This window comes from Gossypium hirsutum, chromosome A03 (genome assembly GCF_007990345.1).
Source record: "Gossypium hirsutum isolate 1008001.06 chromosome A03, Gossypium_hirsutum_v2.1, whole genome shotgun sequence".
NCBI classification, from domain to species: domain Eukaryota; kingdom Viridiplantae; phylum Streptophyta; class Magnoliopsida; order Malvales; family Malvaceae; genus Gossypium; species Gossypium hirsutum.
Window position 1 is genome coordinate 103,739,753 of NC_053426.1, and position 72,089 is coordinate 103,811,841.

Consider the following 72,089-nt stretch of genomic DNA (forward strand, 5'->3'; position numbering starts at 1 on the left):
CCAATGTACATACACTCATATACACAAGCTCAAAAATCGTAATATAACATCACGTACATGAACAATCCATATGGCCGAATATACAAGGTCCTGTATACATATATTCAAAGACCAAATCCATAATATTCATATCATTCGATCATAAGACCGAATACACATACCATAATCATTTATATATACTTCATTTGCATCACACATGATTTGTAACAAATAATCAAGTTACTTACTTACCTTATTTTAAGTAGGTAACAAGTTAATTCATATCTGGCCATTTAGCTCGTTTAACGTATTCAAATACCACATCAGCATGAAGTCTTTTAGGCATAAACTTATAAGTAATCACCGGCATAAAGCCTGCTAGGCATAAGCCTGTATTTTACACCGGCACAAGGCCTGCTAAACTCAAGGTTTGATTTTATACACAGGCAATAAGCTTGCTAGGCATAAAACCCGGTTTAATTCACCAGCACAAGGCTTGCTAGGTTCAAAGCCCGAATATCACTATTATAAAGTTATCTTATAAACAATTTATATATCGAAAATTCCAAATATGTCATATAGTTCATACAGACTTTCAGATGTTATAACTCAGTCGAATTAGCTCAAATACATTATTTCCATGCTTAATCATATTCGGCTAACTTTACTATAAATCTATAAATTCCAAATCAGCATATTAACTCATACATAATTAGAATTAACAATAGCTATTTGCTTATAGACTTACCTTGGACGATGAAAAACCGGTACGGATAACTTTATTTTTCCCCCGATCTAAATCCGATTTTCTCTTTTCTTGATCTAAATTAATATAAATTAAACTTGTTAAATCAAATATTCAACCAAATTCATCCAAAAACACATAATGGGCAAATTACACTTTTACCCCTGATATTTCACATTTTTCACAATTTAGTTCATATTGCATAAAACACAAAATATGCACAATCTCACAACAACATAGTTAGGCCGAATATTCCTTATACTCATACTAGTCCATATATTTCATTTATTTCACATTTTAGTCCCTCAATTTATTATTTTTACAATTTAGTCCTAATTACTCAAAATCATCAAAAACTCCAATACAAAACATGTTAATCTAAAACATATCTTTAATACTTCATCATCAAACATCACAAAACACAAATATTCATCAATTGCACAACTCAAAACATTCATCAAAATCAGAAATTCTAGCATGGGTCGGATAGTATTCAAAGCAACGATCTCAAAAACGTAAAAATTATCAAAAACCGAGTTAAACTCATACCTTAGTTTGAAATTCAAGTTGCCGAACTTAAAACCACAACCTAAGCTTTCTTTTTCTTTTAGTTTCGGCACTAACCAAGAATTATGAAAGCTTATTTTAATTTTTATGTTATATAATTGCATATATTATTACATGTTTTACTAAATTAACCTTTATAATAATATATAAAACCTTTATAATTCATGGTCATTACCATCCATGCTATAACCATTTAGTCAAATTGCAACATAAATGCTTCAACTTACAAAGCCATAACAATTTGGCCCTTATGCTTTTAACTATCAAGCTTTTAATTTACGCGATTAAGTCCGTTTATTTAATCGGACACTCAAAAAACAAAATTAAATCATGAAAATTTCACGAATATAAATTCACACGAAATAAACATAGAAAATAATTTTTAAATATTTTTCGACTCGAATTAGTGGTTCCGAAACCACTGTTCCGATTAGGGTTAAAATCGGGCTATTACAGGACTTGATATTATAAATGGGTAAATGTGAATGATATGTGAAATGAGTTGAATTGACTGAAATTTTCTCTTTGAAAAAGGACTTGGATGTTAAAATTTTGAAATATGGTAAAATATGGGAAATAGGATTCTCGTTGCGATGACAAAGGAACCACGTCGCAACAACATAAGTTAGTTTGTGACGTTGTGACGATGAACCCTGATGTCGCGACTTCACTTCTAAAATTTGAAAACTTTTCACTTTAGTCTCTGTTCCTCTTTATACTATTTAAAGGCTATAATAAACTCGTATAAGACTCAGAAATGATACTAAGGCATATCAAAATCTTAAATTGGTCAAATTGTTTAAATAAGTATTCATAACCAAATGAATTTGACTGTCGTTGCTTTGGCAACAAATGTGTAATCCCAATATCTTGACCTGACGATCGGGTCAAGTATAAGGGTGTTACAATATCCTCCAAAATCTGAATTACCTGCTTGGATTGTCCATCAGTCTGAGGATGGAAAGCAGTACTAAATTCGATTGGGTACCCAACGCTTCATGTAATTTCTCCCAAAATCTTAAAGTAAATTGTGGATCCTTATCAGAGATGATAGATGACGACACTCTATGAAGTCTCACTATTTCATTAATATACAATTTGACATATTTATCCATCGAATAAACTGTCTAGGCTAGTAGAAAATGAGCTGATTTTGTCAATTGATCAACAATCTAATTCAAGTGGAGAATTATCATAAATAAATTGAAAAATTATGCACTTATCAAATTCTCCCACACTTGAACCATGCTTGTCCTCATGCATGAAACTAACGTAAATGCAAATGCAAACTAAATGTAACCTAAATAAATGCTTAACTTAAACCAACAATTGAAATATCGTATATACCAATGGAACAAGTAAACATGTTTTCATAGATACAATCAAAATTCTATATGCTAAACAAAACATAGTAATAACAACAATTTATACAATTAGGAAGAATTAGAAATAATAGATCTTTGTGCTCATGTGTGGTTGACTTCCCTAATAATATGCAATGTATAAAAGATGTTAAAAAAAATCAAGAGGATGTTTTCAAACTTCATCATGCTTCCGAAAGTCACTAGGTCTCCAAAATCCAAAATTTCAATTGAGCATGAAGTATTGAACTTCTTTTCTTTCAATTTCACCATAAAATTTTATTAAAAAACATGAGATTGAAAGATGATTTGAGAAATAATACAATTAAGCTTGCTTTTCTCTTATATTAATAAGCATGAGATCGAAATACAATTCAAGTAATAATACAATTAATTCGAAGTATATATATATAGATAGTTATTCACTTTTCAAATTTAGGACGATTACCTTTCAACGCAAGTGTAGATGACAACCCAAGCACCTACCCCGAATTACTCAGTTAATCAAACCTAAACAGTCTTTGACTTTACTTACATGTACATCAATGGACTATACTAGGAACACCAAACCTTTTAACACGAAGGTAATGACAACTAAGCACCTTTCCTCTGTTACTTAGTTGGGTTACTAGTTCTTTTCAATGCTCTGGAAGTAGATAGCGAGGTAATCGATTCTCATGTTTATTATCAAAACTATTCAATTAAGCACATCCATAAATATATAGTTAAATAATCAAGCTCGAAAGAATTCAAAATTTCACCTTAATCATTCTTTATAGGCATGCTTCAAGCAAAATTATTCTCTTAAAAGTTCTAAAACTGATTATAAAGAGCATATCAATATAGAAGAGTGGTGAATTAAGATCACATGGAGCATCTATAGTTCTAGCAAACCTCCTAACAACATAAATTAATGTTACAAATTCTATATAAAGTCAACATACAAGTTTCAAAAACATTCATCACAACATATTAACAATTCTCAAAAACATATAAAAATATTTCAACATCTCATTGAGTTAAGATTTCATACAAACTACATGCATCGTACAAATATTGTAAAATAAACAAACAAATAAATAAAACAAAGCATGAAAAAAATTAAAAATTCATGCAAACGAAACTGACTCGACTCCCTCACACTTAAATCTAATAGCGTCCTTAATGTTCCAAAATTAAATGAAAAATTAGGAAACTTCCCTATTTAAGTGCACAAAAAAAATGTATATTGAAGTTGACCCATTCTTTGCTCTTTTTGAAGCATCAACAATTCGTTCTATTAAAGTGTGGTACTTAGGACACAAAAAAGAAGTAAAATAAAAGCACAAAAAAAAAAAGAAAAGAAAATTTATCTAATTATAGTCCAAGAATTAATTTTGCATTCACATCTATCCCTCTTGTCCTTATGTTTTTACTATTGAAGTTGACCCATTCTTTGCTTTTTTTGAAGCATCAACAATTCGTTCTATTAAAGTGTGGTACTTATGACACAAAAAAGAAGTAAAAAAAAAAGCAAAAAAAAAAGAAGAGAAAATTTATCTAATTATAGTCCAAGAATTAATTTTGCATTCACATCTATCCCTCTTGTCCTTATGTTTCTACTATTGAAGTTGACCCATTCTTTGCTTTTTTTGAAGCATCAACAATTCGTTCTATTAAAGTGTGGTACTTATGACACAAAAAAGAAGTAAAAAAAAAGCAAAAAAAAAAGAGAAAATTTATCTAATTATAGTCCAAGAATTAATTTTGCATTCACATCTATCCTTCTTGTCCTTATGTTTTTACAAATAAGTCCAAGAACAACAAGAATTCAATGAGAAAAAAAAATCAAATAACAAATTAAAATGATCTCACCAAATTTCCTTGAGAGCCTATGAAAATTGTTGACAATGTGGTCATGATTTTTCCTAGTTTTTGTAAGGGATAATATAATTTTGGCCATTGAATTTGACAACCAAGTCTACTTTGATAGGTATACCCTTTTCTTGTTCGTTCACATTGGTAACTTGGCAACTAGATCCATTTTGGTTCCTGAACTTAGATTCTGTCAAGATTTGATGATGCGACCAGTGTTCTTGGAATATGACTGAATTGGTTGGTAGAACTGATAAAATCAACAACCAATCGATGTACTAATCCAAACAAAAGGGTTGAACAAACTAACTCGAAAATTGCTCAAAATCGATAAAAACAAAAAATTGGGACAAAAAACAATAATTAAACATGTTGAACCAATTTAATAGATTTTTTAAATTTTTAATTAATTATTTAGTTATTATCAATCTAGTAGTTGAACAATCAAAACTATTGTATCGAAAACCAATGGGCTTATCAATTTAACTGCTGGTCTGGTTATAACCAATGGGCTGATCGATTTAACTGTTGGTCAGGTTATTTGAATATTGTATGTGACACTATAAGATTATACTATGTCATCACTTGAAATTTTATATATATTTTTTAATTTTCAAGTGATAATGTAATACAATATCAGAGTGCCACATCATTAAATTTTTATATTGTATAAGTTTAGAGATCAAAATGAATTTAGTTGCTAAATTTAGACGCAAAGGGATAAAAAAATGCAGCTATTAAAATATATTTAGTTGTCAAGTTTAGGGTAAAAAATATTATCTTTTTTGTATAGTTGGATTTAATTTACCTCAAAAGGGAAATTCTGCTTTAAGGTGTTCATGAGTTAAGTAGTTTGCTAAAGTCATTCGACTTGATTTAATTAGGCCAAATTTAGATTTAGATTTAAATTTTTAATTTTAATTTGATTTGACCTATTTTACTAATTAAAATAATAAATAATATTTATATTTATAAATAAATTTAAATAAAAATATTTTTTATTATTTTTTAAATAACTTTTTTTAAAACCAAAACTTGATCCTACTTGTAAACATATCTATGAATGGATTGTGAGAAAAAACCTTTTATGAGACTTTGAGGATTGGGTGTGATGCCCTCCGACAAAGTTACCAACTCTTCTCTAACTTGCTCGCTTTTTATGAATGCTAGTAGAATGTTGGAAAAACTTTCATATAAATTTTTACTTTGTTTTTCATTGAGGAAATATTTTTCTCAAAGATGTAAATTTTATCATTATAATTCCTTAGCCATCCCTGATTTCATATCAATTACGATTTTCTGTACATTGTTTAAATTGCTGCCGAAAAGATTAAGGAGGCTCATAGGTAGCTAAGACAATTAGAAGAGCTTACGCAAAAAGATACGAGATTGTAAGTAAGTGGTATTTCTGAATTGCTGCAACGTGAAGAAGCAAAACTCGATTTACATCTTGTTACTCCATTAAAGAAAATATTTTCTTTTCATTTTTAAGATGAAGACATGGAATGAAAGCCTGCATTATATTGAATGATAGCTTACAGGACAGAACCAATTCCTAGGAAAGTAAGCTGTCAATCATATATATATATCTATCTCTTCCCTCCACATTTTTTGATATCCTGTGATTTCTCATCATTCCTCCTTTTCTTTCTCCTCAATTTGTCACACAAGAATGCTTTCTCTAGCTGCTCCACCCTTTGAGTCAACGCACTCAACGTTCGAGTTTGCATTTCGTTCCTCTTAGACAATGTCTCCATCATCCTCATCATCTTCTCATTCTCCTCCGTTATCCTCTCTAACATCTCCTTTCTCCTTTCCTCCGCACCTTCCTTCCCATTATCAGGCTGCCACGTTCCATTTTCGCCTTCTACCACATGATTGGCAAACGAATCACTTTGACTCTCATTGCTACTCTCCTCGTCATTCCCTTGGACCGCAACAGCAACAGTTCCTTCCGCTTCACTCAAATTAAGCACACATTCTACATCTTCTGTTGCTTCCTCATGATTTTCCGACTCTAAAGTTTGATTGCAGTTATCAGAAAAAAGGATAATACCTTGATTTTGGTCGATTACTTCCGCGTTATTGCTGGAATCCAAGGACTGGTCACCAGAAATAATGGCGTCAACCATCTCTTGTAACGCAATCGCCTTTTTAATAACGGATTTCCTGAAATCCCTAACACACGAATCCACTCCTTCAACAGAATCCAATTTGAAAAGCAAGCTCATTAGATTCTCGTTCACTTTCAATCTCTGCTTTGGATCATTCCGAATCAAATCCGCAGTCTCTGTCTTGGAAACACTACGCTCGATGTCATTCACTTGCTCCCTTATTGCCATGATCTTCTTCACGTTTTTTCTTACCAGAAATCCCCGAAACACCTTCTGGATCTTGATTGCCGAGTCGGACCTGCCCCGCTCCGAACCAACGGAGTGGACGGGGATGGATACCATCTTGGGCTTATGAGACTGAGGCTGCGCCGCCTCGGGCACGACCTTAACCGGGATCCCTCTAAAGCTTCTCCCATAGTGAGGGCGAAACGACGAATCCCATGGATTTTGGGCAAAAGGGAAGTCCATTAGTCGGCTTTTGATGGAATTGACAGAATTTTTCTTGTTGCTTGTTTAACACCTGGTGATTAAAAGTAAAATTGGGAGAAATTTTTTGCACTTGATCTTGATGGGTTGATAAGACAATGAGGCGGCAAAGAAATATATAGGGGAACATGGGAGATTTAATTCCAGGGATCCAGAAGGAAAAAGGTGGGATCTGGAAGTTGCTGGAACATTCTGGTCAGAGTTTTTCATTGTTCCGCTTACAATAAGCGGGTGAGATTTTTTCTTTTTGGTGGATGAGCAGCTGAGGTTTTGGGTCCTTCTCGGTAACTATCGATTCTTCTATTTGACCGCTCCCACAGCGGCAGTTGCGCCTGTTTGTTCGAATGAGTTAAATTTTATTACTTTAGGTTATTTATTTAAAAATTAAAAAGAATATAAAAAGATCTTATCACGTGTAAAAATTATATATTTAAAAATACTAAAGTGTATAAAAATAATATACCGTAAATAATAAAAAATATGATTTTAAATTAATTAATAATACATCAAATATGTATATTATTAAAATTAAATTAAATTAAATTTTGAGTAAAACGAAATTTAAACATAAAACACATCAAATTAAAAATATTAAATTAATATAATTATTTATCATTGTTTTATTTTCAATCTTTAATTAGTATCGAATTGATTTGTAATATTAATTTAATCAATAATATTATTAATATACACACATATAAAAAAATGTATATAACAAACATACATATTAATACATATTAAAGTTTCATTTAACAAAAAAGTTTTGTTCAAATGGTAAATAAAAAAAAATATGCATGGTGTCTTTAGTTTAAATCTCATTATAAATAATTTTTTATTGATTTATAAAAATAGAAAAAACAAAAACACTCATATAATCATATAACTTACTTTGTAAATAAAAAATACATTTTTTTGTAATTCCCTTAAGACCAAATTGATGACGAACACGAACTCAATAAAAGACTTAATAACTAGTATGAATATGATCAAATATTATTTTCATGAAATGTAAATTATATAAAACTTGAGAAAATTAGGGAAAAAAGCCGAACTCTTTTTTTTTTTGCAAAGTAGGCTTTTATTTTTCATATTTAGAGAAATAAGTCGATTTTAAAGACAACTGAAGTGTCAGAAAACACTTCCTATAAAATGAATTTTTTAATACATTAATTTTTTTTGGTTAAATGGTGAAATGTTAATAATTTTAACCTTAAGTCTCGGGTTTGATTCTTCTCCTACTCATATTTGTATTTTTTATTTCATGTTGTTTTAATCTTTTTTAAAATTTTTAATTAATAAATATATAAAAAAGCTGAACTCTTTTTTTTTTTGCAAAGTAGGCTTTTATTTTTCATATTTAGAGAAATAAGTCGATTTTAAAGACAACTGAAGTGTCAGAAAACACTTCCTATAAAATGGATTTTTTAATACATTAATTTTTTTTTGGTTAAATGGTGAAATGTTAATAATTTTAACCTTAAGTCTCGGGTTTGATTCTTCTCCTACTCATATTTCTATTTTTTATTTCATGTTATTTTAATCTTTTTTTAAAATTTTAATTAATAAATATATTGCTTTCAAGTTTTTTAATTCATCTTTTTAATTAATAACGCTTTTATTTATATAAATAAAATAATAAATATGTAATTATATAATAAAAATATAACTATATATATTATTATGTTAAAATATTTTTAATTAATAACTCATTTATTTATATAAATAACTTAATAAAAAATATAAATATGAGTAGGAGAAAAATCAAACCCGAAACTAAATGATGAAAACACTAACATTTAATCATTTGACTAAAGGAACTGATATGGCAAAAGAAAAAACACGTTTTGTAAAAGCGCTTAACGACACACCAGCTGAAAACATTTCTTGCAGGATGCATATTTTATTTCTCTCTCCAAAATCAATCTATTTCCTTAAATATGAGAAGAATATTATCTACTTTGCAAAAAAAAAAAGCCTTTTTCCCTAAGTTTCCCATTAAACCTCTTTATTTAAATGAATAAATGTTAATATATATTTAGTTTGATTAAAATAGGTTGATAAAAATTGATGAATTGACTTATTTGATAAAAATATTAAAAGTAGGAATATATATTAAAGAAAAATTTCAATATACCTGAAATATTTTTATAAAAAAATTAAAAAAAAATAGTTTTTATGGTCGTGCTCTATCCTATTATCATCTTAATTTCTTAGATATTATCGTTTTGTTGGTATGGTAGCGGTTTAATGTGAGAATTTCCATTCCAAAAACCATGTAAATTAATATTAATGATCCTATGGGATTACTTTTTTTCATTTAAAATTTTCCAAGATTAAAATTTATCCGTTGACCCTAAAGAATTTTACTAGAATAATTTTTTATTCTCATATAACTTTAATCTTTATTTTAAATCGATTAAAATTTTTTCATTATTTTCTAACTCACGGATCACATGATGTGTTAGCATTATTCCAGACACAAATATAAATACTCAATTAGAACTCCATAAAAAACCATTTCAAATAAACTATTTTTTTAGTCGAATAAACGAATTGACAACTAAAGGTTTCTAGTTTTCATCAACTCATGAATTTCGATCAGTATTCTCTCTTCACCTAACACAAGATATTTATAAAGAGTTTATGGGAGTTTTAATTATTTGAAATTACCAATAAAATAGGCTAGAAATACCATATGAGCGGCAACAAAGTCCTAGAAAAGGAGTCCTATAGTCTTACCTTGCTTGCTTGAGCGACAAGGCTTCTTTCCTTACTTGTGAGCTTTCTTTAACCTCTTTTTAGGCACTTTAAGGGTCACAAATGTATTTTAGACTCTTAATTAATTTTAGTCCTATTTTATTTTATTGATTTTATTTCATTCCAAATAATTAGATAAGATGATCATTTTCGCTTTAGATTCATCATTTAATCCAATTAAATAGATATCCAAAGTGACTAACTTAACCCAAACCAATCATTAAATCAAGAAAACACCTATTGCTCCAATGCGTAAATTCAACGAAACTTTTCTACTTGTTCAATCGTTTACTATTTCTTTCAAGAGTTCATGTCATATGCAATCTATTAAAAATATGTGTTAAGCTAGTGGAGAGATCAATTTAATATATAATTAAAGTTTAAATAATTCGACATTAAAAAAGTGATTGAGCAAATCAAGTCGCCTACTACGTTAGTTGCTTGGAAGCTCTCCGCAATTGTGGCTGATATTTGAGAGGCTATCTCAACATTCCCTTCTCCCAAGATCTAGTTGGTAGTTAGTGAGGGCGAATATAAGAGGGTAGGCAGGGCCTTGAGCCCTCAAAAATGGAAATATAATATCCCTAACACCTCCTGAGATGAGAATAATGTTATTTCGAGATTTGCACGTGTTAGAATTTTCAAAGTATATGATTAGAAATCATTAATGTTAATACAAAAGGTAGTTGGATATCATAGAGAATAAAAAAGACTTGTAAATTGAGAGAAATTAATTTGAGGTATTGACTAAATTGTAATAGTGTGAAAAGTGTTGGGAAAAAGTGTGAAAAATAAAAATATATAAATAATTGAATTAGATTGATGGAAAAAGAGGAAGGGCTAAAAGTGAAATTTAACCAAGAGAGTGTTATGAAGTGTGGATGAGAATTGAAATTTATTGTGGGCCACTAGATGAATATGATAATGTTTAGATTTTTAAGTTAAATATTTTAATTATTAAATTTAATAGATTTTTATAATAGAAAACTGTAGAATTTTCCATCTATTTCCATCCGCCAATCACCATTGTTCATGAGAACCAACTTTCATTTCATTCCATCTTAGTCATTTTCACCCTTTCCCATCATCCCAAGCTTGATTCCTTCAATTTCTTCCGTAGATTCTTAGTGAAATCAATAGAGTAATCTTATAGCAAGCTTAGTTTCTTGTTAAAACAGCTATTGCATACATTGGAAGAGAGAGAAAAGCGAAGTTAGGGATTGGGATAAAAGTTTAAGGTAAGTATGATAAGTTTTCATTTTTAATTTTATGAATTAATATAATGATTATGTTTATTTCAAGTAAAAGTGCATGGAAATATTATTTGATTATTATTTTTATGTTGAATCTTGTATATTTTTCTTATGAATTTGAAGAAAAAGAGAAGAAGGTGAATCTCAAGTTGGTGATAAGGGAAAAGAAGTAGCTAAAGAGTGAACGAAGAAGAAGGAAACTCATCTAAACACTTGATTATAAGTACTTCAAGAATTTTACTTTACCTAATAAAACAAAACTTGTTACATTGGCTATAGTAATACTTATGTGATTAATCTATATAAGAAAATATTGATAGCTATTATGAAATTTATTTAAAAATAAAGGTGATAGAAGGTGAATTTCAATAAAAAATGGATAACTTATATGTAGAGTATTTCATGTAAAGAGGAGTAAACTGCAAAGTGTATAAAAATTTGATAAGTGAAATAAAACGGTTAGATATAGAACTTAAATGAAGTGTTAAATGATAGTAAATTAAATGTCAAGTAATATTTTGATAATTGTTGAATTTTATGTAAATAATGACTCAAATGTAAAAAATGTAAAATTTGAATTGTTTTTAATTGTTGAGTGAATGTAATGAATTTAAGTATGAAATGTCCATGTAGACAATATGTGAACTAGTAGGATATAGATGACATGCCATTAAGAAATTTCTATGCGCACTAATGATAGTGGCATTTCAGTACAATCCAGTGATATTGCACTTTGGGCCTAGTCACAATGGCACTTTGGTGCATTTCGTTAACTTTACACTTCAGTGTAAGATAGCGTATACACGTTGTGCTAATGATACAATGCTCATTCCGCATATCCTACATGTTCTATTGAGTCTATAATTGAGCTAAATATTTAAACGGCAAGTGGACTTTTTAGTGGAATTGATAAGTAACTTATAAGATGTTAGTTTGAAATTTATGTAACACGCCTAACTCGTATTCGTCACCGGAATAGGGTTATGAGCCATCACCGGATAATACACATCATTAATATACATTTATGCATTCATAATTAAAATCCATTCATCTCAATCATATTGCCTTTCTAAGGTCCTACGAGACCTTAAAACATGCTTAGAAGAGGTTTGGAACTAAATCGATAACATTTGTAAACTTTGGAAAACTTAAAAAATTTTCTTTGATTTTAGGGTTACACGCCCGTGTAAACAGGCCGTGTGCCTTACACGGCTACCAGACACGCCCGTGTCATAGGTTGTGTGAAAACAGGGCATACATACTAACTTACACCACATGGCCGAGGACACGCCCATGTGTCAGGTTGTGTGAAATCTAAGGGGGGTTACTGACTTGGCCACACAGTCGACCACACGCCCGTATGTCAAACCCGTGTGCCATAAACGGCCAATAGACATGCTCGTGTGCCTAGGCCGTATCAAAACTATAGTGTATACTGACTTAATTTGAAAGGGTACCCCAGGGGGACACACGGCTGTGTAACATGACCGTGTGTTGCACACGGCTGAGACACACGCTTGTGTCTCTGCCCGTATGGACAAAAATAGGCTATTTGTAAAGCCAATTTGTCACCCTCATCTCATACACACTTAGCCATCAAATGGTATCAATTCAACACATATATAGGCAGCCAAAACATGCCATTTCACACACATATCATACCATCTATCATCAATCAATTCAACTACTAAATTCCATATTTAAAACATACCAAATCAATATACCACAATCATCAATCTCACATAACTCTTAAATGAATTTTCTCACCTTTTTATCAACCAAATCATTCTTCTCAAACGTATCAATTCATCACTATACCAAATTTCCAAGCAATAATACCACAACATATAACTATCCAAAAGAGCATCCATACAACCATTCCAAACAAACCAACACTTAGGACATTATATACATCACATATATCACTTATCAAACACATAATTCAAGCCAACTTAAATAGCCATATTCCAACATTTACAAGCCAAATCTCATGGCTATAATCACAACTCAAAACATACCAAGATGACACTAGCCTTTACATGTCATATACCATATATACAAAGCTTGAAAAGTACCAAAGAGATGATCGATAGTGTGATGACATTTCCCGATGATCCCCGAGTCCAAGCTAGCTTCGATAATCTATAAAACATGGAAAGAACACACAAAGTAAGCTTTAAAAGCTTAGTAAGCCATATACAAATGAAGTTATCACATGAACATTTACATATCAATTCAAATATGCTTAACATGGCTAATCTCATTCAAATTCACAAACCTTTCTCAATAAACATATGTTCAATGTCTTAATCGAGTTCATCAAATATTTCCCCTTTTTAATACTCGTATGAATTTTGTACGTACCTGAGTCACTTAGCTCATTCACATATTCTTTCTCGACTTGACTTTTCCCGCTAAACCATTCAGAATCATTAAAGATACTTGGAAATCACGTAAGCTTGTACAATGCCATATCCCAGATATGGTCTTACATGTTATCACATATCGATGCCACTGTCCCAGATAGGGTCTTACACGAAATCGATTAACGATGCCAATGTCTCAGACATGGTCTTACACGTAATCTCAATAAAATGTCAATGTCCCAGATATGGTCTTACATGTAATCACATCTTGATAACCTAATGTCATGACATTCGTATCCTATACTATTCTTAAGGTTCGTACGGGACTTTTGGATGTCGTAACTTCGTCGATTCATGCTCGTATTTGCTCATTCGACATCGTAGCAATTCAATGATAATAAAACATATATAATTCAATTCAAAGACATTTATTTGCATATGAACTTACCTCGTGTTCGGAATAAACAAGCGGAATCGACTATTCGTCAACTTTCGATTTTCCTCGATCTAAATCCGTTTTCTTTCTTTCTTGATCTATATACATTCAAAATTAACTCTTTTATTCATCAACACATTCTATTTAGTCCACAAACACATATTTAGGCATTTTTTCACTTTAACCCCGAACTTTCACATTTCTTACAATTTAGTCCTTATTTCATAAATACACAAAATTACACAATTTTTTTCAAATACATGCTAGCCGAATTTCTATAGGCTCCATAACAGACCATATTTTCATTTATTTCACACTTTTAACCACAACATTTCACATTTTCTCAATTTAATCCCTTTTATACAATTTCACTAAAAATCACTTTACAAAACATGATAATCTATCAACAAATACTCATTTTCCATCATCAAACATTCAAGATCTCAAGAACTTATCAATGGAAACTTTAAAAATCATCAACACTTTAAAAAATTGAGACATAGGCTAGCTAGTACTCAAAGCAACAATCGCAAAAATATAGAAATCATCAAAAACCAAGCTCAAAACATACCTTAATTTACTCATGCAATTTCCAAAACTTATTCTCCTCTTTTAATGATATATTAGGCCATGGATGTTGAAGAATAAGAAATATGATAACTTATTAAAATTTTAATTCTTTTACATTTTCTATTATTTATCAATTTACTATAATAACCTTAATGAATAAACATTAAAAACTTATAATGGATGTCCATAAATGTCCATTATCACAATCAATGGTATAATATCAACATAAGGACCTTTCATGTAATGCCTCATAGCAAATAGGCACTTTTAACTTATAAAATGCAACTTTTGCATTTTACGCGATTTAGTCTTTTAGTCAAATTAACCACTTAAACGATAAAATTATCATACAAAACTTTCACACATATATAATCACATACTGTAAACACCAAAAATAATATTAAAATAATTTTACAACCTCAGATTTGTGGTTCCAAAATCACTGTTCCGATTTAGTTAAAACTGGGTTGTTACAATTTATCAATGGTTATTCTATTTAATTTCATTTAATATTACTATAAATCATGTATTTATATGTTAACATTGGTTAATTTCAATGGTAAGTTTAATTCTTGATGCACTTACTAAGCTTTCACTAGCTTAACGCGTTACTTTTTCAATGCGTAGATAAAGGCTAAACTTGAAGTTCTTGCCACACCCGAAAATATTAAAGGTTTGGTACAATTGAAAATTTGAATACTTAATTAGAAAATTTTATGTTTAAGTAAGTTCTAATGTAAATATGTGAACCTTACAGGCTGGTTGGGTAAATAGTTAGATTCTAAATTTAGTTCCATCAAATTAAAACTGAGAGCTTTGTTAGTGGGAAACATTATGATTAAGGTATTAATATTACTGTCTAACTTTGGATTAAGGGAAGCAGTAGTGCAAAGACTATATATAGGAAGGACTCTTCATATTGATATTCATTTTTTTCTCTTGTTCTTCTATCTTCTTCTTCTCTGGTTCATTCTGTAAGATAGGAAAACTAAGAACAGGTTGCTTGAAAGGAAGAATCTAAGGTGTTAGCATAAACATTTGAGAACATAACAATCTGGTAATCTTTCTAACTCTTACGTACCTTTCGATTTAAGAAAAAGGAAGGAAAGTTAGGGGAATTTAGCATAATTCATTTTGAATTGTGATGTTAAAGTCATAAATATCAATTATATTTCTTATGCATGCATATGGATTAAAGTTTCTTAGAAACGTATATCTACATTTTGATCTTTATATAATTGTTATATTTAGCCAACTAAGAAATAGTAGGTCTAAATAATAAAGGCAATGTTAAAATTGAAATCACAATATCTTTCAATTTTGAGCTTTTGTTTAAAAATCGATCTCAATCACATCTCTTAAGGACCCTTTACTATCTATTATTATAGAAATTTCACATCAATTTCGCAATTTATTCACTTTAGTCTTTATGTTCAAAAACTAACAATTAAACATTACAATTTAGTCCTTTTTCACATCTAAGCTTAAAATCTAACAATTTAACATCATTCAAGACATCATCTATGGAAACTTTTAAAAACTTTAACAGTTTTGCAATTTGGTTATCTAAATCAAGCTCCCATGACCTCAAAAACACAAAAATTACAAGAAAAAGACTTAATTGAACTCACCAATTATCAAACAAAATTTTGAAGCTTCAAACCCTATTTCCTTTTGTTTTTCTTATGAAGAATTGAGGGAGAAGAAGAAATAAAGATGACAACATCCACTTTCTTAACCTTTTATACTTAGGTTAAAAAACTTAATTAATCAAATTTTAAATTAATTAAAGCTTAATCACATTTAACCAAAGTTAGTGGAAGAAAACATCATTCTCCACTATTTGATGAAACAAAATGGTTTAATTACCATTTTGAACCTTTTTCTATTTTAAATTTTATAGCGATAAAATTTTTACAATTTAGTTATTGTACCTTAATTAAACAATTAATAGACAAAATTGAAGGACCAAACTTTAATATTCTATTATACCAACTCCGTAAATATTTTAATTTAATATTTATGGACAAATTTACGAAAATAGGGTTCTAAAACTGCCTTTTTTGACACCACTGAAAATCAAGTTGTTACATGTGACACTGGAGTCATTGGAGTATTTTGCCCTCAGTGTTGTGACATTGGCCCTATTTACCTTTTTTTTACTTGAAAAGGTACAGAATGGTCCCCATTTGTAACCAAACTTTAAAGTTAGCCTAGGAATGACTTGAATAACTTCAAATAAGCTCAAAAATGTTAAAATGAAGTTTTGAAATTGATGTTCAAGTTAAGTAGTTTTAGTGTCCAAATGTGACATTCTTTGCTTGTGATATATCAGTTTAATTCAGGTGAGGAGTGTTACAAGAAAATTTTAGTTATAATCCCTTATAAATGATTAAATTAGAAATTAATATAAAATAAAATTATGCTTTTGGTCCCAAAAAAATGAAAAAAAAATATTTAGTCCCTTTAAAAATAATAAAAACATAAATTTATACATGATAAAATCTATACTTTTACCCCTTAAAAAATTTTTGCCTAGGAATCCCATATTCTTGCTAACAAAATTGCAAAATGTACTTATCAAAGGAATTGGCCTATGATTGGTTAATCTATTTCCCTCTTGACAAGGAAAGTCTTCTGTATTTATCTTGTCTTGAACTTCAACTTTATGTTTTTAATGAATAAAAGAAATATTTTTACAATTTGCTAAAAATTATAAGAGTAAATTACACCAACAATCACTCAATTTTGGGGTAACTGACAAAACAGTCACTCAGGTTTCAATTCAATCACTCAACTTTCGAAAAATAAAAAAACAGTCACCACTAACCATTTTCCGTTACAGACTTCCATTTTCCATCCCCTCTCCCTTTTCTCCACCGTCCCTTTGCTAACCCTCTTCCCCTAATATGATTCTTTCCCTCTCTCCCACCATCCCTCCCTCTACTCTAATTCTCTCTTTCTCTTCCTCTAAAAAATCATTAACTTTGTTGCTTTGGCCATCGGTAAGTGATCGAATTTATTAATTCAAATTCTCTTCTTAATTCCAGGGCCGAGGTTTCATAGCTCCTTTGCTAAAAACCCTAGTATAATTCCACTTTCTAGGAAATTTGGAGTAATTTCTCAATGAGGAATCATTATCTCTATGCTTTAAAAAATCCCAGATTTCGTGGAATTTTCAATGAATTATTTGCTTTGATTTTGATTTTCCTATTCTACATCTGGGTTAATTTCTTAAGAAACCCTCAATTCACTAGTCGTCTCTGCTTATTAACTATGCGACTTAGGGACCTGGTTTCACTAATGGTGTTAGGATCGTCCCGAATAAGCAACGAACAAGTAAAAATAGTAGAAGAAATTGAGAAGATGAACACACAAATTTAACGTGGAAAAACCCCTCAAAAGAGGATAAAAAACCACGGGCAAAGATAATTTTACTATAATGGCAAAAGAATGAAGAGTACAAAAGATGGAGATAAAAACTAAACCCCGAAAACCCGAAAAACAAAGAACCCTCAAACGTAAACACAAAATTCTCTGAATGTGTTATGAGTTCTAATCTAATGGGTGTCTCTTAATTCTAAGATTGTAAAGGAGCCTATTTATAGGCTAAATTAGTAAGTCAAATAAACTATACTAATAAATGCTAAATATATTATACTAATAAATACTAAATCTTCTAGAAAGAAAATATATTTTTGTTTAACTTGACTTGCAAGCAATCTCTTAGAATTTGGGTCACACAATTCTAACAATCTCCACCTTGACACGAATTCTTTCAATGCCATCTTTGCCAAAACCCGCCACGGGCTTATCTTGAACTATGCAGGGAATTAACTGAGTCGAATCTATGCTTAGAAGCTGGAAGACTTCTAGCCTTCGACTTGTGCACTGCCAAATCAAAACTAACCCGGGTCTGATTTTCACGAATACAGTGCCCTAACTTTTCAAAACCTGTATCCAAAAGAGAACCTCTCTTCAACGAAACGGTCATACCTTTTTCCCTCCTATGACCAAGTTGCCTCCGCTTCAAATGAGTTGACTTTGACTCCGTAACGGACGAGGGACGTCCGATTTCACCGGTCACTGTAGAACCTTCCAGAATATAAAGATTACCGGTTCATTTACCTTTTAACAAAATGAGAGCTCCACGAGATACTTTAATGTCGCTCGACTCGATGTTGATTCTGCATCCTTTCAAGTCTAAAATACTCAAGGAGATGAGATTCTTTCGTAAATCAGGTACATACCTGACATATGAGAGTGTCCTAATCGTCTCATCGTGTATCCTAATTTTAACAGTACCAATACCGATTATTTTACTAGATGAATCGTTTCCCATGTGCACAACTCCACCTTCAACTGAACTGTATGTGGAGAACCATTCTCTATTGGGACACATGTGGAAAGAACATCCTGAATCTAGGATCCACTCAGACGTAAGCTTGGAGTTATCGCTCGTTGACACTAACAAGAAATCATCACCACCTTCATCGACCAAATTAGCACCAGCTACATCTTCCTCGTTACTCTTAGCAGCTTTTTTATTTCGCAGTTTATAACAATCTGCTTTGACGTGACCTAACTTTTTACAATAGCGACACCTTTTGTCTCGTTTCTTTGATGCTACCAAAACGGAAGCTTGCCTATCTGCTTTGCTATTCAAACCAAACTCATTGTCGAGTTTGTCTCTACTCAACAAATGACCCTTCACATCTTCGAACAAGAGTTTGTCTCTGCCATAAATCAGGGTTTCCCTGAAAGACTTGTATGAAGAGGGTAAAGAGCATAATAACAGCATAGCTTGATCTTCATCGTCAATATGAACCTCAACGTTCTTTAAATCATTTAAAAGAGTGATGAATTGACTGATGTGATCTTTAAGAAGCTCACCTTCGTTCATGCGAAACGTAAATAGACGTTGTTTCAACACTAAACGGTTAGCCAGAGACTTAGTCGCATAAAGAGTTTCTAACCTTTTCCACAAGGCGAATGAGGTCTTCTCCATCAATACCTCCTGCAATACTGTATTCGCGAGGCACAACTGGATTGCAGACAAGGCCTTTTCATCAAGCTCTTCCCATTCTGTTTGATTTAGATTCTCAGGCTTTTTCCCTGTAACAACCTTTTTTAAGCCATTTTGAACTAGAATTGCCATCATCCGAACTTGCCACAGATTGAAATTTGTCTCACCATCGAACTTCTCAATTTCTTCTACTATTTTTACTTGTTCGTTGCTTAATCGGGACGAATAGCAAATGACCCTTCACATCTTCGAACAAGAGTTTGTCTCTGCCATAAATCAGGGTTTCTCTGAAAGACTTGTATGAAGAGGGTAAAGAGCATAATAACAACATAGCTTGATCTTCATCGTCAATATGAACCTCAACGTTCTTTAAATCATTTAAAAGAGTGATGAATTGACTGATGTGATCTTTAAGAAGCTCACCTTCGTTCATGCGAAACGTAAATAGACGTTGTTTCAACACTAAACGGTTAGCCAGAGACTTAGTCGCATAAAGAGTTTCTAACCTTTTCCACAAGGCGAATGAGGTCTTCTTCATCAATACCTCCTGCAATACTGTATTTGCGAGGCACAACTGGATTACAGACAAGGCCTTTTCATCAAGCTCTTCCCATTCTGTTTGATTTAGATTCTCAGGCTTTTTCCCTGTAACAACCTTTTTCAAGCCATTTTGAACTAGAATTGCCATCATCCGAACTTGCCACAGATTGAAATTTGTCTCACCATCAAACTTCTCAATTTCAAACCTTGTTGCTGCCATCTCTGAACGGGCTGATCTATGAAAGTTAAACTAGCTCTGATACCACTTGTTAGGATCGTCCCGAATAAGCAACAAACAAGTAAAAATAGTAGAAGAAATTGAGAAGATGAACACACAAATTTAACGTGGAAAAACCCCTCAAAAGAGGATAAAAAACCACGGGCAAAGATAATTTTACTATAATGGCAAAAGAATGAAGAGTACAAAAGATGGAGATAAAAACTAAACCCCGAAAACCCGAAAAACAAAGAACCCTCAAACGTAAACACAAAATTCTTTGAATGTGTTATGAGTTCTAATCTAATAGGTGTCTCTTAATTCTAAGATTGTAAAGGAGCCTATTTATAGGCTAAATTAGTAAGTCAAATAAACTATACTAATAAATGCTAAATATATTATACTAATAAATACTAAATCTTCTAGAAAGAAAATATATTTTTGTTTAACTTGACTTGCAAGCAATCTCTTAGAATTTGGGTCACACAATTCTAACAAATGGGTATGATCATTTTAGTGTTATTTGTAGAAAAATTAGTGAACTTGATGCAAACTCATCAAATTTAACTGATAAGAATGCTTAAGAGAATGATTTGAGTGTAAGCTCGAGCAACCCTGCTTTGTGTTATGGATTGTTTGATCATAAGGATTTTGCTAATCCATGTGAGTTCTTAAAAGCTCATACCCAATATTCTTCAGATGGATTCTTTGATTACATTAAGTTTTTCTATTGTGGTTGCGAAGGATTTAGAATAGTAGGGTATGTGGTATTGGGTGTTTGGCTTGCTGCTTTGTTTTATCTGTTAGGCAGCACGGTAGCGAATTACTTTTGTTGTTCATTGGAGAAGCTTTCACATCTGCTTAGGTTGCCTCCAACTATTGTTAAGGTTTCACTCCTTCCACTAGGAAATGGGGCACCAGATGTGTTTTACAATATAACTGCATTTTTAGGGACAAATACAGGTGAAGTGGGTCTTAATAGTGTGTTGGGCAATGCAATTTTTGTTAATTGTATTGTTGTAAGGACTATCTCCATCTGTGTAGTAGAGAAGAGGATCCAGATTGATAAACGATACTTTTTTAAAGAATCAAAATAAAGGGGAGGTATGATAGGGGAAAGGAAAAGAACCATAATAAAGGAAGAAGGTTAGCAAAAGGACGATGTGAGGGAGGGAAGGGAAACTATAAGAATAAAAGAAGGGATGGTAAGGAAAAGGGAGAGGGATGGAAGAGGGGGATAGAAAATGGAAGTCTATTTTGTTATTTTTCGAAAGTTGAATGACAAAATTGAAACTTGAGTGACTGTTTTGTTAGTTCAAATTATAATAAAGGTTGAAAAAAAATATTGGAGCTAATGTAAATTTATTTATCATACTTATTACAGATTCCAAATGATAATTAAGGAATTAAAATAAAACAACTAGGTTCACAATTTAAGTTTAGTATATGAACTAATAACATAATTTAAAATTTATACTTTAGCATAAACATTTTAAGTTTAACCCCTTTATTTTATAATTTTTTCATGTTTGCCCTGTATATTTTTGAGTCTCTCTATTTCTAGCACTTGGTGTCACTTGTGTGTGATAGAAAAATAATTAATTTTCAGATTTAGATTGATTTTAGGCTTATATCTTTATAGTTCGATCATTTACGAGTTTTTGATTTTATAACTTTTTATTTTCCAAAAGTTAAATATTATTTCTGAAAATATATTACTTATAAAAGTAACAAGGGAATTGTAAACTCTAGATGGATCCCAATAAGCCCGGTTTACTTGAGTTAGAAGATATGATTTTGGATTCAAGACATGGGATATGTGATGCCAAAAAATGATGTTGGATATAAGACATGATATTCTAGTGTGTGTATTCAATGTTTCGTTCTTGATTTTTTGGAACAAAGAGAGCAATCTTTCGGGACAGAACATGCATAAATTTTAATTCCAAGAAAAGGAAGCCCCTATCTCTTCCCTCCGTACTTTCTGATATCCTGTGATTTCTCATCACTTCTCCGTTTCTTTCTCCTCAATTTGTCACACAAGAATGCTTTCTCCAGCTGCTCCACCCTTTGAGTCAAGGACTCAGCATCCGAGTTTGCATTTCGTTTCTCTCGGACAATGTCTCCATCATCCTCGTCATCTTCTCATTCTCCTCCATTATCCTCTCTAATATCTCATTCCTATTATTATCAGACTGCCCTATTCTATTTTCACCTTCTTCATCTCCTAACCAATTGCTTTGACTCTCATTCCCACTGCTTTCCAATATCTTCTCCGCATTACCTCCGACTGCAACAGTAAAACTTCCTTCCGATTCACTCAAATTAGCCACACATTCAGCATCCTCTGTTGCTTCCCACTCTAAAATTTGATTGCTTTTATCTGAAGAATCGATAATACCTTGATTTTGGTCAATTACTTCCGCATTTTTGCTGGAATCCACGAACTGGTTACCAGAAATAATGCCGTCAACCATCTCTTGTAACGCAATCGCCTTTTTAATAACGGATTTCCTGAAATCCCTAACACAAGAATCCACTCCTTTAACAGAATCCAATTTGAAAAGCAAGCTCATCAGATTCTCGTTCACTTTCAATCTCTGCTTTGGGTCATTCCGAATCAATTCCACAGTCTCTGTCTTGGAGACACTACGCTCGATGTCATTCATTTGCTCCCTTATTGCCATGATCTTCTTCACGTTTTTTCTTACCAGAAATCCTCGAAACACCTTCTGGATCTTGATTGCCGAGTCGGATCTGCCTCGCTCCGAACCGACGAATTGGACGGGGATGGATACAATCTTGGGTTTAAGAGACTGAGGCTGCGACGCCTCGGGCATTACCTGAACCGGGATCCCTCTAAAGCTTCTCCCATAGCGGGGGCGAAACGACGCATCGAATGGATTTTGGGCAAAAGGGAAGTCCATTATTCGGATTTTGATGGAATAGACAGGAAATTTCTTGATAGATTCTTGTTTAACTCTTTGTGATGGAAATAATGCTGGGGGATTTTGCAGTTGACGGGTTGATTACGCATTGAGGCAAAAGAGAAATATATACGGGTAATTGGGAAATTTTAGGATCCAATTCTAGGGTTCCAGAAAGAAAAAAGTGGGATCCGGAAGTTGCGGGAACATTCTGGTCGGAGATTTTCATTTTTCTTTTTAAGATCAAGATATTTTCTGGTGATGAGGACATGAGGTTTTCGATCCTTGTAGATAATTATCGATTCTTCTATTTGACCGCTCCACCAACTGAATTTGCGCCTGTTTGTTTGAATTGGTTATTTATAACGGATCAATCAAAGTTTCATAATGTAAGTTTTACTCCCATCTAGCTTGAATGATTAGATACTTAATTAAAATTAAATTATTTAAATTTAATTTTTTAAGAAAATTAATAAAAATATTTTTTTATTTTTTTTCATAATTAAGGTATCTAATAATTCCCTCATAAGGGGGCTTTTAACTATTATTTACGAAATTTGTTTTTTGCTCTCATGAGAGGAGTTAAAATATTATTTAGTCCAAGAACTTGTAGAATTTTCATCTTTGAATATTTTTTAGTTCACATTAATCTTGAAACTTTACAACTCTTTTTAATTTGATCTCCGTATGAATTTCAAAAATGTGATATCATGATTAAAAAGAGTTGTTAAGTTTCAAGATTAATGTGAACTAAAAAATATTTAATGAGCAATATAAAATTACATCATCACTTGATTTTTTAAAATTATATAAAATTTAAAAAAGTACGGACAATATTTAAAAACTAAAAAGATTATAATTTTTTATATATTTTTTAAATGTTTTGGTGATAACGTGATATAATTTTATATTATAACATCATTACATATTAAAGAATCTGAATTTAATGAGCAAATTAAAAGAAAATACCAAATTCCAAGACAAATATAAAAAAAAATTAAAGACTCATATTAAAAAAATATCAAATTCAAAATCAAATTGTTTCTTAAGTAAATAATAAATTCAAACTTTGGAATTGAGTGGAGCAGGTAAAATAAAGGGAATGGATAATGAAAAATTCGAATCACAACATGATATCCATCCGATCTACTCACACCCGGAAGAGGTATAATAAACCCTAAAAATCAACACAAAAATACAACAGATCCAAATTAGATATAATCAAAAATTGCAAATTAGAGAAATAAAATAAATAAAAATGAAATAACTCAAATTCAAAATAATTTATAGTAAAAACTCTGAGTTTAATCAAACTAATCATAAAATGATGAATTTGTAACTAATTATCAACTTTATTTAAAAATAAAAAAAATGAATATACATTATCAAATATTATTTTTTTATCAAAATGTAAATCATATAAAAAGTAAAAAAAAAATTGTGACACCCATTATTTATTTATTTATTATTTTTACATATATTATTAAAATTGATAAGAGGTGCGAAATTTCACGAGAAATGTAAACAAAAATAAAAATCAAAAGAGAAAATTTACTAAATTTAGTCTATCGCATCTTTTCTTCACAGACGACCTAATTATTTTTTGTGAAGCAGATTTGGGAAAAGTTCGTTTATTGAAAGAAGTTTTACAAGGTTTTTGTGAATTTTCTGGCTATTGAATCAGTGATTGTAAGAGTAATATCTTCTTTTCTAAGGGGTTGATAAGGACTTATGCTTCCGAATTAGTGAAGTGCTTGGTTTTCAAGAAGTCGAGAATCTCAGATCTTATTTGGGGTGCCTCTTCTTCATGACAAGGCCACTACTGGTACCTTAAATTTTGTAGTGGAAAAGGTGAGACAAAAACTCCAAAGTTGGGAAGCAAGGAAGTTGTCCATAGCTGGCATGATCATGTTAGCTCAGTTTATCCTTTTCTCAATTCCCAACTATTTCATGTAGTCGATGTTGATTCCTAAGGGAGTCTATGATGAGATTGAACGGATAACCCGTCAATTTATTTAGGGCTGTTCAGGAGATAAGAAAAAGATGGCTCTCGTTGGGTGGGACTCTATTTGTCAACCAGGACCACGTGGTGGTCTTGGGTTTCATCATTTGCGGGACCAAAATAACTCATTCCTCATGAAGATTGGGTTTAACTTAGTGACTAAGGAGAACACCTTATGGTTTGAGTCCTTCGAGCGAAGTATGGCATGAAAGAACAACTTCTTGAATCCATTTCTAAGTGCCATGGCTCACATCTTTGGAAGTCTTTATCTAAGGTTTGACCTTTATTTCGCGAGAATTTAGCATGGTCAGTTGGTAATGGGAAAAGTATCCACTGTTAAATAGATTCTTGAATTCTGTCGGTAGGTCCTTTGATATCGCAAATTCCTTCTCATGCTAACCTTGATTTGGATTGCAATCTTAGTGATATGGTTATGCCAGATGGTAGTTGGGACCTTAGTCTGTTTTGTGTTTGGTTATCCGAGGAGGTGATTAAGCAATAGTTTGTATTCCCCCTCCTCATCCCTTTTGAGATTCAACAGAATTAGTTGGACGCTTACAACTTCAGGATCTTTTTCGGTAAATAATGCCTTTTGGTCTCTTAAGGAATACTCTTGGAACACTAAGGATGTCTTCTGGAAGTATCAAGGGCCACAGAGAGTAAAAAATTTCCTTTAACTAGCTTCTAAGCAAAGGCTCCTAAATAATTTGGAGCATTCTAGGAGAGGAATCGACCATAGTAGCTCTTGTCCTATTTGCGGTTTTGAAATTGAGGATACTCTTCATGCTCTTAGAGATTGCTTGGCTATAAAGGAAGCTTGCTTACAAGTCATTCCTATCGATAGGCAAAGTCACTTAGTCTCCGAGTCCTTATAGGATTGGTTAACTTCTAATCTTTGCTAACAGGTGCGATTATCTGAATCAGGGGTTTCTTGGTGTTGTTTCTTCAGTCTAATTGCATGGCGTTTTTGGAAAAACAAGAACCTGTTAATTTTTTAAGGCATCACTTGGACGGCTCTTGAAACTGTTAAGGTTTCTATTGGTTGGGCGCAGCAGTTCGATCTCAGTCATAGAGGCAACCAGCATTCCCTGCCAACGATTGCTTCTCAAACACCCATGCCCAATACGTAGGTTAATTTGTTCACTAATGGCAGTTACTAGTGGTGATTGAAGTACTTTTTTGGGGGGGTGTTCTATACGATCAACATGGGAATTGGATTCTTGGGGTTTAATCATTGTTTGGGATGATGCTTAATCTTCGAAGCGAAACTTTGGGGAATCTTAGATGGTTTACTGGTGATGCTTAGCAAAGGTTTTAAAAGGGCCACGATTCAGACATATAATCTGGAGGTTGCCAAGTCGTTACAAGAAAATATGATGACAGACTCTGGTATTACTATGCTTAGAAGAGTTCAAAGAATCATGAGAACTGAAGGGCAATAGCGCATCAGATATGTCCCTAAAGATTTTAACAAAGTTGTTGATTGTTTGGTGAAACTGAGTCTAGCGAATTCAAGACTTCAGGTTTATAATAGGGCCCGAATGAAGTTTTAAAGCTCATTTGACAAGATAAGACTAATGATACTTTTGTTCAATTTATCTTGATGTAATTTTATTTCTATGTTTTTCACCCAAAAAAAAACTAAATATAAGAATTAAATATTATTGTATTCCTTAAATAAATAATGGATTCAAGCTTCCATATTAAGTTTGAGCAGGCAAACGAAGGGGTAAGAACAAAATTTGAATGACGGCTTAATCTCAATCCATCCCACGAGAGATCTACTCACTCAAAAGAGGTAGAATAAATATTGAAAATCAACATAAAAAAATCCAAAATAAAACCAATCCGTTTTATCCAAAATTACAATTTTGAAAAAGAAAATCAAAATAATTTAAATTCGACAAAGCCTAAACTCCGCCTTAATCGAATTACAATATGTTTTTAATCATAAAAAGATTAATTTGTAATTAAATGTTTCTTTTGTAAAATAAAAATTTTAAATTATTTATTTTAAAATTAAAAATGAACATATATGATCAAATATTATTTTTTATAAAAATGTAAATTATATAAAAAATTAAAAATACAACAGAACACGTGAGACTCATTATTTATTATTTTAACATATATTATTTAAATTAAAAATCCTGTTACAAGTGTATGTGTGTAAAAAGCACAGATTTAGAACACAAATATGTATTTAAAAATAACATATAATAAATAATAAAATGTATGATTTGAAACTAATTAACCATAATGAAACATAAAATATATATGATATTAAATAAAAAATTAGGTTAAATTGTGAGTAAAATAAAAATTAAACACATATATAATTCAGATTAACAATTCTATTGCACTATAATTATTTATATAATGGAGATAATAAATTGTGCATATTGAAATAAGAATGTATAAAACATATTAAAATGAAATAATGAGTGAGTGGTAATGTAGACACTCAATTTTGCTCGGGCCCAGAAATAAGTCCAAAAACAAAAATATAATAAACCCTAAAAAAAATGAAGTCCAAGTTCAGTCCAAAATTACAAATATAATTTAACCCGATCAGAATGACCCATTACTTGAAAAGATTTAAGGTCCATCTACAAGCTTGACTTATATGGAAATATAATCTTTAAGGATATGCAATCTTAGATATGATATGATATGATATGCAATCTTGAAGATATGATCTTATAATCTTGGAGATTTAATTTGTAGATATCCTTTAATCTTAACCGTTGATGTAATTGATCTGTACCGTTAGATTTGGGGAGGCTCAACTATAAATAGAGGCCTCTCCCTTCATTGTAAATCACTTGAGTTTTGGGAAGCAATAAGAATTCTTAAAAGCATTCACTCAAATTTCTCTCCCTCTTGCGTTCTTACTCTCTGTGGTTTGTTCTTATTTTATTCTTCGTCTATCTTAGGTTTTCAACCTTTTTTTATTTTAATTTCTTCATTTTTCAAATATGTATATTTATTCCTATCTTTTATACATTTGATTATGTATTTTATATATTATAATATTTAACCTTTTTATATAGTTTATTTTCAAATATATATTTTCTATGCATGTATATATATTATATTATCATTTCATGTATTTTGAACTATTGAATTATATTTTCATAATTTGTAAATGTTCTATTTATTCATTTTTTTAGTGTATGTCATTTATCTTATTTGTGCATAGTTTCATTTTTTTATATGCTATGTTTAATTATTTCTTTTATTTGCTATTTTATGATATATATTGTTGTATAATTTTTGCATGTATTATGTTTTCCTTTTAGTTTACTCATGTTTTTATTTGTTTATTATTTACCTTAGTATGATTTTTCATTAAACGCATGTTCATGTTATTTAGTTTTATCTTAATGATATTATTTATGTTTGTATGGAAATGTTAGAATATTTTGTACATCTATGCTTCATGATGCATTAATATGTCATCCTAAAACGTCATTTAAAATAATATTCCAAGGTTTTTTTTTTAAAAAAAATAAAAGGCAATGCTTGATGTTTGGAAACTTCGAGAAAGGTAGTGCCCTAACTTACTAGGTTGCGACTTTTCTCGTTGAATTCGAATAGTCAAGCACCCTTCTAAGTGATTTTGAGTTTTTAAAACTTAAACAATTATTTCGAGATTTCAAAACATAGTGTCCTAACTTACTGGATATGGTGTTTTGTTTGTTTCGAGATAGAAATTTTCGAAAGACGAGCTTAGTTTCGAAGGTTTTAAAATGTTGCGTCCTAACTTACTGGATGTGATGTTTTGACTTGTTTGAAATAAGTGAGCCTTAATTTTCAAAATTGAGACATTCTAATTAAAAGAGGTTTACATCTTAAAACTTTCAAATTTTCGACATTAAAGACACTTGATAATCAATTAGGTACCAATTTTTGGGCGTTACGAGGGTGCTAACCCTTCCTCGTACGTAACCGACTCCCGAATCCATTTTCTCGACTTTAGTAGACCAAAATTAATGTTTTAAAACAAAACATTTTATAAGGTGATCCAATCACACCTAAAAAGATTGGTGGCTTCTCCCGTTTTCGTTTTTCTTAAAGTCGATTCTCATTTTCCAAAACTCGATTTAAAAATGGTCTCGACAGCTTGGCGACTCCACTGGGGACTAATAAGAGAGTCAAGCCGTGTAATTGATTATCTCTTGTCTTAATATCGGAAATTTAAAATTTTAAAATTTAATCTTCTTTGCATTACATGTGTTTGTATTATTGCATGTGTTGCTATATTCTGATACGCATTGTATTTGCATGACCGTTGTGGTCACACCTTTAAGTGAGAGTGAGAAGCTACGCTTTCGTGAGGTTTTCGCCTCCGTGCAGGATAGTGATCACTTTCGGGATACATCTATACCTATGGTTTCGTGAGATTTTCATCTCCGTGTAGCCATAGGGAAATGTATTCCCCTGAACTGAACTCGATTCAAATGAGCCTATAATGGGTGAGGATCGAGGAATCTGCTGGTTCGGGTACCTCAAACTTTAGAAACAAACCACATATAGAAAAACCGTAAGAGCTCAATATAGATAGAATTATACTTAGGTTATCTTTGTGTTTATTAATATCATATGATACTGACTGTTTTCTTTCTTTTGTGCATGTCATTTTGCATTTAAAAGGTATCGATTCACGGTCAGTTTCTAAGTTAGAAAGTTTTATTATGGAGAATGGACTTCTTGATAGAATGGAGGGCAACGTTAACATCCATAAATGGTCAAAGGAAATGCTGAATGATACACATCAGAATTATGGGGTTACACTCGCATCAGCGTGGCGCAAAATAATCTCCAGGAGTTAAAGGAAATATGGGATCAATGGAGAAATGAAGCCAAGCAGTTGTTCTACAATAACAAAGGGGACTTGCAGTATTTACTTGACAGGATATAGATGAGCAATTCAAAGTGAGTGTGGGAGTATTGATGGACACTTCTACCATTATAGCATTTCTCTTTCATATGAAGACGGTTGCCATGTGGATGGTAAGGGTATTGGAAGGAAAGTGATTGATAGAGTGCATGAGACCTACAAAAATGAGTTGGATGGAAAGAATTTTGCCTATGATGGTAAAAAGCTTGTTTACTATAGGACCGCTACCAAACAACAAGCTTGAGTTTACTGTTGTACTTATCAGAAAAAATGAAAATGCAAGCCCCGATGGCCTGGATAGCTTAAGTAAGCGTGAAAGAAAGCAATTAAAGAAGACTGTATCATACAAAGACCTTTAGAGATTAGCTATGTTGCGAAGGTACCGAGGCAGGATGCTCTGCGTGGGTAGAAATCTGAAAGCTCTCAAGAAACATTGAGGATATAGGATATTATTTTAAGGTAGCACACTGCAGAACGGGATAACTACCTGTTCACTAATCTATCTCAAAATAATCAGAACAACTTCACAGGTATTGGAGGAGGTGCCCTTAGCTGCACGGATTACCCCATAGGTGAGGTCGTAGCTCAAACTCAGGAGGCAGCTGATTATTTCAAGACATTGGCAGCACAGGCTGACATATTGAGCACCAATATGAGCTACAATCTGATCGTGGTCAAGAGTTTGTTTTGTTGTTAAAACTTTAGGCATTAGGGCGAAAGCGTATTTGTAATCCATTTATATGTAAAAATATTCTTTTTCTAAATAAAGTTTTCTAAATGAGATTGAATCGAGATCGATACCTTTTGCATTCATTTGCATCTTATAGCATTTCATTGCATTATTTGCATTCAAAATTATAAAAAGACCCTAATTAGTTAAAGTTATTAAAAAGAGAAAGAAAAAGAGAGAGAGAGAAGAGGGTCACGGCTGAGTGAAAAAGAAGTTGAATGGGAATTAACGACGTTCCCTTACATATCCCCGAATTTTGTGTCAAAAGGGATAGCTTACCCGGAGAAGGGAGTTTGGAAATGAAAATCATCCCATCAATGGCATACATGAGGAAGGGACTGAACAAAGAAACCTTGAGGGCATTCGTCCTTACGAACCGGGAAGTTCTTTAAACAATTGGACTGCAGAAGAACTTCCTGTAATCTTTAGGAATTTTACGGAGTAATATTCAGAACACTCTTGTTGCTTTAAAGCCTAGGAGTAATGAGATTTCTTTTGAGAAGTGGGCTCATGTCCAGACATTTTTATTTTCAATAAAACATACTTTTATTATTTATCTGAGTAAATATTCTTTTATTTTGATTCTTTTGACCTTTGACATTCTTTATAAATTTTCATTTCATGTAAATAGTCATTCTTGAATTCCTTGTATATTCTTTTGTGTGCCTATCATAGATCCCTAGATATCAATGACACGGGCAACGATACTACAGATTCAGAGTTTCTTTTGAGTACGATATGTGTTTAGAGGAATCTCAGTACTTTGAAGGTGACTGAAATTGTGACTTGTTTCTGAATTTATTGAAAATGGCTTTTACCCCATGAAGTGGTGGTAGGAAATATAGCTTTAGAGGAAGGAAAGATTACGAAATTGGAATTAGCTGAGGAGACAAAATAAGACCTTGTTGAGACTGTTATGGGAATTCAAAAATGTGGTCCAAAGACGCATGCAGGAGGATTTGCAATTGCCAGGATAAACATGAGGTTTTGGGGCACTGTTGGTCCACTATGGAAAGGGATCGTATCAGTTGTACAATGAATGCCAAATTTAAAGGAGTCAAGACTTATGGGGCATGTATGTTATGGGCCCGAGCTCGTCAAAAGTTTCAAGCTGACAATGACTCATCTTTGTGGACGTCAACTACTCCATTAAGAGGGGGAGATAGCTTCATATGCCAATATTACAAAGTCAAAAGTCATCCATTTCCAAAAAAAAAGAAAAAAAAGATTATATATAACTGCAAAATGCCAAAAGTTTGCAGTCTTTTCAAAGATAATACGCCATACCACAGCATAACAAAGGTTGCCAAAAGAAAAGAAAAAGAAGAAAAAACAAATTACAGAAGATGATCGAGACTGGTAAAATTGGCATAAGAAACTACCGCCTACTCTCTATGCTTACGCTGGGGCAAACACCTTCAATTCCAGTTGTTTCAAAGGTTCCAACCATCATCCTTGGAATGGGTGCATTGTTTGGCTTTCCTGAGCAGTCTGATGTGCCATCAATGGTTAGCTCTAGGCGGTGGCCATTGATTTCCAGCTATGGGGCATCAGGCCGTACACAGTCTCTGAAGCTTAAAATGATAGATTCTTTCATCAAAACTAGTTTTTGACAAAGTGGATGACGGTATCATGAAGGAAGCTCTCTTAGACTTCAATACAAGTTCAGAGAATAGGAAGCCTGATCAAGTCATGGAGATAGCGAGTGTCAGTTCAGTCAAATGATGAACAAATGATTTGATTAAGTTATCGAGACTTCAGGGATCTCCTGACAATGTGCTACATGGTACTGTCATTGACATGCCATCTAAAGAACAATGATTTTTACCTTGGTACCCATGCTGGAATGATTGGAATCACGAGGCAGACCCACTATCATGTTCTCTTAGACCAGACTTGGTTTTCGGCTAATGATCTGCAATAGTTTATTCATTCTCTATCCTATATGTATCAAAGGAGCACCACAGCCATATTTGTTGTGGCTCCTATTTGCTATGCTCATTTGGCAGCTTCACAGTTGGGGCCAATTTATGAAGATTAGGGATGCTTCAGAAACATCATCGAGTCATGGTGGGATGTATGCTCCGGAAGTAATCTCTGTACCTCAGCTTTCCAGGTTGAAGGATAAAGTCAGCAACTTCATTCTTGTCTGTTGAGAATCATTGAACCATCTTTTTGTAGGGTTTGACAAACAACAGCCAGGACTGCTGCTGGGGCAATCCCTTTCTCATGGGTTTATGAATCAAGATTTTTCCTCCAAGCTTTGATGGAGTCAAGAATTGAATACCTCTAGTAAACTTAACTTGAAAGTATTCATCCTAAACAAATGTACCAAGAATGGATGACACAGACTTATGACAAAGAAGGTTCGTCCAAAAGAATTTCATAAAGGAAACCTTGTGCTGAAAGAGATCCTTCCCATGCAAAAGGATGCCGAATTTGGAAGGGCCATATGTTACGAAAAGGGCTTTCTCTAGAGGTGCACTGATTTTGACAAGAAATGGATAGGAAGAATTTATCTGATCTAGTGAATTCGGACTTGGTCAAGGAGTACTTTGTCTAAAGGAGAAGGGAAGCCAAGGTGAAAACTCGCAAAGGGCACTTTGGGACTTCTATTGCAAAAAAAAAAAGAAAAGAAAAAGAGAAAAAAATATAAAAATAAAAAAAAAAAGAAAAAAAGAAAAATGGAGAGGCCAAGGTGAAAATCCGCAAAGGGAGCCTTGAGACCAAAGGGGTTTTGAGTTGAAAACCGGAAAGGGCAGCTCAAATTTGGAAAGTCATGCAGTGACCTTGCTATACTGGATTCGACGAGAAGTGAAGTATGTTACATATCGAGGCATCAATGAATTACTTTGGATCTTTTAAACACATGTTGAACTCAAGAAAGTCTTCATGGAGCTGGTGTATAGACGCTCAAGCGGCGATATCTGGGGCATCTGATTTCTGTCCTATTTACTATCTTTGGATTCTTTTTCTTCGCAAAGATATGTTCTCAGGTTAATCTTTTTTCATTCCTTCCAATAATGTGTCCAAATCTAATTATCCTCAGGATCAATTTATTTGTCTCCCATTATTTATAAAGCATGTTGCATTGAAATAATGATAGATGAACTAAAATATCTTCACAAACGAAGTTTTGCATATTACTCTAGAAATTTCTAGATAATACAAGAAACTGAAACAAGACAATTGTTTAAGGAATTCTTATATGTATGGGTTAGAGATATTCGAGAGATTTTCTTTTTCAGTCCAAAAGGTGGTTGGACGTTTTAAGCAATATTGATCTTAAGAAAGGATCATTTCATAAACATCTTCAGTGGGTAATAACATTCAGGGAATGGTACGGTAGACCAAATTGATGGAGAAGATTCGGGGTATACGAGCAGAGTATGATTGATATGTCGAGAAGAACGAGGTGGAAAGCTCGATAGATGAATGAGTGGTGACATCTAGGATAGGGGTCATGTTCACAACATTTTACATCATAACATGTTTAATTAGGAACATTCGACTCACTTCGATCATAGCATCCTAATTAGCAGGCATAATCATTCTACAGGTTATCAAAGATGACGCGCCTTAATCCCCTAAGCGGTAGGGTAATAAGCCGCAGCATAGCAGATCTGGCTGAAGCAAGATCCAAGATGGTTTGGCATCCTTGTGCTTACAAGGAGGAAATCGAAGACATAGCTGATTTGGTTTTCACGTGCTTATGTTGAAGCAAATCTAAAATGATTTGGCATCTCTGTATTGTCAGAGAACAAATCGAAGTTTGACATCTTCATTTCGACGGAGAGCAGATACATAGCAGATCTAACCTTCAGTTATTTATACTGAAGCAGATCCAAGATAGTTTGGCATCCTTGTGTTTACAAGGAACAAATCGCAGACATAGCTGATTTGGCTTTCACGTGTTTACGCTGAAGCAAATCTAAGATGATTTGGCATCTCTGTATTGTCAGAGAACAAATCAAAGTCTAGTATCTCCATTTCGACGGAGAGCAGATACAAAGCAGATCTAACCTTCAGATGTTTATAGTGAAGCAGATCCAAGATGGTTTGGCATCCTTGTGCTTACAAGGAACAAATCGAAGACATAGTTGATTTGGCTTTCACGTGTTTACGATGAAGCAAATCTAAGATGATTTGACATCTCTGTATTGTCAGAGAACAAATTGAAGTCTGGCATCTCCATTTCGACGGAGAGTAGATACATAGCAAATCTAACCTTCAGATGTTTATACTGAAGCAGATCCAAGATGGTTTGGCATCCTTGTGCTTACAAGGAACAAATCGAAGACATAGTTGATTTGGCTTTCACGTGCTTACAATGAAGCAAATCTAAGATGATTTGGCATCTCTATATTATCAGAGAACAAATTGAAGTCTGGCATCTCCATTTCGACGGAGAGCAGACACATAGCAGATCTAACCTTCAGATGTTTATACTGAAGCAGATCCAAGATGGTTTGGCATCCTTGTGCTTACAAGGAACAAATCGAAGACATAGCTGATTTGGCTTTCACGTGCTTACGATGAAGCAAATCTAAAATGATTTGGCATCTCTGTATTGTCAGAGAACAAATCGAAGTCTGGCATCTCCATTTCGACGGAGAGCAGATACATAGCAGATCTAACCTTCAGATGACTGAAGCAGATCCAAGATGGTTTGGCATCCTTGTGCTTACAAGGAACAAATCGAAGGCATAGCTGATTTGGTTTTCGCGTGCTTACGCTGAAGCAAATCTAAGATGATTTGGCATCTCTGTATTGTTAAAGAACAAATCGAAGAAACAGATTTGGCGTCTCTGTATTCGGCGGAGAGCAGATTGAAGATATTAACAGGACAGTCATAAGTTTACAAGAAGCAGATTAAAGACATAGCAGATCTGACCTTCAGATGATTTTACTGAAGCAGATCCAAGATGATTTGGCATCCTTGTGTTCACAAGGAGCAAATCGAAGACACAGCAGATTTGGCTTTCACGTGTTTACGCTGAAGCAGATCTAAGATGATTTGGCATCTCTGTATTGTCAGAAAACAAATCGAAGAAGAAGATTTGGCATCTCTGTGTTTGACGGAGAGCATATCGAAGATATCAACATGACAGTCTTGAGTTTGAAATGAGCAGATTGAGGACCATGATCCGATAAGGCCGGGCAAATTTGGTCTTTCTATGAGCTTTGCTCGATTCCTGTTACACAGCAATGAGCAAAGAGGGGCAGCTGTAGACACTCAATTTTGCCTGGGCCCAGAAATAAGTCCGAAAACAAAAATATAATAAACCCACCAAAAAAAATGAAGTCCAAGTTCAGTCCAGAATTACAAATATAATTTGGCCCGATCAGAATGGCCCATTACTTGAAAAGATTTAAGGTCCATCTACAAGCTTGACTTATATGGAAATATAATCTTTAAGGATATGCAATCTTAGATATGATATGCAATCTTAAAGATATGATCTTGTAATCTTGGAGATTTAATTTGTAGATATCCTTTAATCTTAACTGTTGATGTAATTGATCTGTACCATTGGATTTGGGGAGGCTCAACTATAAATAGAGGCCTCTCCCTTTATTGTAAATCACTTGAGTTTTGGGAAGCAATAAGAATTCTTGAAAGCATTCACTCAAATTTCTCTCCCTCTTGCGTTCTTACTCTCTGTGGTTTGTTCTTATTTTATTCTTCGTCTATCTTAGTTTTTCGACCTTTTTTTTATTTTAATTTCTTCATTTTTCAAATATGTATATTTATTCCTATCTTTTTTACATTTGATTATGTATTTTATATATTATAATATTTAACCTTTTTATATAGTTTGTTTTCAAATATATATTTTCTATGCATGTATATATATTATATTATCATTTCATGTATTTTGAACTATTGCATTATATTTTCATAATTTGTAAATGTTCTATTTATTCATTTTTTTAGTATATGTCATTTATCTTATTTGTGCATAGTTTCATTTTTTATATGCTATGTTTAATTATTTCTTTTATGTGCTATTTTATGATATATATTGTTGTATAATTTTTGCATGTATTATGTTTTTCTTTTAGTTTACTCATGTTTTTATTTGTTTATTATTTACCCTAGTATGATTTTTCATTAAACGCATGTTCATGTTATTTAGTTTTGTCTTAATGATATTATTTATGTTTGTATGGAAATGTTAGAATATTTTGTACATCTATGCTTCATGATGCATTAATATGTCATCCTAAAACGTCATTTAAAATAATATTCCAAGGTTTTTTTTTTAAAAAAAATAAAAGGAAATGCTTGATGTTTGGAAACTTCGAGAAAGGTAGTGCCCTAACTTACTGGGTTGCGACTTTTCTCGTTGAATTCGAATAGTCAAGCACCCTTCTAAGTGATTTTGAGTTTTAAAAACTTAAACAATTATTTCGAGATTTCAAAACATAGTGTCCTAACTTACTGGATATGGCGTTTTGTTTGTTTCGAGATAGAAATTTTCGAAAGACGAGCTTAGTTTCGAAGGTTTTAAAATGTTGCGTCCTAACTTACTGGATGTGATGTTTTGACTCGTTTGAAATAAGTGAGCCTTAATTTTCAAAATTGAGACATTCTAATTAAAAGAGGTTTGCATCTTAAAACTTTCAAATTTTCGACATTAAAGACACTTGAGAATCAATTAGGTACCAATTTTTGGGCGCTACGAGGGTGCTAACCCTTCCTCGTACGTAACCGACTCCCGAATCTGTTTTCTCGACTTTCGTAGACCAAAATTAATGTTTTAAAACAAAACATTTTATAAGGTGATCCAATCACACCTAAAAAGATTGGTGGCGACTCCCGTTTTCTTTTTTCTTAAAGTCGATTCTCATTTTCTAAAACTCGATTTAAAAATGGTCTCTACAGGTAAATTAATAGTTTTACTAATGTAATTGACGTTGGTTCAACTCTTATCATATGTATATTTTTATTAGTTTTTTTAAAGTAAAAAGGCTAAAATATCCTCAAATTGTATAACTTATTTTAATCATGGAAAGACATTTCCATAATTTCTTAACCGAGTTGGTGACCCAGTTGAAGGTGACACCAACTTATTAAAACACTTAATAAATAGTATAAATAAGTAAATGTTAATACAAATTCAATTTAATTAAAATAGAATAACAAAAAATTAATTAATTTACTTATTTGATAAAAATATGAAACATATTGAATGAACAAAAAAAATAACAATATTATTGTTTACATGATTTTTTTTGATAAAAGACCTTTCTATCCTCTTAATTTCAATATTGAGCAAATTAATCTTTTCTAAAAAAGGAACAATTTAATTCTTGTTAGTTTCAAACATGAGCAACTAAAGACAACTAATCATTATGTTAATATTTTCTGTTAGTTTTACATAATTTTGATTGTTGTGTAAAATTGTTATTATACCAATCAAAATCATGTAAAATTTATGTGTGGAGTGCGTCTCGTATTTACGAACCAACGTCTCGACGAGGAAGAGCCGACGTCTTGACAAGGCGACCGCGACGTCCCGATGAGAAGATTGGCTACATCTCGAAGAGGTGCATGCGACGTTGCGACATGGCGACATGTTCCCCACTTCAACTGAGTTTTCTTCTCCTAATTAAACTCTTATATTGTTTCTCAGTTAAACTCTGATTAGTTTAGGGTATTCTAGTCATATTTAATCTACGAATTTAACCACTAAAATGAGTTATTGTAGCCTAAAATAATATTCATCACCCTTGATATTGAGAGAATTTTGTGAGTTTTGGGGAATTTTGGGTTCTAGCCAAAGTCTTTTGTTCTTTCAAGATTTAGGGGTATTCGTTGAGATTATCTTCATATTGTACTCTTTCTATTTTTACCCATTTAGTAAAGTCTCATTTGCCCCTCATTTTTTGTCCTTTTTGGAGGAATTTTTGCACGTAAATATTGGTGTGTTTGATCTTTTTTACTTTTACTTTTATTTTCTCGTTGCATATATGGGTCAATCCCTAACAAACTAGTATCGGAGCAAGGTTAGTTGCAAAGGGCTACAGTCAAGTGGAGGGAGTTGATTTTCATGATGCTTTCTCTCCCGTTGTAAAACATATGTCCATTAGGGCGCTTTTGACTATTATTGCATAAAAAAATCTTAAGTTAGTGTAGGACGTCATAATGAGGAAGTGTTTTTTGTCCCAACAAACAACTTACATCACCATGAGAAGAGAGCTTTCGTCCCGACGATGCGATGTCTCCCTCGTTCTGACGACGCGAATGCCACGTCACGATGTGACTACGTGTTTGTCAATTTTCTTGATTCTCTTATCTCAATTAAATTCTGTTTTAGTTTTTTACTTAAAATCTAATTAACCAAGGGTTATTGTAGTCATATATGCTACGAATTTCAGCCTATAAATAGGCCTTAGTTTCTCTAGGTTTTACATAACATAAATATTTAAATTGAAAGAATTTTGTACTTTGTTTTGAAGGTTTTTCTTTTGGGGCTTCAGGTTTTCTTTTGATTCTTTCCATCTTTTGTACTCTTTTTTTTATTATAGTGAAATCTCTTTTTGTACGTGGTTTTTTATTTTTTTAGGAGTTTTTTCACGTAAATTTATGTGTTTTGATCTTTTCAATTTCTACTTTATTTACTTGTTTGTTGCATACACAAGTTATTTCCTTACAAATTGGTATTAGAGTCAAATTTAACTTTCACAGATTGACACGTTTAGATGAAAATGAGGTTCGATATCAAGAGGTTCAATAGCTACACAAATTTCATTTTATAGCAAGTTTGGATGACTACAATTCTAGTTTAGAATAGCTTTAAAAAGTTATTACCGGGAAAAATCCCAAAAATTTAGATAAATCAGAATGAGATGAGCTTGGTGAAAAGGCCATGCTTACAATTCATTTGTGCCTCATGAATGATGTATTGCAAGGTGTACTTTTAGAGAAAACAACATCTACATTATAGTAAAAGTTAGAAACCCTATATATGAAAAAGTCTTTAGCTAATTGTTTGGTGTTGATGCAACGCCTATATACATTTTGTATCGAAGAAGATGACTTAATTAGGGCTCACATCAATGAGTTTGTTTCTCTCTTGAATGACTTGAAGATAGTCGAGGATCCGATTGATGATGAAGACCACACCATGCTATTGTTGTGATCTTTGTCCCATTCGTACAAGTCTTTTCGGGAAACCTTGATTTATGGGAGAAATAATCTTTCATTCGAGGAAGTGAAGTGAAACTTGTTGAGGAAAGACAAACTCGAGAATGAGTTTGGTTCGAATAACAGTTCAAGTTGGAAATATAACACCCTAACTTGTATCCGTTGCCAGAACAAGGTTACAGAATATTATAAAAAAATGGAACAATAAGTCATTCAATTCATACATCTAACGAACTTGAAACAACTAAAAAAAATAAACGATATTTCACCCATTGTCGTTTGACGAAGGCTTTACTAGAAAGCTGTCTTCTTTGACAATCCCCTTATGGTGGAAGAAGATGTTGAATCCTAGGTTTCTGGTTAGAAATTCAATGGGTTTGGGGGAGTTCCTTGGAAATTTAGTTTGATCAAAGGGAAGAGGGGAAGGAGAGGATCATTTCAGAAGAGAGCAATAAGCCGAAAAATCATCAGCGTCAATAGAACAAAGATACGGCTAAAAGATTTAAGGTTGAGAGAGTTTAGTATTGTATTTTGCTTAAGAATTGATTTAGTTAGAAGAGAAAATATGATTATTTAGTTTTTAAAATTAATAATAAAGTTAAGGATAATGCATGACAAACAGTTCAAAAATAATGAGAAAATAAATTTTAGGTTTTAGATTTAAATTAAATATAATATCATTGACTCACTGTACAAATACAATAAATATCTAATATTCTGGTTAGTACTGCAAGCAAGAAGACAAAAAATATTATAAAATCATAAATGAAAGCATCAAGTTGTTCAATATCAAAATTTAAGAATCACTACCAAATATAAAAGCTCTTATTCTTGGGTTGGCCTATCCTCATTAATCAAAGTATTTGACATAGAATTTCCAAAATCCAGTGAATCATATCAGCAACCAGTACCTTTTCTGCTTGGTTTTGGGCGATTAGCATCAGCATTGTGTAAGAATGGAGTTAAGGGTGAAGGAGGAAGGGAAAGTGCTGGGATACAACAGCAAAAAACGTGAAGAAAGTGGCGTTACTTTCAACACTGGCTGCACTCCTTGACGATCCAATTCTTGCCGATATCTCTAAGAAACCTAGTTTTTCCGATGTCGATACCCTAATCAACCTTGAACTGGGGAGTGGCATGTGTATCTCTATTGTCAAATTAGATGGAACCTTCTTCGGTACACTTCATATGCTCACTCTCTCTCTCACTCTCTCACAGACACACACAGAGATCTAGGCAGGCCTTCAGCCACATAGAATTTGTGTTTGAAATTAAATTCAGTACTTATTTGGATTGGTTTTCCTTGGAATTTGAAGATGTTGCGGTGATGAATTCAGCCACAGTGAAAGACTTGAAGCTCACAATCAAGAAGAAAGTGATCGAGTTAGAGCAATCCAAGATGGGTCATCAACACATTTCATGGTTTATTATCTTGTTTTTTCTTTTAAACCACCCTCACTTTTTTTTTTGGCCAAAACCACCCTCACATTAATTGGTGGCATTTTGATGTGTTAGAAAGAAAAAAAGAAAGTAGAGCAATTACGTTTACTAAAAGTTATGTTTTTGAAGATTAATTTTTTTCTTTTAATGTTTAATTTGTTTGTGGTTATAGGAGGCACGTTTGGGCTAATTTCTACCTAGCAAATCACAATGAGTAGCTCCTTGATGATGGCGCTGCACTTTAGGATTTTGGTGTTCGAAATAATTCTCAAGTGTTGTATATGGCCCTGTCACTTTTTTGGAAATGATTTTTTATTTTTATTTTTATTTTTTATGATCAATCTTTGCTCGTTTCATGCTTATGATTTCACCTTGGAGCCTTAAAATCCATTGACCTTGCACATATCAACTTAAACAAGATTCATATGCTAATGAATTATGGGAATCCATCATCCCGTGTAGGCTTTTATAAATATTGTTAACAGGAATCCCAACTTAAAATTGATCTAGAAATTTGGCTCTCATTTACGATTACTGGGGCTATAATGTCTAGTAGCTGGCAGTATGTAAATTATAAACATGAAAAATTCCTCCTCCTGAGATGTTATGATGTGTATTGTAGGTACATTTTTTACCTTATGTTGTCTCAAAAGGTTCTGGGAGACATTCTAAGAGGAGAAAACACCAGTTCTTCCATGGCTTGAACAAGCATTCATGATGACATGCAATCATTCGGGCATCCCTGTTTTCTGATCCAACTCATTCCACAAATTCACAGTGTTCCATAGCAAAGTAAATGTGGTACAAGTACATATTGGTTTATAGTTTACATTTTAAATAAATTTTAAAGCTCTTGTAATATTAAATTTTTAATAAATTAGCTTTATCATATCTCGTATTCTCGTATTCTAGATAACATTGATTTCTAGTTGATTTCTTCAGAAGCTGATAGTGTTCGCGTTTCTCTTCTGACAATTTATTTATTTTTCACTGTTTCTTGATGCCATGTTCAGTTGTGAGTAGTGCATGTTGTATCTTATCATGATTTACTGGATTATTGTAGTTCTGAACTTGTAACATTGGGTTGCTCATTCTTCCTTGTTTGGTTGCTCATAAAATTGAGGGAAAATGGGTATTGTAGGGTGTTGTATTATTTTTCTGACTTTTAGTTATGAAAAATACTTGTTCAACTAAGTTTAAGAGTGTTTTTGTAAGCAGGCAAGAGGATCTTTATCCTTAAGTCCTAAAATGGATTAATATATTAGGTCCTTTTGTTATCTTTTTCCCCATTTTGAATTATGGGACGAAGGAATGTTCTAACTTAATTTTTCCTTATTTGACTAATATTTGAAGGATTTTTGGATTGAGAGACCTAAAATAATACCTCATTTTGTAGTTCATTAAGGAAGGAAGTAAGAAGAGATTTTGGGAGTAATTAACATCAATTTTAACTAGAAGAATGTGGTCATATTTGGAGTTTAAGTCTCGCATTTTATCTGGGGCTAAGGTGGTGCGTATTAGTCAGTCTATGGATCAATGCATATTCGGTTTTCTTTTCGCTTGTACTCATCAGTAAGGACCTGGGTATATTTTCTTTAAAATAGTTGAGTGGAGCTAATCGATGAACTTTGTTGGAATTGTTTGTGTGTTGGTGCTTATATGATTTGGTGATTTGGAAATGGATTTTGATTGAAATATTCAGTTAACTCCTAAATGCATGGCATGGTTGGAATTAGGCATGTAATTGAATCGAAAAGATTGTTTTCAATTACAAAGTAGTTACGAGTGGTATTTGTGTTGTATTAGAAGATGTTAACTATGTGCTATTTTCTTTCTTACGAAGAACGCAGTATAATTACCTTTTTTGATCTTAAAGTGAGAGTTTTCTTTCAAAGTTTCATATTTGAATTGTATTACTCGTTTATTTTTCAAAAAATCCAAAGTATTCATCTTTTGCTTTGGTATTGTTAATTATGTGGCAAAAGAAGATTTATCTTTTGAGGACGTCGGCCATTCATATCGACCAAGGTATCTCTCTACGATCTCATGGTTTTGTTTGGAATAAAATTGATGCGTGTCATTTTATTTGATTGTTGTTTTGTATTTACATGGCTGTTAATGTTTTATTTGGCACATTCCATATAAATTTTGCTTCCTGCATCTGTAAGTGAAATTTGTGTATATATATTCTTTTTATATATTTGCATGTATCCATAAGTGAAATTTGCATGTATATATATTTCTTTCTATCTGTTATAAATTTTGCTTCATGCATCTGTAAGTGAAATGTGTGTGTATATATATTCTTTTGATATATTTGCATGCATCCGTAAGTGAAACTTGCATCTATATATATTCTTTTGATATATTCTTTCTATCTGTATGTGTGTGTGTCACGGGGCAGTTTGGCCCGTGATGTGCATATACTTTTTTTATATAACTCTTTCTATCTTCCATATAAGCTTAGCTGCATGCATCTGTGAAATGTGTGCACATATATTCTTTTGATTCAGGGGTTTAAATTGTAATTTTAGTTGAAAAGTTAATTGTGCATTTATATATAGTATAGATTTAATAATATAGTATATAAACACACATTTAATTAATAATTAAAACATTATCTTTTACAAAGTAAATTATATTATTTTGATGATATTTTTATATATAAAATCAATAAAAAATAATAAGATTTTTAAAATAATCACAAATCTTTAATTTTTAATTTTATTATGCCAACAAAAATTTCATTCCGATTTCACTTTTTTTTAATAAATATATAGATGTACCATAATCTAATACAATAAATAATAAATGATAGGGTTGGCCAAACTTCTATAGTATGTACTCGTGAGGCTTCTTCTCCTCATACCAATAATCCTAACCAAGCAGCCTCTTTGGTTTTTTTAGTTATAAAAAATATTTGCTTAACTAAATTTAAGAGCATTTTTATAAGCTTTTTACCCTTAAGTCCTAAAATGGAGGTTAATATTTTAGATCTTTTTGATATCTTTTTGCCCAATTTCCCCAATTTGAATTATGGGACCAAGAAAAGTTCTAACTTAATTTGACTAAAAATGAAAAGAAGCTGTTTTAAAAAAGAAAAGGGATTGGCGATGGTGCCGCACTTCAGGATTTTGGTGTTTGAAATAATTCTCACAAAATTGACTTTTAGCGGCGTTTTTTAGGCCTTTAGCGGCGCTTTTTCAAGTGCCACAAAAAACGCCGCTATAGATGGCGCCACAAAAGTTTGCAGCGTTTATTTTATAAAACGCCGCTAAAGGTCATGGCCTTTAGCGGCGTTTTTCTCACAAACGCCGCTAAATGTCATAAATTCAAAAAAAAATTATAAAATATTATAAATGTCATGAAAAATATAAAAATAATGTCCATGATATAAATATAAAAATTTTCTATTAAAATTCATTATCAAATTAAATTTTCTATTAAAATTTTAACTTTAAAACTAAATACAAAAATTAATAAATTTAAATTTAGAATTTAAAATAATAAATTAATAACACAATTAAAATCCAAAAGTTAGAACACAAATTATCTTAAATATTAAAATAAAAATAAAAATTTAGAATCAAAACTAAAATAAATAATAAAAACTAGATTAAATATAAAAATATCAATAAAATAAGATATTATAATGAAGTTACTTAAATGAAATAAGGACTTAAATCATAATCATGTAAAATATAAGATTTTAATATCCATTCCCAGGTGAAATATCAACATTAATTATTTAAGCTGGTGATGAATATTCTCTTTTCTAAGTCAAAATTACAATTCATGTTTTTCTTCTTTCAACTCAAATAAAAAAATGTTGAAAACAAAACAATTAAATAAAAAAAATAGAATAATTAGTTGACACAAGATTATTATTAAATATATGCAAATATGCAAGTAGACTATTACAAAACTGAGTGTAATTTTTGATCAATCCTACTGCAGGTTCTAACTATAATCTGCTTAACTAACATACAAACATAAGGCACTCTAATACTTTTTTGCACATAAAATATCTGAAACTCACACCTGAATTCAGATTCAGAGCACATATAGTGTCAACTGCATGTTGATCAATATCATTCTTATTCGCTGCTGCAATGCCTTCTATAAGCATTTGTAGAGGTAGGACCCAGCCATTATGTGCCTTCTGCAAATTGTTCTTGGACTGCAATCTAGTGTAGTTGGTTTTTCCTGTTCCATTTGCCACCAGTCAAAACATAAAAGAGCTATATTATGGTAACTCCATCAGCTTACACAGTAAATTATAGCTCGCATGTTTCAAAGGTATGATTCAATCAGTGGGGATTCTAGTAAAATAACAGTCGTTGAGAAGGCAAATTGATGATAAATTAGATAGGAGCAGAGAATATATACTATATTTTATCTGAACAAATGTTCCTTTCTTCAAATATATTGGAATGAATAATGATTAATTTGCATCATCAACGCTAGTGAAAATCCAATTTTAGGGCTATGGCATGTTTACATAACATTTCTCTTGTTCTATTTTATAAAGCAACTACACGTGCAAAAAGTGATAAAATGAAAAAAATGAAGAAGCTAGTAACCAATCCAGAATTCAGTTGGTGGTCAATCTTTATTAATTTATAAGGAATTTTATGTTTTCAATTCTTATAAATGTATATTACTATTTTCTTTTACTAAGATGCATGAATGACTTACAAACGAAAAGCACTGGATATAGTGATGGAATCACCTAAGGATAAATTATTCAAGGGATCATAAATAGGCCTACTGATGATGATCAAGATCCAGATGACAATTATATAGTCACTTTAAATAACTACTTGCTAAACATGAAAACAATGCGCTGAATATAAGGTAAAATACTAAAAGAAACTCCTAACTGTTTCACTTTTTTAAGTAAACCCCTATAATTTTATTGTACCCAAATACACCCTCATTTTTCAATTTTTCCCATATAAGCCTTTATATCAAATGAAAGATTTATGTCAAGGGCTTAAATAAAATACAAATTAAAATTTTAGGGTTTATTTGAGTATAATTAAAGGTAAAGGGAATATCTGGTTGCAAATTAAAGATTAATGTAATATTTGGGTACAATAGAAGTATAAGGACATGCCTAGACAAAGTGAAAGTTCAAAAGCTATTTTTCCTTTTTGGGGGGGTTATTTCAGCCTAAATCTAACATCTAAATGGATAAAAGAAAATGCATCTTACTCAAATTGAAAGAAAAAAGAAGGGGAAAAAAAGAGGGGTAATTAACTAAAGGTCAACAAAGTTAGATATCTTACAATCTACTGCTCATAACAGTTAGCGTTAGAATAAAGGAAGCAGCAATCATAACCAAATGAAAATCATTATACAATTAAAATTCAATGTCATGATTACCAAATTCTTCTTTGATTCAGCAGATGTGGTGGGTGATCTCAACTTAGCAAACAATTCTTGAATAAAGGTGCTGTCGTCCTTCAGTAAAGAAATAGCCTAGAAGACAACACTGCAGTTAAGTGGAAAAGAAACAAAAAACATGATGTAAAAATGAATAAGAATGAACCTTTTTTTACAGAACTCCTGATTTTCTTTCACCTGATCTAAACTCCCTCTATAAAACTCCACTATAAGCAGCAAGACCCATGTAAAAATAAATTACCTCCTTAAAATCAACATGTTCTTTCAGAAAATTCTGATAGTGTTGCACCTGAGGAACATCAGGATCATCTGCAAACCAGAGAAGAAGAAACTGCCTACCAAAACAAGCTAAACTACTAAGCAATAGACAAATTTTGGGAAATAGACATAAAACATAGGAACATTCAAAAAGGAAAAATATATTAAAATGTTATTATCATAAAAAATAATTGTACAAAATCTTATAACTACAAGCCCGCATCCAAACAATCAAATGAAGTTGCAAATTGAACATTCAATTCAATCCACCAACAGTCCCTGATAATATATTTGTAAACAAATAGTGATATACTTACATTCAAGAGAACCAATAATATCCATGATCAATTCGTCTCCAAATATTTTCTCAAAAATTTGAGCACTATTGAGCAAAACTGTAAGATAACCAATAACATAAATCATGGATCCATGAATCAGTCATAAATACAAGCACGTTTTAATAAAGAAAAAGAGCATTTAAGCGAAAAAGTGTACTAACTTATCCCCTTGACTATTTTAAGAGGAAACCAAATTATTACCTTGATAGCACAGCCACAATTGATAACTTAATGTGGCTGAATACCAACATTATCAATGGTTAAGTGAATGGCAGTTAACCACCAAATACTAAACTGTAGAAATCAGAGTATTATATATTAAATAGAACATAAATCAGAGTTTTTATATACAACCTATGACACTACTTTAGGAAACTCTAAGTTAGGAAAGATACTAAATAGGAGATATGATCCCTTAAAATAAGGGATTTTAATAAAAAAAATATCTACAAAATATTCCTAAAATATTTACAGAATATTCCTACACTCCCCCTCAAGCTGGAGAATATACATTGTATAATCCCAGCTTGAATAGGAATTTATTGAACACAGGTTTTGGCAAAGCCTTGGTAAAAATGTCTGCAATCTGTCCTTCTGAAGGAATGTAAGAAAGAGTGGCTGTCTTTTTGTTGACTTGATTAGCAATAAAATGCCTATCAATTTCAACATGCTTTGTTCGGTCATGTTGAACTGGGTTCTTGGCAATCTGAATGGCAGATTGATTATCACACAAAACTTCAAAGTGATCCTCCTGATTTGTGCCAAGTTCTTTTAGTAATTTAAGTAGCCAAATTCCTTCGCATATCCCCAAAGCTAGTGCTCTAAATTCAGATTCAGCTTCAGCACTACTTCTTGAAACAACAGATTGTTTCTTACTTCTCCAAGTTGTAAGGTTACCCCAAACAAAAGTGCAGTACCCACTAGTGGATCTTCTTTCAGTGAGATCTCCAGCCCAACTAGAGTCTGTAAAAATCTTAACAGTTCTGTCTTGTGTCTTCTTAAACATTAAGCCGTGTCTTGGAGTTTTCTTCAAGTACTTGAGAATTCTATTTGCTGCTGCCATATGCTCTTCAGTAGGATTAGTCATGTGTTGACTTATCACATTTACGGGAAAAGCTATATCTGGCCTTGTCAAGGATAAGTAGATTAGTTTCCCAACTAACCTTTGAAATTTCTCTCTGTCTACTAAGGACTCATCTTCTTTATTGAATCTCAAGTTTGCCTCCATTGGTGTATCAGCCGGCTTACAGCCAAGAAAACCAGTTTCTTTGAGTAAATCAAGTACATACTTTCTCTGATTGATCACAAGTCCTTCTTTTGATCTTGCCACCTCCATTCCTAGGAAATACCTTAGCTTTCCCAAGTCCTTGGTTTCGAATTCCCTGTTTAACAACTTCTTCAAATTGCTAATCTCTTCCTCATCATCTCCAGTAAGAATGATGTCATCCACATACACAATTAGGATAGCTTTCTTATTTGTAGAAGTTACCTTGATGAAAAGCGTATGATCGGCAAGGGACTGCTTGTAGCCATTTTGAAGAATGACTTTAGTGAACCTCTCGAACCAAGCTCTGGGTGATTGTTTTAACCCATATAGAGACTTGTTGAGCTTGCAAACCTTGTTGCTACCTTCAATAGACTTTAAGCCAGGTGGCAATTGCATATAGACTTCTTCCTCAAGCTTGCCGTTAAGAAATGCGTTTTTACATCAAGTTGGTGTAATTTCCAATCGCAATTTACAACCAAACTTAGGAGTACTCGAATAGTGTTAAGCTTTGCCACAGGTGCAAAAGTTTCTGTGAAGTCTATCCCATATGTTTGCGTGAAACCTCTGGCCACTAGTCTAGCTTTGTATCGTTGGATACTGCCATTGGAGTTATACTTTACAGCAAAGATCCATTTACAGCCGACAGCCTTTTTTCCTTGAGGAAGGTCTGTAATGGTCCAAGTAGCATTTTTCTCTAGTACACAAATTTCCTCTTCAACAGCCCTTCTCCATTTTGGATCCTTTAGAGCTTCAGCTATGCTTGTGGGAACCTGTTCTTTATCCAAAGTTGCTGTAAATGCTTGAAAAGACGGCATCAATGAATTATAACCAGTAAATTTTTCTATAGGATGCTTGGTGCACTGTCTAACCCCTTTTTCTAATAGCAATAGGAAAGTCATCTAGAGTAGTGGACTTACTGATTTCTTCTTCCATTTCGGCAGCTGGACCCAAATCCAATTCTCGGCAAGAATCAGATTGCAAAACAGTCTCAGGGATATGTCTTCTTTTTCTTGTGTAGACACGAAGCTGTTTGGGTGATGGTGTTTTTTGAAGACTGTCAATTGGAGTAGGTGTATTTTCAGGAAGAGTGTTTAAAGTGGGTGTAGGTGAATTAGTCATAGGTACTACAGGAGAATCAATGGGAGCATTCACAGGTGACAGATCTGCAGGTAATGGCGAACAAGATGGCAATTCTGAAGGTTGAGAATGAAGATTAGAAGGAGATACCTGTTGTGGCTGAAAATCACTCCATGTTTCCCCCTGAATTTCAGCCTGAGTGAAATAGGAATCCTGCTCATAAAATGTTATATCCATAGTGGTGAAAAATCGTTTAGAAGGAGGATGATAGCATTTATAATCCTTCTTAAGTGAAGAATACCCAACCAATACACATTTTAAAGACTTGGGATCTAACTTGGACTTATTAGGAGCAATATTTTGGATAAAAACAGTGCAGCCAAAAATTTTAAGTGGCAGAATGGAGGAGATAGGCTTAAAATGAGGAAAGTGCTGCAAAAATATAGATTGAGGCGTTTGAAATTTTAAAACCTTACTAGGCATCCGGTTGATTAAATATGTGGCAGTTAATAAGGCTTCCCCCCACAAATATTTAGGAACATTAGTGGTAAATAGAAGAGAACGAGTAACTTCAAGAAGGTGCCTATTTTTTCTTTCGGCAACGCCGTTTTGCTGTGGGGTTCCAACACAAGAACTAATCTGAACTATGCCCTTTTCCTTAAAAAAATCACCTAAAGACCAAGCAAAAAATTCACTGCCATTATCAGATTTAAAGAGCTGGATTTTAGACCCAAATTGAGTGAGAACCATGTTATAAAATTGCACAAAAACACTAGCAGTTTCAGATTTATCTTTCAGCAAATAAGTCCAAGTTATCCTACTGTGATCATCAATAAAAGTGATAAACCACTTACAATTATCAGCATTCTTCACCCGAGAAGGGCCCCAAATATCACTATGGATCAAAGCAAAAGGGTAAGAAGGTTTGTATGTAGAAGGAAAATAAGATGATTTAGTATGTTTGGCAAGAGAGCAAACTTTGCAAGAAAAAGAATTAGGCCTTTTATTAATGAATAGAGCAGGAAACAATTTTGCAAGGTATTGGAAACTAGGATGGCCTAAACGAAAGTGCCATAACATAACAGTATCAACTTTTCCTAAAGCGGTAAATGACTTGGAGATCTTGATTTTAGGAGAGGTAGGGAGGATGTAGAGACCATTATGCAAGCTGGCCTTACCAATCATCTTCTTCGAGTTCAGTGCCTGCAAAGTACAATCACGATCATTAAAAATTACAGAGCAGTGCAAGTCTGTGGACAATTTACTAACAGAGATGAGATTGCATGCCAGATTTGGTACAAAGAGAACATTTTTAAGTGCAATCTGTTCATTGAGAATAACAGTGCCATGTCCCTCTATTTTGCACAAGGTACCATCAGCCGTTTTGACAGCTTTACCAAAGGTATGGAAAAAATTGTGAAACAATGCCTTGTTACCAGTCATATGATCCGTAGCACCAGAATCGAGGATCCAATTAGGATTCAACTGGGAGGAGAAAAATGCAGTAGAAGAAAGGTTACCTTCTGGATCTTTTATGACCATATTACCTTCACAAGACCCTTGACTAGACGAATCTGATGGAGCATCGGAACCAGAAAAATTTTCTGGATTTGAAGTAATCTCCGAAGTAGGAGAAGGAGTTTCGGACATGGTCTAGGTTGAAAAAGAAATCGTAACCTAAGCTGATACCATGTAGAAATCAGAGTATTATATATTAAATAGAACATAAATCAGAGTTTTTATATACAACCTATGACACTACTTTAGGAAACTCTAAGTTAGGAAAGATACTAAATAGGAGATATGATCCCTTAAAATAAGGGATTTTAATAAAAAAATATCTACAAAATATTCCTAAAATATTTACAAAATATTCCTACATAAACTACACAAGATCTACATACAGAAGATATTAAAGAAGATATTAACACGCATAAGCAAGGTTTTCAAAGAAGCATACATCATTCAATATTAGTTCTGTCAGCCGCACCTGATCAGCAATGCCACTCTCAGTCACAATCTGCAGGGAAAATTGATGAACAAAATGAAAAAAATATTTAGACAGGTATACCTGAGCAGACTAATTTGAAGAAGCTTTCCAAAAAATATAAGCAGATCATACAGAAAATATAGAAACTACTAAAAGAAAACAAAAATAGACAACCTACTCCAGATTACAAGTAATTATAACATAAGCTGAAATAATTATAATCAAGACTAGCATAAAATAAATAACAACTTCAAATAATAAATAAGGAAGAAAATCATTGGATGAAAACTTCCAATATGTTTGAAAAGGAAAGAACTCCAGGAATCACACCAAGCAACAAAAATAAACTTAAACAAAAATGAAAATGAAGGAGATATATTTTTAAGTATCTATAGTAAAAATATCAACCTTGAACATACATGTCTATAAATGAACAAATCAAATATACCTATATATACCTATACCAACTATTCACAAAGTAATTCGTCGTTTCATTTTGAGCTCCACTAATAATAGAAAATTTTCCAAAACCACTGGTCGTGGTTAGGAATGAATAACGAATATCACCGACTTTGTTTCTCAAATGTCCAAAATACAAATCAACACAAAATTCCAACAGGCAGGCTACTGATTGCCGACTGAGTAAGCCAATGTATATAACATTCTATATACACTAAATCTACATTCCTGTACATTTAGAATGTGAGATTAAATGAAAATTTCCTAAAACCCAACAAAACAAAAACATTCATATATATATATATAGCACTGCTTACTAGTAATTTGGTATAGCAGTGAATGTCACAGGCAAAGCCAATGGTGATGGTTGACTGCATCGTTCTTCATTTTCTAAACTTCCATGGATGTAATTGAGACAACAGCAGACTTCCTTCACAGAAATAGAAACCGCAACTTCTTATGCAACTTTAATATGTTTCTTTCCATGAAGATCCACCATAAGATCCTGCAGCTCAGGGAAAACTGATATGATTACAAGTTCTAATCAGGGATTTAAATTGCGGTCGCGGTCGCGTTTTCGGTCGCATTGCGTTTATCGCGGTTGCGGACATAACGGATGCTATTGCGGTCATTGCAGGTATCGCGGTCGTGAATTTTACATTACTTATTGTGTATTGCAGGTATAGCGGGTTTCGGCAATAACGATTTCGGACGGTGCCGTTACCGCTATATAACGGCCGCTATTTCGGTAACGGACCGCTATTTAAATCCCTGGTTCTAATATCGCGTAAGCAAGTTGCTTCATGCATATAGTTGACTGCATTCATAATGACAAGGTCAATACAACCAGAAAGTGAAGAAATTAGGAAAAATATCAACGTCATGTTAGAAAATAGCAACTCAACCTGAGTGAAAAAATATATGTCTCTTGCACATCGTCTGTATTGCTTCTTCCCGATTAAGCTAACTAAGGTTGTTGGAGCTCCATCTGACAAAAATATTAACCGTGTTTTCACCATTAATCAAGTTCTAGCTCCAGGGAAAACATATATGCAACATGCTCAACAAATTTCACAATATAAAAATAATCTCAATAAACATGTTATGGACCACGGCAACTTAGACCCAAAAGGACTTCAGAAATTGTCATTAGAAATATAATCATTCAACTCTGGACCAAGGAATTGGATCATTCGAAGCAATGCTCATATGAGAATTGCAAGCATGTGAACCACAGATCCAAAAGTCACAGCAGGTCACCACTATGATCTGACAAAAACAAAGAAAAAAGTCTCACCGAAAAGCATCTTTTTAATGTTGCTTGCTCTACGAGCTGCCTCAAGTTGTTCCTCAAAGGACCCTGGTTTATTGATATTACCCCCACCAAATTGGCTGAAGTTCTGCGAAGGTGTCTGGTTAGGCTGAGTATTCTCAAATTTTCCATGAATATTCCCTGCTTTTGTAAAGAATGTAACACCTGGCCACAGAATCTGGGGAAAAAATGTTATTAAAAGAAAAAGAATACATGTGGATGGCTCTTCAAGAGACTTTTTACTAGGTTAACTACTGAGAAACAAATTAATCATTATTCTCAAGACTGGGCTACTGCTGACAACTAAGCCTCAGCATGTGAAGTTCTCATTGAGAGACCAAAGTAGCCCAACCAATCAGTATACATAGGGCTTTAAGAAACAGATGAGAAGAAGAGGGAGTAATGAGCGGGTAAGCAAAAGTTATTTTTTAGGAGTGGAGAGCGACGGCGACGGCGACACAGCAGAGAGGTTAGTCAAAGGCGATGCACTAGGTGGTCCGGTTGGCGTTTTCGGTGGCAAATGGGTTGGGAACTTGAGGATGAAAATTTAGAGATTAAAAGAGAAGATATGGAATGGGGGAAATTTTGTTAAGGGGAAAAAGAACAGCTATCGGGAGCACCTGGAATAAATTGGATGAAACTAAAACGACAGAGTTTTGGTTAAAAAAATGACAGTTGTGGCGATTTTTAAAAAAACGCCACTAAAGGCGATCTATTGCGGCGTTTATATGCTAGCGCCGCTAACTTCTTAAAATTATTGTAAAAATCAATTAAATCCATTCAAATTAAAATAAAATTTTATTAATAAATTGCTGTTGCACATTACATATATAATAACAAATTAGTTTATATAATTTTATAAAATCATATTTATTATTTTCATATAAAAATATTATTTTGATAAAAATAAAAAAGATCTTTTTATCATTAATAACATTATGTGATATAAAGTTAATCCAGGAAATTATGCGTATGTACTAAAATAATTAAATATTACGAAAATTTTATTAATACAAGCATTATTCTTTTAAGTATGGTCTGCATTAGTTGTTTAGATTTTTATATAAATGGCATACTGGTTATTACATCAAATTTTATTAATTTTGTTACATAAAAATTCAATGAGTGTGCCATATTCTAGTATGATTATTTTACTTTACGAATTCAAAACATCCATTGTTTCGAATCGACTTTTAAATAAAATTAATTGTAATTTTATAATTTATATCAATTTGAGTGCAATAATTGTTTGTCTATATAAATTAAATATTAAAAATATTTTTAGTTGAATCATATAAATGGAAAGAAAAATTTATAATTATAGTTATTTTTTATTAAGTTGGTGTTATGGGTTAATCAAGTATATTAATCCAGTTGTGAAATTATTAATTTACCCTCTCACATATAAATTAAGTTATAAGAATGTATTTATATATATATAATAAAAAATTGAAACACAATTAACTTTATGATTATAACCAAAATAACAATTAATTTTTATATAAACTTTTAAATTAATTTTTATATAAACTTTTAACAAATATACGAGTTAAATAATATCTTTTCGCATAGGAGTGTTAAATCTTAAAAAAGAAAAAGTAATTCTCTTAACATACTTTAACAAATTGAATACTAAACCACTTAATCTGTAAAAGCTAAAATATGAGATAAGTATTTGTACTTTTCGTAAAATTAAAATTTAGTCATTATATTTCTATTCTTAATAATTTAATTCCTCTATGTTTCAAATTTCTGAATTTAAGTTTAATTGTTAAAATTACTTTTTTATTATTATTAAAATCGTTTGAGATTTAGGATGTCGAATTTGGGAATGGGTGATAATACTTTAGGGATTTAGGATGAGGAAGAAGGGGGAAATAGAACTGGGGAAAAACGGGAAAAAAGTTAAGTGTATCAGGTGTGGGTGAAAAATAAGACAGCTAAACGACGAAGTTTTGAACAAAATAATTTAACATTAGTAGCGTTTATAACCTAGCGCCACTAAAAATGCACCTATTGCTGCGTTTAGGGTTTTATGGGTTATAGTTTAGTGTTTAGGGTTTGTTAGGGTTTAAGGGTTTACTATTTTAAGGGTTATAGATTAGTTTTATGATTTTTTTGGGGTTTAAGATTTTAGGAGTTATATGACTTTTAGTGGCGTTTTACCAAAAGCGCTGCTAATGCTCTGGTTTTTAGCAGCGTTTTACCAAAAGCGCCGCTAACGCTTTGTTTTTTAGCGGCGTTTTACCAAAAGCGCCGCTAATGTCTAGTTTTTAGCGGCGTTTTACCAAATGAGCCGCTAATGCTCTAGTTTTTAGCGACATTTTACCAAAAGCGCCACTAATGCTCTGTTTTTAGCGGCGTTTTACCAAAAACGCCGCTATTGCTCTGTGTTTTACAATTTTTACGGTGTTTTTTGATAAAACGCTATTTTCCTATAGTGTCTCAAGTGTTGTATTTAGCCCCTTCACTTTTCTGGAAATGGTTTTTTTTTTTTGCTATGATCATTCTTTGTTCGTTTCCTGCTTATGATCTCACATTGGAGCCTTAACATCCATTGACCTTGAAAATATCAACTTAAACAAGATTCATATGCTAATGAATTATGGGAATCCATCATCCCGTGTAGGCATTTATAAATATTGTTAAGAGGAATCTCAGCTTAAAATTGATTTAGAAATTTGACACTCATTTACACTTACTGGGGCTATAATGTCTAGCAGTTGGCAGCATGTAAAGTATAAACATGAAGAATTCCTCCTCCTGAGATGTTATGATGTGTATTGCAGGTACATTTTTTACCTTATATTGTCTCAAAAGGTTCTGGGAGACATTCTAAGAGGAGAAAACACTGTTTCTTCCATGGCCTGGACAAGCATTCATGATGACATTCAATTATCTGGGCATCCCTATTTTTTGATCCAACTTTTTCCGCAAATTTACAATGTTCGATAGCAAAGTAAATGTGGTACAAGTACATTGATTTCTAGTTGACATTTTAAATAAATTTTAAAGCTCTTGTAATACTAAATTTTTAATAAATTAGCTTTATCATATCTTGTATTCTCAAAATCAAATACATTGATCATGTCATCATCTCCAAGACTCTATAATTTTAGTTGAAAAGTTAAATGTGTAATTATATATAGTATAGATTTAATAATATAGTATATAAATACACATTTAAGTAATAATTAAAAAATTTTTCTTTTACAAAGTAAATTATTTTATTATTATGATATTTTTCTATATAAAATCGATAAAAAAACAAATAATAAGATTTTTAAAAGAATAACAAATATCAGACTTTTAGTTTTCATCTTTATAAATCCTTTGTCTCTTCCTATTCATCTCTGTTTTTTGTTTCAGATATATTTATTCATCACTCAAAGCAAAGCAAAATGGAAAGTAGGAGGGTTTTGAGGAGAGCGAAAAATGGTTGGTCCTGTTTCATCAGAGAGTGAAGTCATTCTGGAAATACTATTCAGGTCAGAAAGTTGCCTCAGTTCCCACCATTTTTATCGGTGGAAATCATGAAGCTTCCAATTATTTATGGGAATTGTAAGTCACCCATTTTTCTTCATATGTTTTAGTTTGGGGATTTTGATTCTTTTATGAAAAGGCCTTGAATTTTACCTTCTGCAATTGAAATGTGTGAACTTTAGGTATTATGGGGGATGGGCAGCACCTAGTATATACTTCTTGGGGTTTGCTGGGGTTGTGAAGTTTGGCAATATCCGTATTGGTGGACTTTCTGGAATTTACAATGAGCGTAATTATTGTTTAGGTTGGGTTTGAAGTTCTTTTACTTGTCTATTTTGTGTTTATTCTGGAGTTCTTTTAATGGTGATTGTTTATTTGCTGCTAGCGAGTGTCAAATATGTTATATTGATTCATATTTAGGGTGGAGAGTTGAAGCTTTGAAACTTAAATGAATTAGCTTTTACTTGAGCAGGACACCATTAAAGGCCACCTATAATGACAATACTGTCAGGTATGTGTATCATGTCCAGGAGTATGATGTTCACAAGCTCATACACCTAGAAGAACTTATTGATATTTTCCTTTCACACTGATTATGGGAATTGGAAAAAACTTGTTCGCTACAAAAAACATTTCAAAGACGAGGTAATTATAATCGATTGGTGGAAATGTATATTTGTGAAAGAATGAAAATCTTCATATCAAACATATTTCCTAGATCCAGCAAGGAACTCTTGGAAGCAAGCTTGCTGCTAAAAAAACTCAAACCATCGTATTGGTTTTTAGCTCACTTGCACTGTAAATTCACCGCTCTTGTTGAACATGAAGAGGGTGGTCGAGTGACAAAATTTTTTGCACTCGATAAATGCCTTCCAGGGCACAAGTTCTTACAGGTATCTATCAGAAGTTCTGACCATTTGATTTAGGTTCTTTCTTTTGGTCTTTGCTGGAAGCTAATAAATGAATTCTGGCTTTCTCTGATCTCTTAGATTGTTGATATTGAATCTTATCCAGGATCTTATGAGGTTCAATATGATGAAGAATGGCTGGCAATAACACAAAAATTGAACTGTGTCTTTCCTTTAACCTTCTGATGTGGAGACTTGGGGTGTATGTATATATGACATTTTTGTTTTGCCCATGCCACTCATCTCGCTCTCTGTAACACCCCTAACCCGTATCCGTCACCGAAATAGGGTCACGAGGCATTACCAGAGTTTACAGAACATTTTTAGATAAATTGAGTCAAACACTATTCATTTCCCGAGATTAGTCATAACGTCCCTTAAATGGACCCTCGAGGCCCAAAACATGCATTAGAATCGATTCGGGACTAATTGGTATCTCGAGGAAATTTTTCGCTAACTTCCAATTTTTTTCTTACTTATAGGAGTCACACACCCGTGTGGACAAAATAAGGCTATTTTCCAAGCCTTCTTTCTCACCCATTTCATCCAAAACCTACACAAAACTTTCCCAATACCAACCAACCAATTCAAGCATTATTTACAAGCCAATTTCAAACATTTAACATGATATGTATGCTTTAAATCTTAATTCATATATTTCATTTCCATAACATACATGTTTAAATCTAATTACTCCAAAATGTACCAAGTATACATGTATAAACGTAATTTACTTTATAAACATACCAAAATCAAGTCATTACTAGCCATTCCAATGGCTAGATTATAGTCATTCAATTCATCATTAACATTGGTACTAGTAGCCTATACATGCCATGACACCAAAATAAAAACATTTTTGTATACCAAAATAAGTAGGTTGGTAATGTGATGATGCTCTGACTTATCTCCAACCTTTTCGAGCTTCTGAGCACTATAAAACATGGAAAATAAAACCTAGTAAGCATTTAATGCTTAGTAAGTTCATGTAACCAGAAACTAACTTACCAAATATTTTCATTAAATGTAATCAAACATGCATGCATTCAATCAAATAAATCATTATCCTATCACATACAACTTCATCATCAAAGTTAGTCAAGCAATTACACATAATATCATCACATAGATGAGCTTATCATATCATAATTTATACTTGCTTATAATTCCATACCACATGTACATTTTCAAGAGAAATTTATTCAAACCCATTAACCATTTTCTAAGCTTTTCCCATTGAAATTATCGGAATATCGATGGATACTCTCGTATAGTACACTTAAAGTGTATGAAACTCTTGAGCCACCTTTTCAAGTCATTCGGGTAAATCATATACTTCGATGCTCACACAGAGCTACGGTAGCCCACAACTTATGTGGAATTACTACCAATACATCGATGCTCACACAGAGCTACGGTAGCCCACAACTTATGCGAAATTGCTACCAATCACTATATTTATATCTCGATGCTCACAAAGAGCTACGATAGTTCATAACTTATGCGACTACCAATTACTATGCTTGTACCTCATAATGCTCGAGAGACTTATCAGGATTACTCGTCCGAGCTAAATCCTGTCTGCAACATATGCAGAATCACCTTTACAATAATCCATTGAATTTCCTTTATTCAACCGGGACTTATTTCTTTTCTCAAGTCATGTCAAACATACGATCACATTTTATATATTTTAAATATTCAGTTAACATTCATATCACATAATCATACAATCCAACATTTCAAGAATCAATATTAAGTTACACGAACTTACCTCGGCACTTGTTTGTATACAAAAGTCTACTAATCCGGGACTTTTTCTTTTCCTCGATCTAGCTTTGTATTTGAGTTTTTCGGATCTAAATAAATAAGTTTAATACATTTCATATTCATTTGGACTCAATTTACACTCTAAGTAAAATTACTATTTTGCCCCTAGATTTTTCATTAATTCTAATTTCGTCCCTAGGCTCAAAAAATAAAATTCATGCAATCTAATCCTTTTTTCAAGCCTAGCCAAAATTTCCATATATCATTTACAGCACTTATGTTTCACAAAATTAAGAATTTTTTTTTGAATTTCAAAAGTTTACAATTTAGTCCCTATTACACAAAACTTTTAACTTATTCTTCAATTTAATCCTTTACCCAATTCTAACTTGAAATTCTATCAATTCAACCCCTAATTCATCAATTAATTCAAAAAAAAAAACCATGTCCAAAAATCTACTAACTTTCAAAATTTCAACATATACTAAATAGTATTTTGTTCTTGGATCATAAAAACTTAAAAATTATAAGAAAAAGAAATTGACTTAATTTGAACCCTTAACCTCTAATTTCTACTTTTGTTTTTCTTTTTTTCTTTCTCCCCTGTTCATTTCAACCTATTCTGTTTCTTTGTTTCTTTTTCATTTGTTTTACATATATATATATATAAAATAATATAATATATATAATGTAATAATATAATAATATAAATTAATATATTACTTATTTTTTAAGTTAATTTAATATATATTTTTTATTAAAATATCTTTGATATTTTTTATTGTAAACCGCCTCAACATTTAAAAAATAGCATAATTGCCTATTTGGTCCTTTTAACTTTTTTAGTTTATAATTAAACTTTTACCCTTTAGGCAATTTAGCCCTTTTTCATAATTATTTCTAATTAAGTCAAATTCACCTAATCAAAATCTAATTAACTACACAATTAGTTTCGTAAATATTTATTAAAAATATTTATGAATCCAATTTACCTGAACGGAGTCCTGAAAATATACTTTTTTTATTTATTATTTGGCCCTTTTTAATCAATTAACTACAAAACCAATAAAATTTTCTTATCAAAATTTTCATGCCTCCTTTCTATCACAATATAGACCATGCCATAATATTAAAATAAAATTTTCTTTTTAGCTCAGATTTGTGGTACAAAACCACTGTTCCGATTTCATTGAAATTGGGTCGTTACACACACTCTCTCTCTCTTGGGTGGGGTGGACTAATGTTTTATTTGAAAATGTGCTATTTTCTATTTTTGCATGTACTATTACTCTACAAGAACTATTGAGCCGACAACTACTGTTCTAATATGTAGGAGAACACAACTTGACATGCAAGATTGTGGTCAATGGGTTAAGAGCAAGATGGAAGACAGGGGAGCCAAACCTTGTGAATTTTCTAAAACAGCTCCTTCTCACAAACCCTCTGATTCAGTTCAAACACTACTTTTTCTGGTAAATAATATGGTGATATTTTGATGCTTTTCCTTCTTTGAGGTGCTAAAAGTATCTTCATTAATGGTTCTATCTTTTAGATTTAACAAACTCACCATATATGTTTGTATATTTATGCCACTTATCACTATCATGATTAGGTATCTCGATATTATTGTCACAGTCGTTACAAAACACTATCCTTCATTTTTTATCTTATTTTATCTCAATTAATTGTTGGTTAGCGAATGCATTCTTTTTTTTTATTTAGATTTGCAACTAGAATAATCATGACTTTTGCAATTTGTTTTTGCTCGATTTCCTTTTTAATTATTAATTTTTTCTCACCTTGTGTAGGTTCTCTCCGTAATCCTCAGACTGTATCTTTCTTGGTACTGCTAGATCTTCTTTAAAAGGGTAAAGAGTTTTTTATTTAGCTTGCCCCACTCAGTTTTGATGATGTTATAGTGTCCGGCATGTGATAGGATTATTCCAGTTCAAGAAAAGCACTTTTCAGGAGTTTTGGAGAAATCACCTCGAATAACAAAGCTTTTGAAGCTTTCAAGTTAATAATCTGTAAAACTAATGAATGGAGGGCTTTAAACAAAGCTACAATTGTTGGGGCTTGGGTTACTGGGCTTTAGCTTGAATTCAGTACAGATTTTGAAGTGTGTTGTATTTGATTTTTGTTCTTATTCCGCTCCACGAATATCCCTATCATATGTCGGCTCAGTATAAGCTATTCAAGGGATATCCCCTTCATATCACGTCCCGGTTCAGAATTTTCACTGGCCAATTCAGTTGTTTTAGTGTTCCGTTCAAATTTTTTTGTGTCTGGACCGGGCTACTTGTCACACTTATTTCAGGCAGGGATATTCTAACGACCCAAAATCCGTGGGCACTAGAACAGTATATTATCGGACCTTCGACGTAGTGAACCGGGTTTAAAAATAATTATTAGAAATATTTATGGGTTTAGTGGTGTGTCTAATTAGGTGAATTTAGCTTAATTTAGAGTAATTAGAAAAAAAAAGACTAAATTGAATAAGAGGTAAAAGTTTAAATCTAAAGCAATAGAAAGTAAAAAGGACCAAAATGGTAAAAATGCCATTAAGTAATGGTTGAGGCGGCATAAATGTATTAAAAATCTAAGATTTTATTTAGATTATATATATATATTATATAATTGATTATTATAATTATTAATTGTTATGGTTTTATATTATTATTAGTATTATTATTAAATAAATTAAATTGTAGAGAATTGTATGGTAATAAAAATATTGGTACATTTGTAATTTAAATACTTAAATTACTTATAATTTAAGTATAAAGATATTTTTTAATTAAATAATTAAATTATGATATTTTATACAATAAACAAATTGAATAATGACAATTGTAATAAAAACCTTAGTACATTTGTAATAAATAGATACATGTGCACTTGTTATAAAATAATTTGTTTATTTAATATTAAAGTAATAGATAATTAGATTAAATTATATTATTGATAATTAAATAATTAAATTATTATATTTTTGTGTAAAAAATAAAAAATAAACGATGGCAAGTGTATGGTATTGGTGGTGTACATTTGTATGTATTTGATTAAATACTTAATAGATATTTAAAATAAATATATTATAATATATGCTAATTAAATAAATAAAGTAAATAAAAGGTAAAAGAAAAAGAAACAAACAGAATAGAAACAGAAAGCATTCGAAAACAGGGGAGAAAAAGAGAAATAAAAAGGGAAAGAAAAGAAAAAGGAAAAACTAGAGACTTGAAGTTTAAAGCTTTGATTGCTAATATCGAGCCTGAAGCATCGACCTAAAAAAGAAAAGAAAATATCGTCGAGGATTAAATCCGAAGAGAATTCTTGTTTGTATCACTATAATTCAAACTTTATCATTATTATGTGTTTAATTTACTAATTATGTGTGGTAACTATTTTAAGGTAAGTGTTTAGTAAAATGATAAATTTATGATTGGGTACTGAAATTGAGATTGATACTGAACTGAATTATGGAATACTGAATATTGTTTTAAATACTGAATTGAATTGTGAAGTTACTGAATATTGTTATGTATACTGCATTGATCTGTGATATTACTGAAGTAATGAATTACTGTAATACTATGAAACTGATTGAAATAGAGAATTATATTTGATACTGAACTGAGATGGAAATTGTACTGAAAAGTGAATTAAATACCCTATTAACTAGTCGGATATAGTTGGCATGTCATAGGATATGAAAGAGTACGAGTTTTTGCCGGCTTACTGATCAAGCACTTATGTGCCGACTATTGTTACTGTTATTGTTATTGTTACCAATTCGACACTTTGTGTGTCGAATACTGTTACCGTTACTATTACAAATTCAGCACTTTGTGTGTTGAATACTGTTACTGTTACTGTTACTACTATCGTTTCTGATTACTGTTTACGTACTGTGTACCGTTAAGGCACAATGTGCCATACTGGTGTGTTGGTTGGAATCCGTGTATCCGCCGAGTCCGAGTCAAGTTAATAGGGACAAATGAAATAAATTTACAAATAAAACTAAATTTGAATAATATGGCATATGTGAAAGGTGAGAATTGAAATAAAGAAATAAGAATGGTATATATATATAATCAAATGATAACATAAAAAGATTGAATTGTTCATTAAGTGATGATAATTGTAATGTAAAAGTATGTGTGTGATTTAATGTATTTAATTATAAATTGAATTATAGTGATACCACTGAGTATATGCATATTCAGCGTACAGTTGTTTCCGTGCACAGGTTGTTGAAGTCAAGTATTGAACCAATATCCAAAGCCAAACCCGACTTCAGCAAACTTTTGGTGAAGTATATTTTCTTTTGGTAATGTGGCATGTACATATGATGTGTATAAAGGTTATTATGTTTTGAATATAAATAATTAAAAATGTCAGTATTATAAGTCTAAGAATTATAATGAAAGAAGTTTATCCATTTCAATTTAATTAGTACATTGATAAATTTAAATTGATATTATATTGATTGAGTTTGATCAGAAGGTATTTATAATAGAAAATGAGTATGTGAAATGAATTGATTGAATTGGTTATGTTTGAAATGGATATGGTTTTAATTGCAGGAGGTTTTATGTAAAAATAAACAGAAATGCTGTCGAAATTTATAAAAAAAAATCGGACTACTTGAATGAGTCCCGTTTCACTTTTAATACATGTTTTAGACTTCGAGAGTTCATTATAGGAACTTAGTCATTAAATTATACTAAGAATGTTATTTTATTTTTGAATTATTCATAAGTTGTCTGATATGTCTGGTAATACCTCGTAACCCTATTTCGACGATGGTTCAGGGTTAGGGGTGTTACAATTGTTGGTATCAGAGCTAAGGTTTAGTCGATTCTCAAATTAAATCAAGCTCGTAAATGAGTTTAAAAGTACATTACACATTTAAGTCGAAAATGAGTCGGGTTTTTGGATACTAATATATTTATTTGATTTTGTTTTATAAATAAAATGTCAGATGAAAGAATGGATGATGTTGAATAAGAAAAGTATACTGGAAGTCGAGAATTTGAATAACTGAATCTGCTACACCTAGTGTGAATCTGTTAGATAATCAACCTCCTAACGTAGGAAGAGAAAGAGATGACTCACAACTGTTAAGAGCTATAGCCAATGTATTACAGCGTGTAGCGGGAACTGTACCTGCTACTACATCAATACCTACTGTCAAACGGGCCCCAATTAAAGAGCTACATAAATATAGTGCCACGGAGTTTTTGGACTAAGAGGAATTGATCCGTCCGCTACTGAAAATTGGATGGAATCAACAAAAAGAGTTTTGCAACAATTAGATTGCACCCCCCGAGAGAGTCTGATATGTGTTGTATCACTGTTACAAGGAGAAGCGTATCTCTGGTGGGAATTTGTGGTTAGGCATTTTTCGGATGATCAGGTAACCTGGGACTTGTTTCAAAAAGAATTTCAAAAGAAGTTTATTAGGGAAATGTACATCGAAGAGAAAAAATAAGAGTTTTTAGTGTTGAAACGGGGTAATATGTTAGTACTGGATTATGAGCGAGAGTTCTCTAGACTGAGTAGGTATGTATTAGAATATGTTCCAACCGAGGCTGATAGTTGTAAAGGATTTCTACGGGGACTGCGAGATGAAATCAAGATTCAATTGGTAAGTCTCAGAATTACTGAACTTGTTGATCTGGTTGAGTGAGCGAAAATGATAGAACAAGTACTGAGCCTGGATAAAAAGTCAGAAATAGGTAAATCAGCTGGGAAATGCATAGAAACTACCAGTTCTAATCCATTACCAAAGAGATTCAGAGAATCAAGAAGTGGTTGGAGATCAAGCTTTCGATCTGATAAGAGTGACAGAAGCAAAAGAAAAATAGATTACTGTCTCCACCAGTAGTGTAAAAGCTCCACCCCGGGAAAGTAAAAATCCTGAATTCGGTTATTGTGGGAAAAGACATTTTGATGAATGCTGGAAGAAAATCGGAGGATGTTTCCACTGTGGCTTTACTAAACACTTTGTTAAAGATTGTCCGAGAACTCAGAGTAGTACACCTGCCACATCTCAGAGATCGGTATCGACTGCCAGGGGTAGAAGAATGTCCAGAAGAGGTTCTGTTTCGAGGAAAGGAAGAGTTGGTAAAGGCAGTAATATAGCTACATAGCAATTTGAAGCCAGAGCTCCAGCTAGAGCTTATGTAGTCAGAACTCGGAAAGAAGGCAATGCTCACGATGTGGTGACAGGTATATTTTTACTGTATTCTAAGCCTGTTTATACTTTAATTGATCCTGGATCTTCACACTTATATATTAATTCAAAATTAGTAGAGTCAGGGAAATTAAAAACAGATATGTCTAAAGTCTCAATAGAAGTATCAAGTCCATTGGGGCAAACAATATTAGTTAATCAGGTGTGCCCGAGATGCCCGCTAATGATATATGATAAAAATTTTCGGTGGATTTATTAATAATGCCTTTTGGGGATTTTGATGTTATACTGGATATGGAATGGTTAGCTGAACATGGGGTAATTTTGGACTGTTATAACAAGAAATTTAGTGTTCAGACTAAATATGGTGATAGTGTTGAAGTAAATGGAATCCGTACTAGTAGGTTAGCTCGAATCATATCAGTAATTAAAATTAATAAGTTGCTTCATCAGGGTTGTACAACATATCTGGCATATGTTATTAATTCTGATTCAGTCGGAAGTCAATGTAGTCAGATTAGAATTGTATGTGAATTTCCTGATGTATTCTCTGAAGAGTTATCTAGATTACTTCCTGATCAGGAAGTTGAATTTGTGATCGAAGTATACCCGGGTACAGATCCAGTGTCGATACCTCCATATCGTATGTCACTTACTGAATTGAAGGAGTTGAAGGTACAACTATAAGATTTACTAGAACGAGGTTTTATACGACCTAGTACCTCATCATGGAGAGCTCTAGTGCTATTTGTTAAAAAGAAAGATGGTTCGATGTGGTTATGTATTGATTATCGGCAATTGAACAAGGTGACAATCAAGAATAAATATCCGTTACCACCTACTGATGATTTATTTGATCAATTGAAAGGAGTTTCGGTATTTTCAAAGATTGATTTAAGATCGGGCTACTATCAGTTAAAGGTGAAAGAAAGTGATGTACCGAAGAAAACATTTCATACAAGATATGGTTATTACGAGTTCTTAGTGAAGCCATTTGGGTTAACAAATGCCCTAGCTGCTTTTATAGATCTTATGAATTGAATTTTTCAGCCGTACTTGGATCAGTTCATGGTAGTTTTTATTGATGACATTTTGGTATATTCAAAGTCTGAATCTGAACATGAGCAGCATCTCCGAATTGTTTTGCAAACATTACGAGAGAAACAGTTGTATGAAAGATTGAGTAAATGCAAATTTTAGTTATCAGATGTAGTATTTCTTCGTCACGTGGTATCAGCAAATGAAATTAGAGTGGATCTAAAGAAGATTAAAGCAATCGTCCTGTGGAAAACTCCCAAAAATGTGTCAGAGGTACGTAGTTTTCTTGGATTAGTTGGGTATTATCGAAGGTTTGTGAATGGATTTTCAAAAATAGCTTTACTGATGATAAAATTATTGCAAAAGAATGTTCCAGTTGTCTGGAATGATCAATGTCAAGAAAGCTTTATGAAATTGAAGTAGATGTTGACAGAGGCACCAGTTTTGACTTTACCAGAATCAGGAAAAGATTTTATTGTGTACAGCGATGCTTATTTGAATGGGCTCGAGTGTGTACTGATGCAAAGTAGGAAAGTGATAGCTTATACTTCTCGACAATTGAAACCACATGAATGTAATTATTCGATACATGATCTGGAATTAGCAGCTGTGATCTTTTCTTTGAAAATATGGAGACACTATTTATACGGTGAAAAATGTTACATTTATACAGATCATAAAAGTCTCAAGTATCTTCTATCACAGAAAGAGTTGAATTTGAGACAGCGTCGATAGATAAAACTTCTAAAAGATTATGATTGTGTTATTGATTATCATCTAGGTAAAGCTAACGCGGTAGCTGATGCATTGAGTAGGAAGGCAACAATTGAATTGCGAGCGATATTTGCACAGCTCAGTATTAGTGATGATGGAGGTTTATTGGCTGAATTAAGAATTAAACCAGTGATGTTTGAACGAATCAAGTCAGCTCAATTAGAAGATGATAAGCTAATGAAGAAAAGAGAAATGGTTTAGAGTGACATAGCAGGGAATTTTAGTATTGATGAACATGATTGTTTGAAATACCGAGATTGAATTTGTATTCCAATCAATTCAGAGATTAAAGAATTAATTCTTCGAGAAGCACATGACGATCCATTTGCTCTACACCCTAGAGGCACAAAGATGTACCGTGATTTACAAGTATTGTGCTGGCGGCCAGGGATGAAAATAAATATAGTTGAATATGTCAGTAAATGCTTGGTTTGTCAGCAGGTGAAAGCAGAGCATCAGGTTCCTACTGGATTATTACAGCCGATTACTATTCTAGAATGGAAATGGGATCGTGTTATGATGGATTTCATTACGAGATTGCCATTGTCCGTAAGCAAGAAAAATGCTATATGGGTAATAGTTGATCGACTTACAAAGTTGGCTCATTTTATAGCTGTTAGAATGAACTGGTCATTTCAGAAACTAGCAGAGGTCTATATTCGGGAAATTATAAGGTTGCATGGTATACCAACTTCTATAATTTCTGATCAAGATCCTCGATTTACATCAAGATTCTGGAAACGGTTACATGAGTCTTTGGGTACTAAACTTAATTTCATACAGCATTTCATCCACAGACTGATGGGCAATCTAAGCGAGTAATTTAGATTTTGGAAGACATGCTTCGAGCCTGTGTTATTGATTTTGAATCTGGTTGGGAACGTTACTTGCTGTTAGCTGAATTTGTTTATAATAACAGTTTTCAGCCTAGTATTCAGATGACTCCGTATGAAGCTCTATGTGGTAGAAAATGTCGATCACCTGTATTTGGACAGAATTAAATGAAAAGAAGATAATTGGACCTGAATTGATTCGTGAAACAGAAGAAACAGTCAAGAAGATTCAACAGAGATTAAAAGTAGTTTTTGACAGACAAAATCTTATGCTGATCTGAAATGTCGGGACATTGAATACTCAGTCGGGGATAAAGTGTTTCTCAAAGTTTCTCCTTAGAAGAAAGTATTAAGATTTGGCCGAAAAGGAAAGTTAAGTCCTCGATTTATCGGGTCATATGAAGTTATAGAGAGAGTTGGACCAGTTGCTTACCGATTGGCTTTACCTCCGGAATTACAGAAAATTCATGACGTTTTTCATGTTTCCATGTTACGAAGGTATCGATAGGATCCATCTCATATTATTTCTACTAAAGACATTGAGATTAGACCGGATTTGTCATATAAAGAAGAACCAGTTCAAATGCTAGCTCGAGAAGTGAAAGAATTAAGAAACAAACGGGTCCCTCTAGTAAAAGTACTGTGGAGAAGCCATAGTGTGGAGAACCAGTTCAAATGCTAGCTCGAGAAGTGAAAGAATTAAGAAACAAACGGGTCCCTCTAGTAAAAGTACTGTGGAGAAGCCATAGTGTGGAAGAAGCAACATAGGAACTGGAGGAAACTATGAGATCACAGTATCCTCACTTATTTTCAGGTAAAATGTCGAGGACAAAATTTTTTAAGGGGGGAGAAATGTGACAACCCAAAATCCGTAGGCACCGAAAAAGTATATTATTGGGCCTTCGACGTAGTGAACCAGGTTTAAAAATCATTATTAGAAATATTTATGAGTTTAGTGGTGTGTCTAATTAGATTTTAATTAGGTGAATTTAGTTTAATTTAGAGTAATTAGCAAAAAGAACTAAATTGAATAAGAGGTAAAAGTTTAAATCTAAAGCAATAGAAAGTAAAAAGCGCCAAAATGACAAATATGCCATTAAGTAATGGTTGAGGCGGCATAATGTATTAAAAATCTAAGATTTTATTTAGATTATATATATATTATATTATATAATTGATTATTATAATTATTAATTGTTATAGTTTTATATTATTATTAGTATTATTATTAAATAAATTAAATAGTAGAGAATTGTATGGTAATAAAAATATTGGTACATTTGTAATTTAAATAATTAAATTATGATATTTTTATACAATAAACAAATTGAATAATGACAATTGTAATAAAAATATTGGTACATTTGTAATAAATAGATGCATGTGCACTTGTTATAAAATAATTTATTTATTTAACATTAAAGTAATAGATAACTAGATTAAATTATATTATTGATAATTAAATAATTAAATTATTAGATTTTTGTGTAAAAAAATAAAATAAATGATGACAAGTGTATGGTATTGGTGGTGTACATTTGTTGTATTTGATTAAATACTTAATAGATATTTAAAATAAATATATTATAATATATGCTAATTAAATAAATAAAGTAAATAAAAGGTAAAAGAAAAAGAAACAAACAGAATAGAAACAGAAAACATCCGAAAATAGGGGAGAAAAGAGAAAGAAAAAAGGAAAGAAAAGAAAAAGGAAAAACTAGAGATTTGAAGTTTGAAGCTTTGATTGCTAATATCGAGCCTGAAGCATCGACCCAAAATGAAAAAAAAAATCGTCGAGGATTAAATCTGAAGAGAATTTTGGTTTGTATCACTATAAGTCAAACTTTATCATTATTATGTGTTTAATTTACTAATTGTGTGTGGTAAGTATTTTAAGGTAAGTGTTTAGTAAAATGATAAATTTATGATTGGGAACAGAAATTGAGACTGATACTGAACTGAATTATGGAATACTGAATATTGTTTTAAATACTGAATTGAATTGTAAAGTTATTGAATATTGTTATGTGTACTGCATTGAACTCTTATATTACTGAAGTAATGAATTACTATAATACTGTAAAGCTGATTGAAATAGGGAATTATATTTGATACTGAACTGAGATGGAAATTGTACTGAAAAGTGAATTAAATACCTTATTAACTAGTCGGACTAGTCAGATATAGTTGGCATGCCATATGATATGAAAGAGTACGGGTTTTTTCCGGCTTACTGATCAGGCACTTATGTGCCGACTACTGTTACTGTTACCATTAATGTTACTGATTCGACACTTTGTGTGTCGAATACTGTTACTGTTACTATTATAGATTCAGCACTTTGTGTTTTGAATACTGTTACTGTTACTGTTACTGCTACCGTTTCTGATTACTGTTTAGGTATTGTGTACCGTTAAGGCACAATGTGTCGTACTGGTGTGTTGGTTGGAATTCGTGTATCCGCCGAGTCCGAGTCAAGTTAATAGGGACAAATGAAATAAATTTACTGATAAAACTAAATTGAATAATATGGCATATGTGAAAGGTGAGAATTAAAATAAAGAAATAAGAATGGTATATATATATAATCAAATGATAACATAAAAAGATTGAATTGTTTATTAAGTGATGATAATTGTAATGTAAAAGCATGTGTGTGATTTAATGTATTTAATTATAAATTGAATTATAATGATACCACTGAGTGTATGCATACTCAGCGTACGGTTGTTTCCATGTGCAGGTTGTAGAAGTCAAGTATTGAACCAGCATCCAAAGCCAGACCTGACTTCAGCAAACTTTTGGTGATGTATATTTACTTTTGATAATGTGGCATGTACATAGGATGTGTATAAAGGTTATTATGTTTTGAATATAAATGATTAAAAATGTTAGTATTACAAGTCTAAGAATTATAATGAAAGAAGTTTATCCATTTCAATTTAATTAATACATTGATAAATTTAAATTGATATTATATTGATTGAGTTTGATCAGAAGGTATTTAGAATAGAAAATGAGTATGTGAAATGAATTGATTGAATTGGTTATGTTTGAAATGGATACGGTTTTAATTGCAAGAGGATTTATGTAAAATAAGCAGAAATGCTGTTGAAATTTATAAAAAAAAATCAGAGTACTTGAATGAGTCTCGTTTCACTTTTAATACATGTTTTAGACTTCGAAAATTCATTATAAGGACTTAGTTATTAAATTATACTATGAATGTTATTTTATTTGTGAATAATTCGTAAGTTGTCTGATATGTCTGGTAATGTCTTGTAACTCTGTTCCAGCGACGGTTCGGGATTAGGGGGTGTTACAGAATCCCATTCTAGGAGTATCTTGGTTTGGGGATATCCGTAAAAAGGATATCTTAGTCTAGGTATATCCCATTCCATGGATGTCCTAGCGTCGATTTAGGGTTTTTTTTGAAGAAAAATACTGGGCTATTATTAAAATGCAAAAACACATAAAACCATCAGGGATTAAAAAACAAACCCAAAAAACGAAACAGGCCCAAAGGAAAACAAAATCCCAG

The 72,089-nt window shown here is 32.2% G+C and overlaps 3 protein-coding genes, 1 long non-coding RNA gene and 3 pseudogenes across 5 annotated transcripts; 4 read left to right on the forward strand and 3 right to left on the reverse strand.

Annotated features, from left to right (window-relative positions):
- Positions 1–5,898: 5,898 nt before the first annotated feature.
- On the reverse strand, positions 5,899–7,431 carry LOC107886709 (BAG family molecular chaperone regulator 6). The gene has a single exon (XM_016810758.2). The coding sequence runs from the start codon at positions 7,086–7,088 to the stop codon at positions 6,096–6,098; it is 993 nt and encodes a 330-aa protein (XP_016666247.1). The 5' UTR covers positions 7,089–7,431; the 3' UTR covers positions 5,899–6,095.
- A 14,869-nt stretch (positions 7,432–22,300) lies between these two features.
- On the reverse strand, positions 22,301–23,285 carry LOC107887739 (BAG family molecular chaperone regulator 6). Its single transcript, XM_016811971.2, has one exon. The coding sequence runs from the start codon at positions 23,196–23,198 to the stop codon at positions 22,347–22,349; it is 852 nt and encodes a 283-aa protein (XP_016667460.2). The 5' UTR covers positions 23,199–23,285; the 3' UTR covers positions 22,301–22,346.
- An 8,942-nt stretch (positions 23,286–32,227) lies between these two features.
- Positions 32,228–32,989, forward strand: LOC121220791 (protein argonaute 4-like; annotated as a pseudogene).
- Positions 32,990–33,333: 344 nt separating this feature from the next.
- LOC107887738 (U11/U12 small nuclear ribonucleoprotein 25 kDa protein-like) lies at positions 33,334–42,350 on the forward strand (annotated as a pseudogene).
- Positions 42,351–45,285: 2,935 nt separating this feature from the next.
- On the reverse strand, positions 45,286–48,258 carry LOC107886708 (uncharacterized). Of its 2 annotated transcripts, XR_005917944.1 has the most exons (4): positions 47,594–48,258; positions 47,412–47,489; positions 46,816–47,125; positions 45,286–45,633 (listed from the first exon to the last, which is right to left on the reverse strand). It is a non-coding gene; the product is annotated as an uncharacterized lncRNA (long non-coding RNA). The 2 variants fall into 2 exon arrangements; XR_001680862.2 differs by lacking the exon at positions 46,816–47,125.
- Positions 48,259–53,920: 5,662 nt separating this feature from the next.
- LOC107887737 (lariat debranching enzyme-like) lies at positions 53,921–61,719 on the forward strand (annotated as a pseudogene).
- Positions 61,720–66,161: 4,442 nt separating this feature from the next.
- On the forward strand, positions 66,162–68,713 carry LOC107887736 (uncharacterized). The gene is made up of 5 exons (XM_016811970.1): positions 66,162–66,575; positions 66,951–67,083; positions 67,720–67,907; positions 68,154–68,530; positions 68,632–68,713. The coding sequence occupies exons 1-5, from the start codon at positions 66,162–66,164 to the stop codon at positions 68,711–68,713; spliced, it is 1,194 nt and encodes a 397-aa protein (XP_016667459.1).
- Positions 68,714–72,089: the final 3,376 nt, after the last annotated feature.

Excerpts from the sequence above, each read along its gene's own strand:
- LOC107887739 (XM_016811971.2), bottom strand. The coding sequence starts at position 23,198 with ATGGACTTCCCTTTTGCCCAAAATCCATTCGATGCGTCGTTTCGCCCC.
- LOC107887736 (XM_016811970.1), top strand. The coding sequence starts at position 66,162 with ATGCCTTTTGGGGATTTTGATGTTATACTGGATATGGAATGGTTAGCT. Across the intron at positions 67,084-67,719 it reads ACAGTTGTATGAAAGATTGA|GTAAAGCTAACGCGGTAGCT; the intron begins GTAAATGCAAAT and ends ATTATCATCTAG. Across the intron at positions 68,531-68,631 it reads CTGATGGGCAATCTAAGCGA|TTTTCAGCCTAGTATTCAGA; the intron begins GTAATTTAGATT and ends TTATAATAACAG.
- LOC107886709 (XM_016810758.2), bottom strand. The coding sequence starts at position 7,088 with ATGGACTTCCCTTTTGCCCAAAATCCATGGGATTCGTCGTTTCGCCCT.